This window comes from Camelus bactrianus, chromosome 23 (genome assembly GCF_048773025.1).
Source record: "Camelus bactrianus isolate YW-2024 breed Bactrian camel chromosome 23, ASM4877302v1, whole genome shotgun sequence".
Classification (NCBI taxonomy): domain Eukaryota; kingdom Metazoa; phylum Chordata; class Mammalia; order Artiodactyla; family Camelidae; genus Camelus; species Camelus bactrianus.
In genome coordinates, this window is record NC_133561.1 from 28,096,879 (window position 1) to 28,168,967 (window position 72,089).

Genomic DNA, 72,089 nt, shown 5'->3' on the forward strand with positions numbered 1-72,089 from the left:
TTTTAGACCCTCTCTATACACAATGTTAAGTTAAATCTTACAAAGATGATGTAAGGTCAGTACAGCCACTGCTCCCATTTTGCAGATGGAAAAGTAGGGGATTAGAGAGGTAAGTAATGGTGATGCAGGAAAAACGGATGTGGGGCGTGAGAAGGGAATGCCCCAGGCTTCAGTTGAGCCCCAGGGACATGCCCTGCCAAGTGTGGGTCCTTGGCTTCGCACAGGAAATAATTCAAGAGTGAGCCACTGTTGAGTAAAGGTAGGTTTATTTAGAGATACATCAAAAGGCAAGAGAAAGGCCATGAGGTGTGGGGATTGGGTGGTCAGATTAGAGTAAAAGTAGGTACTTACTCCATAGACAGAGTGCAGGCTGTCTCCGAAGAGGGAGAGAGAGGGGGCAGCGGCCACAAGGAGGTGCCGTGTTGCCAGTTTTTATGGGCTCAGTAGCTTCATATGCTAATGAGTGGAAGCTCCAGTCTAACCAGCGTGGGGTAGGGGCTGGCAGTCCCAGGAAGTTGGCCATTTCCCACCCTTTGACCTATTGTGGTCAGCCTTGGGACTGCCATGGCGCCTGTGGGCATGTTATTCACCATGCTAATGTGTTACAATAAGCATATAATGAAGCTCAAGGAAATCAAATCTTCCCCCATCATGAGCCTCAAGGCCTGCGGGGGAGGGGGTTGAATCTTTCGCCATTCTGGTGTTAATTGCTGTGTTATTCCAGAATGGCTGTGCCCTGCCTTTTCCTGACTCAGTGGGACCAAGATCCAAACCCTGTTTGCTCACTCCTCACTCTGCATCTTATGGACTTTGGTTATCACGCCCCAACCACCAAAAATCATTGCCATAGAAAGGAACTTTAAAGGTCACCTAATTCAGTTGCTCACCCTAAGGCAGAAGTTTCTTCTATAGCATTCATTTCCAGACTCTGGCTGTTTTTGATCTGCTGTATTAAAACCATTAAGAAACCAAAGCAAACATGCAAAACAAAAAGCAAGTTCCTGAAACCGCCCCCCACCTCTGGCTCTCTGCCCCTCCCCAGTCACATCACCTCCTTCCCACAAGTTCTGATTCAGTGGCTTTGCACTGAGGTCTGGAGATGCCTATTAAAGTCTTCCCAAGTGTTCCTCCAGCCCCGTCAGGTTGGAAGCCTGTGCCCTGCTGTGGAGCAGGGAGGAGCAGGAAAGGGCTTGGGGCAGAAGAGGGAGCTGGCTTGAACTATCTAGAGGCTTGGAGGGGGAAAGGTAAGAGATCACAAAGCTGACAAGAGCCAGCTTTCAGAAACTGTCAGGTCCATTATATTAAAAAAAAAAAAAAAAAGAATGCAGAACATTAGCATCCCTTTTCTTTCTTCCTTTTTTTTTTTTTTAATGAAAGTCAGAGATGCTCCCAGAGCCAGTGCCTTGCTTCCCTCCCACATACTGCCTAGCAAAGAGGCTTGTTGTCCAGGCCAACGCTAAGTAAACCCTTAACTGATCTGATTTTTGTGCTTCCATTTTTAATGGGTGGCAGGGAGCAGCTGCGGCCGTGAAGCCCTTTACTCACTGGCTGATCTCCGGGCATGGTGAATTGCTGCTGCTTCTCAGAAGCTCAGAGAATGTTAGGAAAATGCAGGCAGCTGCAGGAAATGCCCACTGTGGGGATGGCTCAGTGGGGCGCAGATGGGAGCCCACATACTTGCTGTCCCAGAAATGGGCTGCTGGGGTGGGATGCCTTACGGCCGAGGGTCACTAACTCCCATGGAGCGTGAGTAGTGGCTGAAGCCCAGTCATCCCCAGATCACATCTCCTCGCAGCTGGGAGTTGCTGCTGGGTTCTCACTTGGCCTTGGGCTTTGCGGAGGTGAAGCTGTGATTATTCGAGGATTTGGGTGTCTGTGTGCAGCTAGAGTCTTTGCTTCCCATTAAAGTGAAAACATTTATCTGGCTAAATGAAGCCACCCTAGACTATTCTAAAAGCAAATGTCCTTTAGCTATTTTGTGTCTGATGTTTGTCTTCCTGTGTATTCTCTCTTATCTGGGGACTTTGTGGATTTCCTAAAAATCAATATAAGAGGCTGAAAGGAAGTTAGCATGAGCTACTCAGCAGAGCTATATTAAACGAGAGAGAGAGGGAGAGAGGGAGAGAAGTAAAGGCAAACAGTCCCTCAGTCTGTGAACATCTCTGTGCCTCACCCCGTGTTAATACTAAGAAAAGCTAGAGGAAAAAAAAAGGCAGGTACAACTCTCACGGGTCTCGCTGTGTCTGAGGCAACACAGTGAGGCAGATGAAAGGGATGGGTTCTAATCAAAGGGCCTGGGTTTACATCGCGCCTCTGCCACTCATTCACCATCTGACTAGTTCTACATCCACTCTGAACCTCACTTTTCTCATCTGTAAGCAGGGGATGAGAAAGTTATCTTCTTCATGAGAGTAAGAGGAGGTTACATGAACTCATCAATACCTCCAATAGGATAAGCTCAGTTAAGCAGGATAATAAAATGATTGAGTGTGGCTCTTAATCTGACTTCATGAAAATAAAAATTTGTGTATGTAATAGACTATTACAGAAAAGTTTTAAAAACTGGTAAATTATTTTCAATTTATACCACAAAATGCTTGTTTCTCAAGCATATCAAGAATTCCTACAATTTAATAATAAAGTCATAGTTTATTTTTAAATAGTTCAACTTGGTACAAAGCCATGCAGAGGATATGCACAGAGCATTTACACACAGAAACACACAGGCACACAGGGAAATGAAAGAAAGAAAGAAAGAACGAAATTAAGAAAGGCTCCCTTGAACATAGGAATAGCTGCCCAATTTTATTCATAATAAGCTAAATTCAAGTTAAAACTAAATTCTTTTTTTATGTCTGTGAGTCTGTTTCTGTTTTGTAAATAAGTTAATTTGTGTCTTTTTTTTTTTTTGGATTCAATAAGCTCATGGTTACCAGGAGTGGGTAGGAATAAAAAAAAAAAGGGGGGGTGGGAAGGGATAAAATGGGAATTCGAGATTTAAAAACACTCACTACTACATATAAAATAAACAACAAGTTTATACTTTACAGCACAGGCAACTGTATTCAATATCTTGTAGTAACTTATAATGAAAAAGAATATGAAAAGGAATGTATGTATATATATGTATGCGTGAAACCTTATGCTGTACCCCAGAAACTGACACCGCATTGGAAACTGACTATACTTCAGTAATAATAAAAAAACTAAATAGATGTTTCAAATATCAGTTAGTAAAGGTTCTAATGTTTCTGGACACACTGTGTTGATAAAGGTGTGGGAAATGGCTTCATTATACAGTGTTGATAAGGAATTTGGCAAAAATATATCAAAATTATAAACATATACCCTTGAGTCTGCAATTCTACTTCTAGGAATTTATTCTAGAGTTGTAATCACACAATGATAAATCTGTATAATCCGTATGGCAAGTCTGTCCCTATCAAGAGATTGGAAACAATCTGAATATCCTTTCGTGGGTAACTCATTAAGTAAATTGTGGTGCATCTGTACAATGTAATACAATGAAAGTGCACTTTTTGCTACTGTAGCCTAGTTTTTCACCCATCTACACTGACTGCTTTTGGACTCTTACCAAAGTTGCCTAATAAAGGATTGTCAATTAAACAGTGGAAAAAAAAAAAAAGTAATGCAAATATCCATAAAGTAGATTGTCAAAGTTCTTAGAACTGTCTTCAAATATGAGAAAGATAAGAAAAATCAAGATAAGTGAAACACACACACACATTTATATGTAACAAACATATATATAGCAAATATGTATAACAAAATATATGTTTTATGTATATATTTATAGACACATGTTTTTCTATATCTGTCACCATGTGTGTAAAAATAGAAAAAAAATATATATTTACTTATTTCTACACGGACTGTCTGAAATATACTTAAGAAACTGGCAGCACTGGTTGTCCCCGAGGAAAGATGAGGGGCGGCCAGCACAAAGGATTGGGACAAAAACCCTCATTGCATAATTTTTTGGGTTTTGCAAGAGCACAATTTCAGAAGTCAAATGACAAAATGGTCAAATACATATTGTATTTTCCTTTGGGAAAGATTTACATGAACATTGTGGCAGATGCCCTCACTAATTTACTAAATATTTATGCAGTGTTACTCTGTGCCAGAACTTATTCTGGTGCTGGGAGGTGGGCTGTGTTACCTGCAGTATCTACATGTGATGCTTTCAAGTGCTCCAGACTCAATTCAAAGTCCTCCACTCGTACTAACTCATTTAAACTTGGCAACGACCCTATGAGTGCATCCTGTCATTATCATTCCTACATCACAGATGAGGAAACAGGGGCACAGAAGTCTAACGGACTTGTCCAGGACCAAACAGGTAGTAAGTGGCAAAGCTGGGCTGTACAGTCCATTTGTTTATCTGTCTCTGGAGTCTGAGCTTCTAGTTAATAGCAGGAGGAGGGCCACAGTTTGTAGGGCCAGGTGACAAAGGAAAATCTGGGGTCTCTTGTTGAAAAATGATGAAGACTTTTGATGCAGCAACAATAGAGCATTAAATCAAACTAAGGGCCACCTGAGCACAGGGCCCTGAGGTCCTGCACAGGTCACACACTCACGGAGCCGGCCCAGGTCGATATCCCACTGCCTTGCAAGGCAGACTGGACCCCCGCCCTCCTGGAGCCGACATCCAGTTGGAGAGGTGAGTGCGGCAGGGATGACGCAGAATGTCAGGAGGACGGAAAGACACCTGCTGGACTCTGACCCCCTCCCTCTTCCTCTAATTCATTTGACTATCGAGTGACTTAATTTAATAAGTTTACTTTTTCATCTTACACTATGACCTGTGGAACTAGAGTTCTGACAGTCGTTTTGGGCAGCTCTGATCTTCATGAATCCCTTTATTCCGTAGATGAGGAAACAGGGGCTCCGAGAGTGAGAGGGGCTTGGTCAGTGTCCCAAGTGGTTGGTTGGTGCTGAGAACAGATTCGGACCCCCCTTAATCCCCATCCACCATTCTCTCTAAGGTGCCAGGAGTAACTGAGGCCCTGCTAACTCATTCCATGTCCGTTCGGGGGTTTCAGCAGTCAGAGACCTCACAGAGAACCAGCTAGTGCTTAGCTGTGCTTTGTGTGTGGTAGGAGTTTAATTTCTTATTGTCCAGTCATTACAGAACATTCCTTTCACCGCTTGTGTAAAACCTTTTCCTCTTAAAGCCTTCTTCTCCTTCCCCTCCTTTTTTCTTGTTTTCAATTTTGGACCATATGTGCACCATTGTTTTCTGAAATACAAGACAATGTTATACTTGACACCATCTTAAGAGCTAAAGGATTTATTTGCTTCCAAAGTAATGAGTTCTGTTAAGCGATGAATGTATCTGTTAGGAAAGAGCACAATCTTTGCATCTAAAACTAGTAGCTTTGTCTTGTTTTTTGTGTGTGTGTGTGTGTGTTTATGTATTGGGGTGCAGAGCAGAAATACAGGCAAGTGTTTACAGAATGCTAAATTCATTTGCTGTTAAAAGGACATCCCTGGAAATTGTCAGAGGCTCCTTAAGTTGTTGAGGTGGTGACATTTTAAAAACGTTTGTCTTGTCTTAAATTTTGCCTTACATAAGATGCCTCTGGGTAAATTCTCTTCACAGCTTTTTGCTTCTTGTTAAAGAGATGGACTTCAAGCTCTTCGTCTTGCATTTAGATCAACTGTTTGGCCAAAACAGTGATTTTTCTTGACTTTATTTCATGAATTTCCTTGTTGGCGTTGACCAACTCAACCAGCAGTTTTGGATTCAGGTGAACTCAGGGTCAAAGCGTTGATGCAGCTGAAGAATTGTAGAAAGTAATTTGGAAAAATGGCAGTGAAAGGAGCAAGACCCCGAGCCCTAGTCCGTGCTGGGTAGGTAGACTAAAGCTGATCAATTTCCCGGTCCCTAATTAAAACAAGCCACCAAACACAACAGCAGCATAAAATCCAGGGCTTGTCCTGGTGATGAATGCGACCAGCCTGCAAATTTCTCCTTGTTGGGAACAGAGGTTTCCTGTGCAACAGCAGTTAAACAGAAAGCTTACTGGCAATTTATGTTTGGTAACGTGTATGCTGTCTGCTCACTGTCTGGACCCTGCCCCTACCCTACTTGCATCCCCAATGTAGGCGCCCACTGAAATTAAACCAATAGAACCAGCAGGGAAGTTTCTTTTCTTCACCTGCGTGTCTTTGAAGGGGTCCATTTCTGGATATTGAAGGGGTAAACAATGGTGGCAGGGTGTCTCATCTTTTGTATTACTAGAGTTGTGAAAATTTGTATGGGAACCATCTGCTTTTAAATTGAATCCTAGCTTTCTATCAATTAGCACTGTAATTTCAGATGTAAAGTAGGTTAACTTCTGATTGATCTTCAATTAACACTAGTTCTTAACCATTTACTTTATTTCAAATTTATTCCCCTCCTAAATATACAGGAAAGTTGCGGAATGACCTTCCAGCTTTTGAAATGCTGATAACTCTTTAGGATGAAGGAATTGACATTCCACCCATGTTCCCTTTATCCCTGAATTAGTAACAGCTCAGGTAATAAAAAAATCAGTATAATTTTATTTTCCAAAGGAGCATCAGGGAAACAGGAAGACCTCATTACACATAAATATGTTTTCGGTTTGGTTTTGTTTTGGTTTTGCTTTACTTATTTAGATTTTAGAATTGGGAATTTTCATAAAGTTAAGTCACAAGGTTATTCCAGCAAGCCCCAAAATAGCATTCGTAAAACTTAAGGAATCTGGAGATTGTGTACAATTATTTGGCTCCTTAACTAGGACACAAACTCTCAGGGTTTAAAGAGGCCTCAGATGTCCTGCAGCCTGTACCCATCCAGGGCAGGCATGCCCCCCAGAACATCCCTGCCAGATGCTCAGCCAGCTTTTCCTTGTTGCCACCATTGGACAAAAGGGCAGAATCTCCCTGATGAGGTTAGTAACAGTGAAATTCTGGCCGCTGAGTAATGTTCACTAAGTGATGTAGTTCAGGAACTTCTTTTGTTAGAATGATGCACAATGTTACTGATAATATCTCTATAGCTTATGTTAAAAAAACTAAAATTCAACTGAGTGAATTTAAAGAATTTAAAGAGCTGGGTTGTGGCGTGGATGGTTATGGGGCCAGGGTTCCGGTTCAGCCTGCTGGTGGGTTGGGCCAGTCCCTGACATGGCTGGCTACAGGATCTGGGTGTCCCAAAGCTGATGTTGGCTCGCTGGTGAGTGGGGCTGGATCTCTTAGCTTGCTGAGGGGTCTAAGGTGTCTTGCTGCTTAAATAGGCCTGCTGATGGGTAGGGCCAGGGCTCAGGGGGTCTTGGAGCCAGTGCCTACCCACTGGTGGGCAGAGCCAGGGCCCAGTGTCTCTGGCTGCAGTGCCCTGGGTGTCCCGGGGCTAGTGCCAGGGCACGGGTATGCAGGGCCAGCATCGGCTTGTGGGCCAGCTGTGGGCTCAGGGGTTCTTAAGGCAGCAGGCCTGTGGGTGGATGAGGCCGTGTCTCCACCTGGCCAGCTGCTTGGCCTGAAGTCCAAGTACTGGTGACAACAGGCTGGTGGGAGGGGCCGGGCCCGGCGCTCATATGCTTGAGGGGACGTTCCAACATGGTGCTCACCAGCTGCAGTGTCCTTGTGGTGGAACGAGCTCCCAAAATGCCTGCAGCCAGTGTCTGTGTGTTCTCAGCATAAGCTCCAGCTGCTTCCTGCCTCTCCAGGAGGCTCTCCAAGATCAGCACGTGGGACTGACCCAAGTTCCTTTCGACTTACTGTTTCTGCCCCGGGTCCTGCAGCATGTGCCATTTTGTGTGCATCCTTTAAGAGTGGGGTCTCTATTCCCATAGCTCTCTGGCTCTCCTGAACGTAAGCCCCACTGGCCTTCAAAGCCACATGTCTGGGGCTCACCTTCCAGGTGCAGGACCCCTGGGCTGCAGAGCCCAGGGTCAGGGTGCAGACCCCTTGCTCCTTGGGGAGGGCCTCTGTAATGTAATTACCCTCCCGTTTGTGGGTCACCCACCCAGGGGTGTGTGTCCTGACTATATCTCATGTCTGCCCCTCTTCCCATCTCATTGTGATTCCTTCTTTATATCTTTAGTTGTAGGAGATCTCTCCTGCTAGACTTTTGACTTTTCTCATCGATCATCACTCTGTAAATAGTTGTACTTTTGGGGTGCCCATGGGAGGAGGTGAGCTCAGGGTCTTCCCCCTCCACCATCTTGCCCACTCCCCTGGCACCATTCTTATCAATGCTTGAAATGTAGCTGAGTTGCGAGGAGATTCAACTTTATTACACTGGTATTATTTGAATATAGGTGCAAATGCTCTATTTGATTTGGAAGGATATGGCTGACGTTGAGGGATGTAATCTGAAAGAATTAGTGTAATTCTTGGCATAGGTCCGCAGCACACGAGTACCTAGTAGCCCTTCCCTCTGGGGCATCCTAGCAACCCGTCCAGGCTACAACCTGCCAATAGCACTGATGAACCTCCCTGAACAGAAGAGAACTCAGTACTTTTCGTCAATTCACAGACTATTAGGACAATGTTCATCCATCAGCTCTGTCCTCAGCCTGTTGGGACTGGTAAGAGCTACAGCCCTGGACCAGAGATGCTTACTTTTCTCCCCACCTGGGCTAGGAGATGAGGGGGTGGCTTAAAGCTTGTTCCCATTTTACTTGTGCCTAGTGAATCTTCGAACACTTCTATATGAATCCATGTGGACCTCTTGTGAAATGACCCATCTGGTTAAAGGAAAACCCTGCTCTTGGTTACCCCTTCAGCATTTGGACGTGAATCTTTAATAGGACTAAAGCAAATGGTCACTTATGCAATGACTCCATCACCACTGAAATGTAGCTAAGAATAAGGTAACAAGTAAAGGGGACCGTCACCTTGAAAAGAGTTGCCCCTAATTCAACAGTTAGAAAGGGGAGATTACGCAGGCAAGGCACCAGTCCCTACAGAAGAGGCTTTGGAGTCTCAAGATGGTTTCAAGCCCCCTTCCTGTTGTCATGGGCTGTTGAGAGTTGGCTCTGCTCACTTCTTGAGGGTGACAGGGCTGGAAGGAGGCAGGGAGAGGGATGTCGTTCCAATATCAAAACCATGTTGGTTTTCCATCTTTATTTACCAAAATCAATGCCTTTGACTCTCTGTTTAAAAGTCTCTGCTTTCAGGGGGAGGGTATAGCTCAGTGGTAGAGTGTGTGCTTAGCATGCATGAAGTCCTGGATTCAATCCCCAGTACCTGCATTAAAATAAATAAATAAACCTAATTACCTCCCCAAAACAAACAAAAACAATAAATAAATAAATTTTTTAAAAAAGAAGTTATCTATAAAAAAATGTGTCTGCTTTACAGGTCAGTAGTTAGCATAATGTACAGGATTTTCTTTTCTCCCAACAAATGATTCAGTTACAACACTAAATCTCTTTTCTCTCTCTTTTTTCTCTCTTGCCTATTAATAGAGAGCTCTAACTTTCCTTTTTCTGGCCAATATCCTTCCCCCCCCCCCCCCTTACTGGTGAATATCTATATGTTTTCTTCTCAGTTTGACTTAAAATAGTTTACTTCGGGGGGTGGGTACACTCAGTGGTAGAACACGTGCTTAGCATGCACAAGGTCCTGGGTTCAATCCCCAGTGCCTCCATTAAAAAAAACAAAAAGGGAATAAAATTAAAAACAAATAGTTGACTTCCCCTTTCCCAAAAGGCAGCCAAAGATTGAGTGAGAAACTAATGCATTGATGTTTAGTCTTGAAATCTGGGGGGGAGCTGGGTTAGGAAATCTAGACTTAAATTTCTTGATGATTAAATAATTACTCAGACGAGTGTCTGTTACCTGGGGGACATCACAAGCAAATCAGATGGGTAAAAGACTCTTAGGCCTTATTTAGAACTTAGCCTTTACAGCAAAGGTGCCTGCCCTTGCTCTCTGGTACATGGGGACGTGAAACAGAGAAGGCTCAGAGGTCACTCATTCCCCACCGTGCCTGCCACAGTGCTTTGGCCACAAGGGCCACTGAGTTCCTGAGTTTTGAGTGCTCTGATGGAAGCTAGCCCGCAAGTGTGAGAACAAAAGCCAAGGCAAATTACAGAGGAGGGGCCGAGGGCAAAAAGAATGGTTTTTCGATTTTAAGACACTGTGAAATGCTCGAGGGGGCAGAGGTCAGTGCATTTTGATCTCCAGGGAGATGAAACACCCTGCGTCGGACAGGAGAAGAGGAACCCAGAAAAGCGCAGTTAACCTCGGAGTCTATAAAGGACTCTGCCAGAAGCGCAGAGGCTGCATCTCTTTCACATCCCATTAGTGGAGACAGAGTGTTTTCACAGCCACCTCTTTGAAAACGGAAGGGCAAGAAACAGAATTTTTCTTTCCCTCTGCCCTCCCTCCCCGTCGGGACGGAGTGAGGGGCCCTGGGCCGGCACGTTCAGAATAATGGCACTAGAGCAATAATGAAACCTTTCTCCAAGGACTGATTTGTCCGCAGGAAGGAGAAGTCATCAGGTATCCATTGTGAGAAGACTCGCCTTCTCTTAACAATGACTCTGATGAAGCTGCTAGAAGGTTCTTATCATATCTAAGGAAGAAAAGACTCTCAGCGGCAGGAGAAGGGGAGAGGGGGAGAAGAAATGAAAGGCTACAAACCCCTCCAATCATCCTCCAGGCTCAGTGCAGTGGAGAGAAATGAGGGAGGCACGCTGCCTGAATGCAAGCAGCGCTGGCTGGTCAGTCAAAACGAGCCTCTAAAGAGAGAGATTAAAAAAGATGAGAGAGGCCAGCTTTCCCGCAGGCAGGCTTTTAGCAGGAAGGGCAAGGGGGTCTGGGTTTAAGCTGTGGAATTCTAAGTTCCCCAGGCTGAAGTAAATAGCGAGAAGTCACAAGAGCATCTCCGCTGGCCTCCACCTGGGGGTTTTCTAGACCCAGGTCATGGGCTGACCCCTTCCTTAGTGGAATTCCGGGAAGGAAGGCGACATTTACAGACAGCAGAGTCTTGGCAAGACTCTAGACACTGCCAGACACTCAAATTCCGAATAAAACAGATTTTTCTGGGTGCTGTAGAAGGGGGAAGAGAATTAGAATTAACTTTGCACTTAATAACCTTCCTTAGATGCTTTACTGTTTGGGACTTATTTAATCCTCATCACCTCCCAAGAGCTGATTATTATTATTTATCTCCTGCTCAGTGGACTCTGATCAAAACTCCAATTATACTGCCCCCGTCCAACATGCTTCACTGGCTATTTATATTTAAGTTGAGTTCCCCTCTGCCCTTCCCCCATGCTCAGAATTTAGTTTCCACTAAATTGGCCACCACCCACCTCTCCTGCTCTTCCTCGCACTACTTATGTGTGGATCCTGGCTTTCGAGCTAAGGCCAAGTTGACTCCTTGATGTCGTCCGCTTGGGACCTCACTGCTCCACTTCCTTGCCTTGGCCGAAGCTTATTTCCTCCACTTGGAATGATCTTTGGACATGTCCACCTGCTGCGCTCACTGGTTGAAATCCTGGCTGTCTTTCAAAGTCAGGTGAATTCTCCCCTTTCATGAGGTCCTTACTCTCGCTGCCTGGAACTCTCGGAGCACTTTCTTCACTCTCTTACGGGGGCCTCTCCTATTGCACCTTATTTATGATTATTTGTGGTCTTATCTGAGCCTCTCTAATGAGCCAAGAGTTCAAGGGCAGGAACTGTGTCCTTCCTATCTCTCTTTATCTCCCGTGACGAGGACATAGTAGGTGATCATTAAATGGTGACCAAATTAGAATTTTCATTGGTATCTGTAGTTCTAATTTTGAAGTTGCATGACCTTTCTAAGCTGATCTGGAGAACAGATTTATAGGAAACAGCTGGATCTGTAAAGGCAACATTCAAGGCTTAGAGGGAAGGTCACATGGTCACATGGGAAGAGCTGTCACTGACTGGCATTCTTACCAAGGACAGACTATTGAAATGGATTTGGATATTGGCTCTTTTCATTTCTTTTCCTTCTTCGCTAAAGAGAATGGGATAGAGCAATACGAGGTAGAATTTATTGCATATTCACTCTGTGCCTAGCTCTTTCCTAACCATTTAACATCATTAACTGGTTTAATCTTTGGAACAAACCTCAGAAGGAGGCATTATTTCCATTGCATAATTGAGGAAACAAAGGCATAATAAAGTTAAATAAGTTGCTTAAGGTCATTTGGCTAGCAAAAGTTCCAGCTCAGATACAGGTTCCACATTCATGCACTTGCCCTCTTACACTATGCCGCCTCCTGGACTTGATCCAGAAATCTCTCGAGGGGAAGAATAGCCAGGGAAATCATGAAAGATGCAACACTGTGTGAAAATGAAATTTTAAAAAGTCCCTCAAGGATGGAACAGATGGAAAGCAGTAAGTTGGATGCCTGTCGATCCTCATGACACCTGAGGCAGTTTTGATTCTCATCAGATCTGAGAGCTGCCGGGCGGGATCATGGGTGTTGGCCTCAGAAGACCATGGTTCCAGGCCCATCTCTGCCACCAATCAGTCAGGCAAAGTTTAAGCAAGCTGTGTACACTTCGTGAGCTCGGTGTTCTTGTCTGTAGAACGGAGAGCATAATAGTATAGCATAATAATGGCATGTTTGTTGTAAAGGTTTAAGAGAAGGATTATATGTGATTAAATGACCAAGGAAGAGGTGACATGTCTACCATGATGCTTGAGGCAATCAATTAGAATACCTTAAACATTTTGTTTATAGATGCATTCTCTTATATTCCTTACAAGCGACCAACGCCATGTAATAGAATGCTTTATTTTAATCCATCTCTATCTCCATGCAGAAGGCTTTCCTGATCCAATGCTAAGCTAAATGCCCTTTCAGGGTGTCCCTGGATCTCCCTGTGCACACATCTCCCTTCACCCTCCCTCACTCGCAGAAGTTATGCATAAGCAGAGTCCCGTCCAGATGGCACTCAGGCAGAGGGTAGAGGCGGAGAGGCAGCGGTATCCCATTTTTAAGAATACCAAACATGTTTAATAACTCCTGACGCCATGTGATTAGTCAGAGGCGGAACTGGTGGCCCGACGGCTCACTGCACCAGGAAACAGCAGCTCAGAAGGAGGGCCTGTCCTGGCCCAGGAATAGATGGCAGGCCAGCGGCAGATGAGACTGGTTTTCAACTCATCTCTAATTTTCTTTGATTTCTGTACTCTGGTTACATGTTAATGGCTTGGCAGAAACTTCAAAATGAAACTTGTGGGAAGCGGCCCTGCTATTGGACCTCTAGGCAAATACAGTAGCTGTCAAAGGTTTCAGAGCCAGCATCCACCCTGACCCTTTCTAAGTGACTCAAAACTGGCATTTGAAGGAGAAACGAAAGCAGAAAAGGTGTTTGTTTTGTTTTGTTTTGTTTCCCAAACAAGAGCTTTGGTGGGGAAATTGGCACTGAATTTTACTGCGTATCCAAAGGTTACTGGTGGGAGGGGGAGCAGAGCCTCGGGTTGCTGCCTTCTGTTTGTTACCGCTGCCCACCTAGCCTCTCCCACCGGAGACTCTCACGAAAAGTCGCAGAGGGGTGCTGGAGAATCAGCCCCCAGTAAGAGCTAAGGAACACATGTGGGTAGCTGAATTACCAGCTCCAGTCAATCCCCATTCTCTTTTTCATCTCTGTACCTGGTCACAGGTAACCTACTGGGTGCCAAGACCCAGCTACATTTTTTTTTTTAAAGACTAAATACATACACCATAAAATTCACTTATTTAAAGTATACAGTTCCAGTCTTTAAAGACTGACCTTAGCAAGCAAAGCCTTCATCCATTAGCCCATCTAGCGTTTCTGGACGGACTGTCTCTTGGTGTCCATAGGCGGGTTTACTGATAGAGTCCTTGGGGAAGCAAGTCTCTGTCCTGGGGACACTGGGATCAGCCTGGAGCCTAAATCTGTGGTGATGGGACTGGTGCCCTAGAATGGATGAGGAGATCTGGAACCTGGGTCCTCAGGGGCCAACCAGGACCACTGGGGTGCACCCAGCATCTCCATCTGTGGTGGTCAGTCCTGTACCAGGACAAACTGGGAGCCTTGCTTGGTGGGAGCCCTCCTGGAGGCTGCGGTCACTGAACAGCCTGACGCAGGATCCTGGGGCTGTGGGAGTCCACCCATAACCAGAGGCCTTGGGGGCTATTCTGGAGGTTGAGTCTTCAGGGACTAGTACGGCTCCAAGGCTCTCCTTGTGCTGGGGTGGCTTGGGGGCCTGGGTCAGGGGGAACTGGCCTGGCACGAGGGTGGGCCAGGGGCCTGGGGCTATGGGAGCTGGCCGGTACTGGAGGAGTTGAAACACTAGGTCCATGGTAGCTGGCTTCGTACTGGGCCTGGCGGGAAGCCTAAGTTCTTAGGGGCTGACTGGGAGCCTGGTACCATGAGACACATCGCACCATCTCCTCCCGCCTTACCAGCTCCACAGCCAAGGGGGCCAGCCAGAGCTGAGGTGGTCTGGGAGCCTGGGTTTGTGGGAGTCTTTTGGGGACCTGGGGCTGAGCAAGCCACCTGGGGCCATTGGAGCCAGCAGGCACCAGTGTGAGCCAGGGACTGGGTTCACAAGAGCCTGCAAGAAGCCACTAGGGCTGAGGAAGTCAGACTGATGCTGGGCTGGTGAAGCTCCGAGGGCCACAGTGAGGTTAGGCACACACTTCGCTCCCCTCCTCCCACGGGGAGCGTGCCTCTCTCTGCCTTGGGTTGCTCAGGCCTGGGGAAGGGGTGACGGGGGTGGTGTGAAGCCGTCTTTTCTACCCTTCTCAATATGTCTTTTCTTATTTCTGTGTTTCATCCACATGCTGTAATCCCGCAGCTGGAATCCTTGGCTCTTGTGAGGGTATTTTCGTGTGTGTATAATTATTCAAATTGATATTAGGGGGTTGGAGGGGTGAGTGCTAGACATTCTTATGCTGCCATTTTGCTGACGTCACTCCCCCTCGTTGTAGATTTGACTCTATTTCCCTCACGGGTAATGATGCTCAGCAAACTTTTAAGTGCTTATTGGTCATTTGGGTGTCTTTGGAAAAAGTCTATTTAAATCCTTTGCCCAATTCAAAACTGGGTTATTTACTTTTTGTCGTTAAGTTGTAAGAGTTCTTTATATTCCAGATGCCATTCCCTTGGATATATGATTAGAAGATATTTTCTTTCAGTCTGTGTGCTGTCTTTTCACTTTGTTGAGAGTATTCTTTGAAACGCAAAGGTTACATTTGAACGTAGTCCAATTTATCTACGTTTTAAAATGTTTTATTTTGACGTCATATTTAAGAAACCATTACCTAATCCAAAGTTATGAAGGTTTATGTCTATGTTTTCCTCCAAGTGTTTTATCATTTTAGCTTTTAAATTTAGGTTTGATCCATTTTGAATGAATTATTGTCTGCGGTGTGAGGCATGGGTCCAACCTCATGCTTTTGCATGTGAATATCCAGTTGTCTTAGCCCCACTTGTTGCAAAGGCTATTTTTCCCCATTAAGTTGTCTTCACACCTTGTCAAAAATCAGTTTACCATAAATTTAAGGCTTGATTTATAAACTCAGCTTTATTCCATTGATCTGCATGTCTTATGCCAGTACCACATTGTCTTGCTTATTATAACTTTGTTTTGTTCTGCAGTTTTGAAATCAGAAACTGTGAATACTCCAACTTTGATTTTCTTTTTCAAGATTGTTTTACCTATTCTGAAATCTTGAAAATTTTAGGATCAGCTTGTCAATTTTTGCAAAAAAGCTAGGTGTGATTTTGAAAGAAATTGCTTTAAATTTCTAGATCAGTTAGGGGAATATTGCCGTGTTAACAATCTTAAATTTCCAATCTGTGAACATGTGCTGTCTTTTCATTTATTTGTCTTCTTTAATTTCTGTCAGTGATGTTTTGTAGTTTTCGGTGTATGAAACTTGCACTTCTTTTGCTAAATTTATTCCCAAGTATTTCACTCTTTTTGGTGCTATTGCAAATTTACTTATTTCTTTAATTTCATTTTGGACTGTTCATTCTGCATGTATAAATTGTATAATTGATTTTTGTATATTGATCTCGTAACGTTGCTGAAGTTGTTTATAATTACTAATTGTGTGTGTGTGTGCACATATGTGTATTCTTTAATATTTTCCACATAAAAGAAACAGTTTTACTTCTTCCTTTCCAATCTAGGAAACTTTTATTCATTTTTATTGCCTAACATCTCCGGCTGTCACCTCCAGTACAATGTTGAATAGACGTAGTAAGAGCAGATATCCTTGTATTGTTCCTGATCTTAAGGGGAAAGCATTCAGTCACTTGCTATTAAGTTTATTACTTGTCAGTTTTTCTCAGATGCCTGTTATCAAGTTGAGAAAATTCTCTTTTAAGTTTGCTGAGTGTTTTTTGTCATGAATAGGTGTAGGATTTTGTGAAATGCTTTTTTCTGCATCTATTGTGATGATCATGGGTTTTACCATTATTCTATTAATATAGTTATTTTATTGATTAATTTTCATATATGGAACTAATTTTGCATTTCTGGGATAAATCTCATTTGATCATGGTATATAATCCCTGAGTTATTCTTGAGCCTAACCCGCATCCCCATCCAAGCCATGGGCTCCAATCTCTGTTGGATCAAAAATGTTCTTTAAGGTTATTGAAGATGTCAGTTTTACCCTGTTGTTAAGTACAAAAAAGTGGCCTGACTTTACTGAAAGATTGCATTGAAATTAAAATATCTCCATCTGAGCTCTCTGAGACAGCAACCAGTCTTTTTGAATGAATGAATTTGTACATACATGAATGAGTTTTAAAATAAACTCTGCCTCTTGCGAGAGTCTCTTCTATGGTTCTGAGCAATGGGAGGGAGGTTGTGAGGTGAGCCTCCAAAGAAGGTGTACCACATGTACTAGGTCTTCACTAAGCACTGTAGTGAAATTCTACCTTGTGATCTTGAAGATTGATTTGAGAGGTGAAAAAAAAAAGCAGCTGAATTCAGAAATCCAGGGGTTTTCTCCAAGGACACTTAATATGATGGCTGTTTTGTATTTATCTAGTTGTTAGATGGAAAGTCACCATTATTCCTCCCCCCAAATCATTGTTGTGTGTCTTCTCTCAACTCTGCATCTGTGAGAATGATGCCAGCCTCGACCCCTGTTTCCTCCTCAGTGGAACTGGACTTTCCTCAGAGAGTCTGAGGAGTCTGCCACATTTTATGTTTAAGTCAATGCCAGTTCCTGTCTCCATTTCTTGCCCAGAAAATTATCCAGAAATGATCCCATCTTCCCTTTTTCTCATTCCAAGTTCCATGCTCAGCGGATAGAGTGTTGCTGTTCAAGGAATAGACCATGTGTAAATGGTACAGGCATCAACTCAGAGCAGAATCTCAGGCCCCTCCTCTGAACCAATAAATAAAAATCTGCATTTTACTAAGATTCCCAGGTGATTCTTATGCACAGTAGAGTTTGAGAAACAGTGAGCTAAAATGTTGCCAGATCCTTCCCCAGAGTTGATTCACTTTCAAATGAATCTTTTTATCTACAGGTTCAACTTGAGATAATGGACATCAGAGTGGAAGGGTTTGTCTCCTCTTAATAAAATGAAACCAATAAATAATCATCAAACCCCTACTGGACAGGAGAGTAGCTGTTTCTTTATGTCCTGTGAAGAGATAAGTTAATACAGTTGCTCCTTTAAAAAAAATACCTCAGTAGTGACCCTCAGGGACCTCAAAATTGTGCCACAATCATTCTTTTGGAATTGAATTCCATTGTCACATTAGTTGGCATAATGAGATAAACTGTTAATGTGAATTACTTTAGCTTAATTAAGAAAAATGGGCACCGAATAGATGAAAGTTGAAACCTGCTGGGAGAGGAAGCAAGGGAGAAATAAAAAGTCCTAGGAGGCAGAAACAGTAAAAAAGGTAGGGGTTGCTTGTGGGGGTCTCTGGGAACAGTGCCAGGAAGTGGGGTTGCTAGAGCAAAAGGGATGCTCTGGAGAAGGAAGTGAGGAAGAACTCAGGGTACCACCTCACACACATCAGTCTTATAGCCATATAGGCCTGGTTACTGAAGCAAAGCTATTTGACTTTTATAACTTAGGCTTGATTTTCCCTCCATGATTCCCTTAGGATTCTTGTTACGGGACAGTAGCAACAATGGAATAAGACATGCTTTCTTATCCAATTCCTTTGGAGAGAGAAAGATTGATGGAAAACAATGTAAACATCTTGGCACAGATGGGCAAAGCATTTTGCTTGGGGCAGATCAGTCCTAGCACACTGGAGACAGTTCCAAGAACCACACCAGAAGTGCTTCAGGGAAGAAAGGAGCTGGCTGGGAAAGGAGTAACAACAGGAGCTAAATATGGACTGGCTGGCTAATCACCTCTGCCCGGGAGCCAAGCAGTATGGTGGTGATCTTGCGGGTGAAATGCTATGGAAAATTTGCCGGGGCTGTAAGGCATGAGCGAACGCAAGGTGAAAGTATCCAGGAGGATGGACGGTCCACTGATGGATTTACAGGGGACTCTCTCTCTCTCCTTTTTCTTCCCCTGATGGTACGCATGCCTCATCTTCGCTGTGTGTGCACTTCCAGTGTAAAGAAATCTGAAAAGACAACTTGAAAATTGCCTGAAGAAAGACCACACGGTGTGTGCTAACCTAAACAGATGATGTGAACAGCAACACCTAGGCCTCCTCCCAAGTTTATGCACCTTGATCGGTGGACACCATTTGGAGAAAGTGTTCTTCATGAAATGCTAGGTCTTTGTGAAAGGGCATTCATTTTTCCTCTTTCCTCTTTTGTTTGCTGGAGGGCGAGAAAAAAATTTCTTTCCTTCTAGGTTTTCAGCTGGAGATCTGTAACAAAAGACAAATTAACAAGAGAGAAGCATACAATGGTATTTAATATAAGTTTTATATGATATGGGAGCCTTCATAAGGAAATGAAGACCCAATGAAATGGTTAAACCTGTGTATTTTTATACCAGGTTTGATGAAGAGTGGACAATAGTGGGAAAATGTGACAGGACAAAGGCATGTGAGCTAAGAATAGTAAACTGGGGAAAACAGCAAGGCCCATTCATTCAGATTCCTCTTGGGGTTCCTCTGTCTTGGAGACAGGATGCTCTTTTCCTCCAGGGGTAGAGAGAGCACCTCTCACATGAGGGTCTTATGACCTGCTTCAGGAGAACATCAGGAAGTCCTTCCTGCACCTGCTTTTTCTTAAATTCCTTCAGCTTAAATCATTCAATATGCCAAGGTGTTGTATTTTGGGGCAGCAAGGTCTGAAACCTGTCATTGCTGAGAGAAGAACAGTAAAATAGTGAGGGTTTTAAACTTTATTTTTAAGCCCGTGAAATAGTTTGGTGGGTACGAAGACAAGAGGGAAGGGGACAGGGCACAACCTTTAAAAGAATGGCATAGTCTTTGAGGATACAATATAAACTGGTTTGAACCAACTAGGCCAAAGATGGTGGAAGATTAAACTTCCATTAGACCTTGAACCTTATTATACACTCATTATAATACATTAGCATGCTAAATGACCCTCCCACAGACACTATGGCAGTTCCAAGGCTGACCATTAAAGGCCAAAAGTTGCGTCGTGGCCCAATTCCTGTAAATCTCCACCCCTTCCCCAAAATAGTTGGAATAATTCTCCCACTTGTTAGCATACGAAATTATCCAGCCCATAAAAACTAACCACCCCTGCACCCTAGGGCCACTCTCCCTTCTGAGACTTTCCTCATTCTGTCTGTGGAACATGACTCTCTCTAAATAAGCTTGCCTTCACTTTACTATCTCTTGCTCTTGAGTTCCTTCCTGTGTGAAGCCCTAAGGACCCTCACTTGGCAGCATGTCCCAGAGACTCACCCAAGACCTGAGACCTGACCATCCTTTTGCACCCCATTTCCCTGCAGCAGGTGAAACGAGACTTCAGTCACTCTTGTACCTAGATCAGGAACCATTATTATGATGGTAATTTTAAGTTAATTGTTTTTCTTATTTTTTAAAGTAGATTCAAGCTGACATTGGATAATGTTGGCAAAAACAAACAACTCTGTGATCCCACGCATAAATTCATGAGCCATTTCGGGAACCACTCTTAGAACACTGCCATGACAAGTGGGCAAGTGTGACTACTGGATCTGCTGCAGATATTAAGGAATTAACTTTGGCTTCAAAATAATTTTTTTTTTAAGTTTCATGTGATTGGTTTTGAGTAATGGGCCTCCCTGTTCATTTGGCTTATGTGAAGTAATGCTAGGTCAATGAGGCCTGTGACCTAGGCCTTGCTGGTTGGGAGATAATTGGCTTAGGCCTTGGGCTTTTGGGTGAAAGAGAAGGGCAATTGAGATGCAAGATGAAGGAGAGAAGACTGGAGCAGTAGTTGCTGAACTGAGCCATAAACCTTCCTGGCAGCGGCCCTGAGGCTGGAGGATGGCTTGGCTTTCAACAGGGACGCGGACGCTTGAGCACCATAATTTATGGGGAGCACCCCGGAGCCTGGTCTTGAAGAAACAGCCCGTCTTGTTACTCTGTAGAAATGGCCGTAAACATTTATGAATCCTGAGCACTTTCAGCCCAAGTCAGGGGGAGTTTTCAAAAGCAGATTGTCTACTTGCCCAGCACACCTCAGGCCGCCCGTAAACACCGTCTCCTTGGACAACGTGCCGACTTCTCTTTCACTCTCCCCCACCCCCACCTCCCTGTGACTTTAGGAAAAAGAGTTTCAACTAAAGCATCCCCTCCTTCTGGGGGTGGGGGGTGTGGCAGACCCCATGATGTGAGAGAGTAGCTTTTTCCACCCGCAGCCCCATTTTATGACAATGACCTCCATCTTGTGTGCAGGAAGTATTCACGGCCCTGTGAAAGTAAGCCAGCTAATCATGAGGTAACGGACTCCTCTGGAATAGAAAATATGAAGCTGAATGACAGGCATCCAGCCACAGATGTACTAATTTAATTTCATGCCCCAACATCAGCTGCTCCTCTCCACTTAAAAGGAACATTTGCATCCATCTGTCATCATCTCTCCCTTTCATTTTAAAATCTCTTTGCTCTCTTTTCTTTCTCTTTTCTCCTCCCTACACCCCCTCTCCCCCACACTACAATTTGATGAAATAATGGGGCACATTTAAAATCCAAACTCAGGCAATTCAAATACTGAAGGGATGCGATTTTGTTCCATTCTAAGACAGCCTGGAAGAGTGTCTGGGGAGTCGAAATCAAGGGGCCAAACAAAAAAGCAAGTGAGACAGAGAAGATTTCGAATGCAAATCAACCTCCTCAACCCATTTGAAACAACCTGCTGTGAACTGGGCTAGAACGTAGGGCCCATTAGCACCTTGTTAGGCTGTCAGAGCCTGAGCAGCTTAACGGGGTGATAATGGGGAGGAAATGGCTGAGACCTTTACAAGCCCAGCCCCAGCTTCATCCCGACCCACTCCTGGGATGTCAGGGGCAGGGCTGTTAAGAGTAGCTCTCGAGGAAACAAGGTGAGAGAGAACAACTTCATTAAACTCAGTTATCTTTTTTAAATGCACCTTTCTAGCTAAACAGAATACAGAGGTTAATTTTAGTTTTCCGGAGTGGGGGAACGATTGATAATTTTTTGTGCAGGGATCTCTTTGGGCTTACTTTCTTCTGCTTCCTCAAATATTGGGGTTTAGTTAAAAAAATTATAGGATATTATTGACTGCATGGAGAAATCTCAGTGGTTAAGTCTTACAATGTATGGCTGACTTCATCCATGTGTCAGTGAACATTCATTTGCAAATGATGTTAAGAATGCAATACTTGCTTTAGGCTTCGGAGAGGGAAAATTTTACTAGAACATCCTGGATTCTCTTCTCTCTGGCATGGTTTGGTGGCAAGTGGGGTGAACGGCAGTATCTCTAATACCATGACATGTATATTGTAGAGAAGCCACAGATCTCTCTGATGACAATGTTTATTCCTAGATATTGAAATTATTAGATAGTCTATTACTAGGGAATGAAAGTATTTTCTTTTCTTCCATCCTTAAAATGCACAATTTATCTGGTTTAGTATAAAATAAACTAGGAGAACCTTATTGTCTTAAATGAACCAATCGAGATGGCAGTGGGAAAAAAGTCTGCTACATAATTTTTACTGAAAGGTTTAAGTGAGATAGTGTTGTTTTAGAAGTCAGTGACCTTATACATTTAGGACTAGTGCACACAGGGAGAAAACAATAACCCTATGAATTAGTGTGAAGATTGGGCAAAAAAAGTTACTAGAGAATCTGTAATCTCCCCAATGAACGTGGCCATTTTCAAGCCAAACTTCTTTAAACTATTTTAAAACTATTCTGTTGTCTTTACCAGAATGATTTTTGTGTGGTTTTGCTTGGAATAAGGGGGTAGATGTTATAACTTCTTACGGTCACCAGAATATTTCTGTGTTCTCAAGCTTCCTAAATACCAATTAGAGCTAAATAACCTAAGGGTATTTTAGTTTTCATGTCAGACTGGAGGAGGAGATTAGGATTTGCAATACAAGGATGATTCTTTTGTCTCTTTGTCAGGATAAAAAAATGAGTCATAAATAACCATATTATACTTAATTTTATAAAAGTGCAAAGTAAGTGCAAAGTTTTGCAAATTTTTTATAAATAGTGCAATGTAAGTGCTAAACGCTAATAGTCCTTTGCTTTTATTCCTAAGGGAGCTCTCTCCCACTTTTTTTCTACAGGCAGGATCTCTGAGGCTCACTCGACATCCAGCTTTTCTTAAGGGATATGGAAATGTCCCAGGGACAGCTGTACTCGACTGGCTGAGGAGCCCACAGGGTTAATGAACACCCACAAAGACTGAGGAGGAGAGAGAGGGCTCCTCCCGGCGTGATTAGCATGCCGGCATTCTTTCCTTTGTGGTAATGATGGTCAAGAAGGTGCCTGGCGATAGAAAGGAGAATGGAGGGTTTCTGCTTCTTCTGCCTCCAACGCTTATTAAAATTCATTTCCATTCAAATAGCCATCCTCTGATTTTCATCATCAAATAAGCACACACTGTACATATTTAACAGGCAGGAGACCTGTGCCGAGTTCTTGTCTTTTTGAAGTGAAGGCCTGTTCTCTTAATGACTGTCCATGCTTATCTCCGTATGTAAATTTCTCCCCCTCCTCGTTCTTACCGCCTCCACTCTGCTGCTACCCCTGTTCTGGGATCTTTGATGGGCAGCCTAGATGCCTATTATAATGATAATTCATTTGGAGCGGAGTAGAATCTCCTTGTCTAGTCTAGCTCATTATAAAGGTGAAGCCCTCGGGAGGGCAGGCTAGGAACGAACAGGTTTACAGAGTTATTTTTTCCACTATGAGAGGCAGAGGCAGGATGGGGGTGATTTCCTTACTCTCCATGCTTTGGGTTTATCTCCCTTTGGGGCTAGCCTCCATTCCCAGACATGGTGATTGTCCTCCAGCCCTCCTGGGGACCACCATCAGCTGGAAGGCATTTCAGCTCAGGCAATTCTATCCTGAACAGCTGCTGGGAACAGCTGGACCTGCCCTACTGTTGTCAGTGAGAAACCAAGTGACAAATGTGAGTGTGTTGGGTTCCTTAAAGAGTTCACGTGATCTGATCATTCAATATGTACAACATGAAGATGCTGGCCTCTCTCGTGGCATGCTGGATAGACCCTGGTAAGGCTAGTTTTAATTTTATTTCAACATAAGGGATGTAAGAAATCTTTTTGAGCGCTTTGGAAATCTCAGAGAACATGATGAAGAAGGATATCAAAAAACAATCATATTAATGGTGAGAGTTCTATTAAACTCATGGTAAGACTGCATTTTCTAGCATGATTCAATCTGTAAATTACCTTATTATAATTATAGCCCAATCAGGACAGAATAACAAGCAACATTCTTTTATTTTGTTTTTGTTTTTCTCTCCCTTGCCTTAAAAAAAAAAAAATCTTTAGTCTAAAATGATCAAACTCAGTCTCATGGGTTGAAAAATCATCTCTACATTTACAAAGAGTCCTGGTGAGAAGAATGGAGGAAGCAGTTTTATAAAACATACGCTGAAACAAAATACAAGATAGGTGAAATACGGGGTAAAGCAAAGAAAAGTATTTCTTGCTCAAGGTCTGGTTCTTGTGATTTCTTTCTTCTGTTAAAGCATATTGTGTCTCCTAATTTTAGAAGCTTGATTATTCATAGGAAGTTCATTCTGATGAGGCAGTTTTCCTGTTTTTCAACAAAAAATTTGGACGTATTTAGAACGTTTGTCTAATCCCCTTATCTGACTATCGGGAGAGAATTGCTGCTACCAGAATTTGGCAGCAATTTCTAGGAACTCATTTCTAACCTTTAAGAGCCCCCAAAGTTGCCAGGCCCAGCTTAATTTAGGCATCCAATGACCTGACAGTATCTGATTCTTTCTTGCTTTGGCCACATTTTTTTTTTCTTTTTTTCTTTGTTTTCGCTTGGGGAATGCCGCTCATTGCCGGTTGAACAGTAAGAATTAAGTTGTAGAGATGTAGAATGATTACAGTAGCTTTTTCAGCCTCATCAATATTGAGGTTGGCAAACATTCCCCTTTCTTATCTGGAACAAAAACCAACCCAGGCAATGTGAAGGCTTCCAAAAGCGGCAATATGGATGGAGCCATTTGTTAGATTTATAAGAGCTGAAGGAAAGTGCTACAGTTATCCATCTTCTATACTTTATTAAGAATAGGACCCAATGACTCAGACTATCAGGACAGTATCTCTGAGGCAGAATTGAAATCCTAAAGTAAGCTGAGAATAAGTACATGCATTTTAGGAGAAAGGAGATCAAAGGCCAGAGTAAAACTTGCATGTAAGCCTCCAACTACATTGAATACAAATCTGTCTGCAACACTTATGCCTCAACATAACTTTATAAATAAAGATCTCATTTCAGAAGGCTTTAAAGATTTTTTTTCTTACCCTTTAGTCCTCTCCTGCATTGGAAATCTTAGCTCCAAACATCAGGTGACAGTAGGCAAAATTATTATTTAGATCACGGGAAATGCATGTGTGTATGTGAATAAATAAAACTAAGAATAATGTAAAGAACAAATAAAAGCATTTAATTGAGAAATACACAAGTTAGCTCTTCTCTTTTGGCATGATGAAGTGATCAGAGGAAGTCAAATTGGTTAAAAAAGAACTTTTCTGTGTTTAAAAGTGTCTTGAAAGAGAAAGAAAAATACCATATGATATCACTTATATTTTTTCTAAAAAAAAAGACACAAACTTATTTACAAAACAGAAACAGACTCACAGACATAGAAAATAAATGTATGGTTAACAGGGCGGGGGAAAGAGGTAGAAAGGGATAAATTGGGAGTTTGAGATTTGCAGATACTAACTACTATATATAAAGCAGATAAACAAGTTTCTACTCTAAAGCACAGGGACCTATATTCAATATCTTGTAGTAACCTATAATGAAAAAGAATATGAAAATAAATATATGTATGTATATGTATGACTGAAAAATTATACTGTACACCAGAAATTGGCATAACATTGTAAATTGACTATACTTTGATACAAAATTAATTAATTTTAAAAAAAAACTGTCCTGAATACACATGAGTTTGGAAACTGAGTAAATCTAAAGACATTTGTTTTAGAACCTTGACAATGCAAAATTCTAACATGCTCACCTAAGGGCACGAATTCATTTTTTAAATTACACATTGATTTCAAAATCCTTTTTTCCCCCCAAGTTCCATTAGGTAGAGTTGGTTTCAGCCCCTGTAGATGGCTGGCTTGTACATTACAAGCTATGTGATCTGGGGCAAATTTCGTTTCTCCTGAGGCTCAGTTTTGTCACTTGTGAAATGGATTCAACAATGTTTTTAGTGCAAAGATGAAACTTGATCATGAAATTAAATCAATTAGCTCAGGCTCAATAGTAAATGTTGGCTATTATTATTATTATTATTCAGAAAAGTGGATGGCAGAGGCTTGGAACCTTCTAGAAGAAAGCTATGAAGGAAGTAGAGAGCTGTGGACCAGGAATTCTCTGGGGCATCTGGTCCTTGAGAAGACTGAGGCTAAAATATTAGTTCCATGGGGAAAAGATTCACTGAGCATCCACTACGTTCACGGCACACCCTCCCTGTTCTCTTACAGACTATATTCGAGTAAAGGATATAAGAAAACAACACAATGTACTTTGTTCCAAACCAGAATAATACAAGTGCTACATGAAATGAAAGCAGATCTTTGGTGCCTTTCCTGTTGACCTGTTCCTGTTCTCATCCAACCTTAAAAGAACCTCATTATAGAAATGAAACCACTAGGTAACATTTAAGGTAACTCCTGACCTATGCTCTACTGAATGCACACAATATCTTACCTAACCTGTTGACTCTTTCCTTGGATTAAAAGAAGTAGGAATGAAGAATTAAGCAGTTAAAGAATGACTAGCTCTCTCCCCCCAACTGCCCCCTTGGCAATGCGGCAGGCAGCCCACAAGGGATGAGATAACATCTGAAGACAGACCACGAGGAGTCAGCCAGCCTGCACACAACGGAGAAGGATGCCGTGCTTGACCTCCTGCCCTGCTGGTTCACTGAGATTCTTTCCTCCTCTTTTTCTTTAAAAACTCTAATGGCTGAGCAGAATCTTTCGTGTTGATTTTCGGGGACTTGAGTCCACCTTCTCCCCAGGTTTCTTGCTTTCTGATTAAAGCAGCTTTCCTTTTCTACCAACATTTGCCTCTCGGGTATTGATTTTCTGAGCAGCGAGCAGCCGTACCTGAGTTCAGGAAGAGAAAGGCACATATGGAGCTGCGGGAGTTTGGAGGAGAGACGTGCCGGCTTCAGCAGGGATGGGGGTGGTCGGAGAGAGCTTAGTGAAAGAACGAGTGAAGGCGCATCCTTTAAGAATGAATATAAATTTGAAAGGCAGGAATGTTCATTTATTTAACAAATATGTACTGAGTGCCTGCCAGGTACTCCTTCATGTGCTAGAGACTCTGGGGGAGCAAAACAGCTGAATTGCTTTGCCCGGTGGAACTAGGAAGGAACATTTGAATAAATGTTCTTCGGATTTGAAAAAAAAAAATCTAAACTTTATGATGACAAGTAACAGTGATTTCTGAATAACTATCTTAAAGTCACAATACCTCACTTACCTCTATCCAACAAGCATAAAATTGTGATCCGTTTCTCAAAATTAGAAGATTGGAGGCAAAATTTTATAGATAGACATAAAAAGGTAAAATCTTAAAGCAGAAAGTATACTCTTCACTCTGTTTCCTTGCCTCATCCTCACATCCATTAAGTTTTTCTATTTGACGTAAAGATAATCATTTTCTCTACATATCCAAATCTGTATTTACATCTTTCTCTCCATCTCCCAGTATAAATTTCATTTTGAGAACAGCATATGTGAGTTCTTTCATAACTAAGAGTTTACATTTTATTTCCTAACTTGCTCACTTGGCACATCTCAGCTCCTGTCCCTTTATTTCTATTTCTAGTGTTTTCGAACCCAGGCCTCTGTGCCCCAGCACTGAACTGAAATCCAGAGACAGAGTTTTGGGTGAAGCAGAAAAGAACAGCTTCATTTCTTTTCCAGGCGAAAGGGGATAAGAGTATGCTAGTGCCTCAAGAACTGCAAACCCGACCTGGGGAGAGGTGGCAGGGGATTTTCTAGTGAGAATCCAAGGAACAGAGCTTTAGATAAACACTTGTGAACAAGCAGGGGCTGCATTCTTCCCTCCCTGACACAGCTACACGGGCTTCAGGAAAACCCGGAGACAGGCCTCTTGTTTCTGTGGTTATCAGACCGTGTCCCCCTCCTGCAATGGGCCTTGGTCTGGTGTCTTCTTCTGCCCCAGGAGTTAGTGAGTCACATTTCCGAACATTCCTGAGCCTGGAACAAAGGGTTCTTAAGGCGGAGGGTGAATGCTCTAAGGAAGAGAGAAACGTATGCAATTTAGAGTCACGCTAGATTGTGCTTTAGTGTGAGGAAAGCCATTTTTGGTTACTATTATCTGGGCACTACAGCAGAGGATATGGGGAGGCGTCTGTCCAAGAAAGGCTCCAAAGAGTCCTGCTTGGTTATGTATGGTTCTCCCCTGTCCTTTGAGAGTCCTCAGTCTTGAGAAGAACAGGGATTGGAACCTGTTTTATTTTGGGGGAGGGGAGACTCAGTTTTAATCTCCACTCCTGTTTTATCTGTCCTCAAATCTTTCAGGAAATGGAGCAAAGACCACTCTGGCTATCCTTTAAAGAAGTTTCTGGGTGACAGCTCGCTGCCTCCTTCACTAGTTCATTGCATGGCACACCAAAATGTCTCTCCATAGTACTCAAAACAGATTACTGAAAGAAACAAAACAAATCCAATTATGAAATAGAACCTCTAATGATGGCCCCAGCTCTGTCAGTCTCCTCAAGGGAACAAGGTAGAAACCAAATGTTGATGGATCTTGGCACTCTGATTCTAAAATACAAAATTATTGAATTAAATGTAACATAATTATTAGCAAATCAGGTGACATCACGATTTGAAAAAAGGATTTTGTGTTTTGGACCTAGCACATTTGCCCTTGGTCTGCTTGAAGGCTTCAGCCTCGTGGGCAATATCGATCTTCATTGAGTTTTGAAATCCCAGCAGCTTGTACAGACCAGATGGCACCCCCAAATTAAGATGAATGCGTGTAATTGTCATTCAAAACTCTCAATATTCAATGTTGCCATATGTAGTGAGGAGTTTGCCGCCTGTGTGTGTCCCTGTTCCTGGTCCTAAAAAGCCCACCATGATGTGGGAGCTCATAATGAAGACAGTAGTAGATATTAGAAAAGCATGCTGGAAAGGAGGTTCTGGCAGTGCTGTTTCTCAGAGATAAATGCACCCCATTTATAACTATTTTTTCATTGTGCTTATTTACTAACAGTCTCTTTTAAATGATCATCCCCTCTCTTTCTCTGATTGATTGACCTTGGGTCACAGGAAGAAAATGTCAGGGTTTGCAGGGGGAAAGGCACACATATTTATTAAAAGCAGATGGTTGCACTGAGCTTGGATTTGTCGCTTCCTATTATAAAACCCTATTTTCAAAGGTTTTACAACTCAACCATAAAAAAATTATACTGTCGGATAAAATTTAGGAGAGAAATGACACTTTGCAGGCTAACTAATTAGGGGACAGTCCTATCACCTGCAAGTTATGCTCATGGAAAATAAAGCAAAGCTGGACTGTAAGTGCCTAACTATCTACCACTTATTGCGTGGAACCATTTAATTTGGAAATCGATAACTAGGTAGTGTATTTAAGACTTCCAGCCCAAGAGATGTACAATGCTAGCCAATTAGAATTGGTTTTTGGGAAAAAGCATTGACCGTGGTGCCAAGAAATGGCTGAGATGTTGAAGTTCATGAGCCAGCTGTTAAGCATCTGTTGTACTTTTTTTTACCAATATCATTACAAGGAAGAGAGTTAGTGAGTTGGCAAGAAAACCTAATGCCTGATGCTTTTGAAATCATTAAATAAGCTTATGTCAGGACCACCTGAACCCTTTTGAAATAGGTACAGGGATGTCTCTAAATAACAGAATTTAAAAGTAGAAAACAGGGCAGGTTCAAATTCAAAGTTTCTAGTCTCGTACAATAAATTGGCTGATACATCTCTCACTCAACAGAAAAATAAAGAACAAAATAAATCATTTTGCCTAGAGTGGCTGAAAAAGTAAAACCTATAATTCTAGTGTAAAAAATGCTTGAAACTTGCACTTCAGATCTTTACAACCATTAATATGTTTGTTCTTAAAAAAATAAATTATTGCTATTTAATTGTATGGCAAATTCTTCACAGCTGTGTTAAAAAAAAGAACATAGAAATGATAATTGTATGAGAGTGCTTCATTAATTCTTGTGAATGAGTTAATTTATTACATGACTTACACTGAGCCCTTAGAACAATGAATGGCACATAGCAAGCCCTTCTACTACAAATATATTTTGGTTTTGCTTATGTTGTTTTCTTTATTGCTGTCATTACAACAGATAGGGTCAAAAAGCTTATCCCCTTAGCCAAAACCCCACATTATCAGTTAAACATAATCACCAGAGATGCTTGGACAACCTTCTTCCCTTTTCTCACCCTTTTCATCTCCATCCTGTTACCTATATCTTGATACAGTTTCTTGTCCTGAATATTCTTGAGCTAAATTACTATAGCTTAAATAAAAGTTAATTGTGAAAAGGCAAAATGGTCTCTCTGGATGATCTCAGAGTGACAAAATAATTCTTGGTTCAAATAATAAAAACATATCAAAAGGATAGTCAGAGTTTTAGTCTGGAATCCAAAAAATAAAATAATGGCCTCAGTTTCTTTGTATGGAAAATGGGGACAATAAGACCTATCTCATAGAGTGTAATGAGGATTCAATTAAATACCTTCAAAGTAATCAATACTATGCTTGGCGTTTGGTGTCTAAATGTTTTTAAACAATGTTTCAAAAATAAAATTTTAAATTTTTGTCATTATTCTTGTTCTTGTTTTTCTCATTGGGACCTGGGTAGACATAGAGATCTCGGAGTGACTGACATTGCTTTGAGAAGAAATCAGAGGGTGAAACACTCCTTCAGCAAACTGTCTTGTAGGAGGTAATAAAATTGTCAGTCTCCAAGGCCAAGGGAGTTCTCAAGCCAGGCCTCACTTGTCTCTATATAAACTTACCCTTAAATATTTCTTGAAGGAGGCCTTCCTCCTAATAGAAAACGCACTTCAGGCCTGCTCAGTCAACAGTGGGGCACGTAAACCACAGTGCTCATCTTAGGGCAGAAGTTCATACCTGGTGGTGATTTATAGGCTTCTGGAGCTGTTGAATCCAAAAACACTCTGCAGAAGGTAATGTTCAGGATTTTAGGGTAGCCTCTATTATTTCTTAATTCTTCCTTGGTTTTCATCTGCACTGCAGACTAAGGATCACCTCTTTGTGTTTCCCTGGGGATGAATGCCTAGTTTCTGGCCGGCATCTCCAAGACATACATGGAATCCAGTCTTCAACTTTCTGAATGTCCCTGCTCCCTTGGTTTTCCATTACTAGCCATCTTCTTACATTTATTTTGTTTTTCCAAGTCATAAATTCTGTGATCATCTCTTTGTGTTAAGTTTTTCCTGGGTGGCTGTCTCCCTATAACTCTCCAATCTGTATAGTGGCTCGATTTATAAGTTTCCTCCACATCCAACCCTCTACCACCAACTGTTGTTTGTTGAATTTTATTTCTAGCTTTTGTTTTACTTAGGTATACAAAAGTGACTAAGCCCATACATAATATGTTTTATTCCATGTTTATATTGTGATTCCCTCTGTCAAAGTTAGGTAAATTTTCAAAGCTTGGGAGCGTTTATACCACAACTCAGGAGAATGGATAGAAGTATTTATAACTTAGGTAATTTGAACTAGTATTTTGATCTAGCAAAGGTTATATATCTGTTTTCTGTATTCAGCCATTTTTTTCCCCCCAGTAAACACCTTTTTAGCCAGTTTGGGTACCCTGGCTCCATTCCTATAGTTGCATATCAGAAAATGATCAACAGTTTCTTATCTCTTCCCCACTGGAAGTGTGAATTGCAATCTTTGTTTTGGTAATTGTTGACTTGTTTTAGGTAGGGCAATTTGATTTGTCTGGAGATTCAGGATGACAAAGTGGAAAGATAAAAGAGGGAAGAACAGTCATTTTCCTAGGATAGTGGTCCCAAGAAAGAGGCCGCCTTCCAGGGTGGCAGAATGATGAGCAGTCTTCTGAGTTCTCACATTTTCTGGGTCCAGTTCTCTGAGATAACTCAGCAGGGTGACCATGCACATACAGATAAGCAATCACCTTTTATTCTTCAGAACATTCTTTAGGACTTGGTTGTAGAGAGGGGAGAATGCAAAGCCTGTTTGTTTTAATAGCTCAGACATTCACTTGTATTGCTAAGTTGCTTTGAATAGTCAACTGTTGACTCTTTGGCTACCCCTGTGTGTACAGTAAGGAGATAATTGCTCTGATCCCAGGGTGAACCATCTGCTAGTACAAATTGCTCCGCTATCTGCTTCATTGAAAAGCTTGTGTTTGTTATATTATGTTGAAATGCTCATGAAACATGGTTTATACTAAGCTGTGTTCCTGGAAAATTTGATTCTATAAATGAGCAGAACACTCTTAATTGCAAAGGATCTTCTCTCTCTCTGGATTTCTAAACTGCTTTGCTGATTTGATCTGGGGCCCTGGAGAGACAACATCCTGTGATCATGGCTGATTATCGACACCTAGGAGGATACAGCAGTGACAATCCAAATTTACAAGACTCATAACGTTTTCTAAAACCTTCTTCAAAACAGACGTTCCTAAGTTCTGGAATCTGGAAAAAAAAAAAAAAGTCTTGTTATTATGATGTGATTTGAATGGTCTTTTTGATGCTACTCTTGGAGAGCTCAGTTTGTGCCTCATCTATCAGCCTTATGTCTATATTGTAATACCAGTCAGGGGAAAGTATAATTTGATAAATGCCCACTTCCAAATCTTTTATTTTGCTGAGCTAATGTAAGATTAATGACCATGATGGCTTGAGATGGGATTTTTTTTTTTTTTGATTTGTTGCTTTCTTTATGTCTTCTAATATTACACAGACCTGCAAAATATATCTTGGGCACAAAGGGAGAAAATAATGATTTAAGTAGAAAATTGGAGTAGGGCCTTCAATTAACAAGGCGTTGTTAACATTTGTAGGTGGGTTTTATAATTCTCCAGACACGTCTGCCGAAAATTTTAGAGGTAAAAGTGGTGAAAGTCAGGGAGACTGTGTGAAGACATTAACGATTTCTTCTTGCCACAGTATTTCTTACTCCACTGTGGATAAATCTAACGCTAATTTATTTATCCATCTATCCTTTGAACTGCGATTTAAAAAGCCATAAAACAAAGGTTCAGGCAGGATGGCAGATTTGCTCAGATTAAATACTCCAGTGATTTTTACCAACTGAGGTCTCTTGACATGTAATGAATACTAGTGAACCAGGCTGGGCCTTCCCCCCTGTTATCTTCGTGATCCCTGATGATTTGCATACACCAAATATTTCTTTGGGTGGAATGATTTTACAAATGATGCCTGGAGAGTCTGTATAGAAGGCTAAAAGTTAGCAGATCCAGCTTCAAACAAAAAGTGATGTACGTGAAGGTCTTCTCCTGCTCTCTAGTAGGCTGGGCAGAAAAGAGTTTAGGCCCTTGTGTGGTGAAGTTAGTTTTAAAATTCCTCCTTCGTCTTTCCCACCAATTGCCAAGACTAAGAGAAGAGCAATTTATTTGAAACATCTCTCCTCTATCTCCTCCTCATCTTTCATCAGTTTGATTCCCTTTTTATTATCATTATTTATGTTTTGTATAACTAGAAAAAGAATTTGTCATGGATTATGTCTTATTTGCAAGAGGCTCCAGTAAGATGGCATGCACAATATATCATAATTTAGCAGCTTCTCTTGTAACTATACTGAAGTAATGGTGGAAAAAAATACATATAAACAACTCTGAGGACAGATTTTGAATGATCCAGTAATTTTGATTTATACTTGGTATTTGATGGAACTGTATTAGCAGTTAAAGTCAATGGCTAAATGATTCCCAGCACAAAATGAGCCAGAAGTACAAAAGAAGCTTCACAACACACGATTGAGAGCTCCGAGCCTCCCAGCTTAAATTTCCAAAGTGCAGTGTAAATTACAGGCCTGGTTGTCACTTTCAACTAACAATTCCACCCAATATGGTCTAGCTAGGTAATCTGTCCACTATTCCTTTGTGAAGCAGTAAACACCAGCTTAATTCCATTGGCTTTTCTAAAGCAATCAGCCTCATTTCTCATACGTACTGCAGAGGAGGGGGTGAATCTCCTGCCTCTGGTGACAATAAGCCCTACTTGACAAACATGTGGAGCCTGGGACTGCATGGAAATGCTCTCCACGCCTATTAATAGCATTGGCTGCCGATCATCTTGAAGAGATCTCAGCCTTCCCGAGTCCTCTAGGGAACAGAGCTCTCATATTCCTGTATTTATTTCCCTTCCTCATCCAATGCTCCCTCTTACCCCTTAACAGCCATTTTCTCTTCATTTGTTCCCTCTCTGGCTTTCCCTACCACAAAGAGGAAATAAATGAAAGAGCTAGAAATGAAAATCCAGCACTCTTACTACCAATATTAACAGACAGGCAAAAAACTGCTCCAAATATCAGTAAGAGCCTCAAATTCAACCAAGCAAAATATGCAATTAGGCAGACAGACGCTGATTCGGCAGCTACTGAGATAGACTGATTTCTACTGCTTCATTAATTTGACTTGGCTAGTCTGGGTAATTTGCTCATACCCTCATAGCAGATTTCATAGCCAGAAACAGATCCCCAAAGATTACAGATGTTATGAGAGAAAGACCATCCAAACATGAGATCTTTGATCTTTCCAGGCCAGGTGGGAAAGCTAATAGATTTGCCTAAGTGCTCACCAGGGTATCTGTTTTTAATCAGTGATAGAGAAAGTTTCACTCAAGAGGCTGTATGTGGACTGGCAAATCCTCTTTCTTCTCTAACCTCACCATGGCATTCATGTGCAGAGAAGTCAGTCCTCACATCTACCTACTGGTCTTTATTCCTTTATTTTGAATCAAAATCCCTGATCCTGTTACCAAATTGGTCAACCCTGTCTTGGCTACAGAGGCTCTTTTTCTGATTGGATTTGTGCAGCCAGTAACAAAACCAATGCTAAGACTGGAACAGTGCAAGCTGCATTCAATGGCCAAAGAATGGAGACTCAGGAGCCTTGTTTGCAAATCAACTTCTCACCCCAATTCCGGCAAAGACATCAAATATACAGGAGGGTCAGTGTAAAAGGAAGGCAATTGGTCAGAGGAGGAGGGATATTCATAAGTTATTTGAGAACAGGGGTGTGCTTTGGACCTTGAGCTGATGAAACTCTCCTTTTCAGTCCTTGTATGGGCTTTTCCAGTGGTTGTCGTGGCAACCACCAACTGTCATGGTGCTGGCGGACGTGTCATTTAGCATGCTAATGTATTACAGTGAGCATCTAGTGATGCCCAAGGTCTACTGGAAATCAAATCTTCCGCCATCTTGGACCTGGTTAGTTCTAATCAGTTGTTTTTTTTCCCTTTGCAGCTTCCTTCTGAAACTTAGATAAGAGTAAGTCTGGGGCAACAGCCTCGGTAACAGTACTATTATTCATTTGAAAAGAATCATTGGAATTGTCCAATTGATGCAGGAAGATGGATGTGGGGCACGAGAAGGGCCGTGTCCCAGGTCTTGGTTGAGCCCCTAGGATGTGCCCCACCAAGTGTGGGTCCTTGGCTTCACACAGAAAAGAATTCAAGTGTGAGCCACAGTTGAGTAAAGGTAGATTTATTAGAGAGATACATACTGTGTAGAGTGTTAGGTAAGAGAAAGGCAAGGAAAGAGGTGTGGGAATTAGGTGCTCAGGTTAAATAAAAGTAGGTACACATTCCGTAGACAGAGTGCAGCCATCTCCAAAGGGGAAGGAGTGAAAAAAGGGTGGCTAGGCGTGGTGGTGTCAGTTTTTATTGGCTTGGTGGCTTCACATGCCTATAGGGGGGACCATTCCAGCTACCCTGGGGAAGGGGCTGGGATTCCCAGAACCTGGGCCACCGCCCATTCTTGGGCCTTTTGCAGTTATCCTTGGGACTGTCATGGCACCTGCGGGCATGTTATTTATAATGCTTGTATGTTACAATGAGCACATAATGAAGCTCAAGGTCTACTAGAAGTCAAACCTCCTGCCATCTTAATCCTCAAGGCCAACTGGGAGTTGAATTTTCCACCATTTTGGTGTTAAATTGCTATCATTCCTTGAGTGGCTGTGCCCTGCCGCCTCACAATCATTTATTCACTCACCAAATATTTACCAAGTTCTTACATTTGCTAAGGATTGTAATGGACATTACGGATGTAAAAATGAACACTGCTTGGTCACTGTCCTTGAAGGAGGATTAATAAGATCCCCGCACTTAGGCTAACAGGTTGTTTATTCTTATGCTCGCCCTTAAAACGGTCAACTGACCTGACTGACCAGTTGCTACTCACAGTTCAAGGGCCACTGTTAAAACTAAAGCTATTGGTCTTACTGTTTCTACTTTATTCCAGTGATCAAAAGCTATAATCATGCTTGGACTCTGAGTCAATCTCCAGGAAGAAGGTCACAGGACTGTAACCTTACCAAGTAGACTAAACACCAGGAAGACCACACCTTGAGAGCTTATGAGATAAAGAGATCGAAAAACTGACAACCGCTGGCCTCTACAGACTTGGTTGCCTGGAGGTATAGGACGCCATTCTAAGTCTTCTGATAAGAAAATGATTCTGTTGATTGTTATCAATGCTCTATTGTTTGAGCTATGGCTGCATAACCATCCTCCCCCATCCCCAAGGTGGGCTCACAGTTTTGAAGTCCTGTCTGCTGTGGGTCCTCTTTGCCTGGCACAGTAATAAAGCTGCCTCTTTCCTTCCAAGCTCCAAGACCCAGTCTCTGTGTTATTTGGCTCCTCAGGGACGGGGGATGATCTTTTGGCAACATCCTTGCAGAATGCAAGGCTTCATGGGAAAGGCAGACATGTAAATAGACTATTATAACACAATAATATGTGTACATAATTGACATAAATACCCTGAAGAGGGAGGACATATGGGGAGAGTTATGAAAAGGTTATAAGAACAAATGGCATTTGAGCATGTTTTTAAAGGATGCCTGGGAACTTGCAACTTTTGGTAGGAGATGCTGTAATGGGGAGGGTCTGGGAGTGTGCAGTCACTACTCAGGAAGGTTTTATTGAGCCATCACTGTACTTCCAGCACTGTGCCAGTGAACTCATTATGCCCACACAACTCCATTATCTACCACCTGCTCTTCCTGGGGCACATCTCCTCCAGGATGGAAAAGTAAAGGGGTGGGGTTGTGGGGAGGGGAGGAGGAAACTTTGAGGTTCATTACCTAAAGGTCATTTGGAGAACAAGGTGATTGTGATGCGGCTCCTCTTTGGAAGCTTCTCCTGAGCTGCCAAAATGCCACCATTTAAGGAGACACTAAGCAGAGTTTTACTCTTTAATTTCTCTGCTCATTAAGCCTTCACTTCTGAGGTGTGAAAATGACTCCAGGCTGGTAATAAACTGCTAGAGAAGTCATTATTTTAAAACCGATCTTGCTCCCAAAGGGGAAGAGTGGTACAAAGCACAATTGCTCTAAGATCAGCTCCTCTGTAGGACAATGATGGTTCAAATGTTTCAGTTATCATAAGAATAAGAAAGGGCTGTCTAGTTACAGCAAGAAAAGATGAAGCACAAAGCATCCAGACCTACTCAATAATCACACTAGTCTATTTTTAGGGGTGAGGAGAGGGTACGTTTCAATGGGGGAAAATCACGGCATTGTTAGCCTGTGTATTATAATGCAAAGGAAGCCTAAAGGACACTGAAAGGACCCAAGAAGGCAGAAGCCACTTTCAGGGAGTTTTGTGATGTTAAAGAAGCTTCCAGGAAGTAGTTGGAATAACAATAATGCTGTTAATGATAATAAGATCCTCTTGAAGCAGTAAATGTCACTCACCTTTGCTCCTGAGAGAACTTAGTCCTGTGTAGATGGGACCTGTTCAGTTTCGACTTTTCACACAGTTCTCATTTTGCCTTCAAATTAATAAGGGGCAGGAAAATTTTTCTTAACTAATGCTTTCCTAAGGTAGTAAGTCCCAGATCTTTGGGACATTCACTTTCTTTATCTTTTCTCTTTTTCCTCTCCCTCCCTTCACCCTTCCTTCCCACCTTCCTTTCTTTCCTTCTTTCTTCATATTGTTTGTTCAGTGCTTATGGCTACACTTCTCCTCTTAACACCACCATGTAGAATGCAGCCTCTGAATTTCTCTCTAAGTAAAAGTGAATTAAGATAATTTGATTTTGAGAAATTTCTGAGCATTCAGTGGAATCCAGTGAGGTAATCAGAGGGCTCCTGTGTTGTTGCCTAAGTGGGGATTATGGGAGGTGCAGCATGAAAAATGATTGATTGAATGTGGATAAAATGCAATTCTAGGGTTTTTTGCTTTTCATCCACCATTTTTAAAGTCTTTGAGCAATCAGCCCCCTCAGCTTGGACCAATTAAGGGGCCTGATTAGAGGGAAATCGAAGCTGCTGGGTCATGTACAGGGATGCTGTTTCTCAGGAGGCAATCTCTTCCCTGGGGAAGGGAACCCACTCAGGCACCTCACCTCTGACCTGGAGCTGGTGGGTCTCCAAGGGGGAGAAGGAATAGTAAAACCTCTGGGATCTTTACAGGGTTTTTGCTTTTCTCTTGAGGTTACTAATTATTTCCCTTCCTAGCAATTTCATCATATGTCCTCACTATGAATTATCTGGGGACCTGCCCTTCACCTCTAAAGATCCATTCTCAGGTTTACTTTGGACAACATGGGCATCGCCTTGTTCAAACACATAGCAGATGGTACCCAAGGCATAAAATGACTGACTATCCTTTGGTAACTGCTCTTGGATTCTGTGGTCCCGATGGCTATCACAAGTAGTGTCTTACAGCTCACCTCTTCTCAAATCCTTATATTATGTGGCCAATGTCCATACGATCAGTTATTTCTCAGCCCACTGACAATCAATTCAACACTGACTGGCAACTTAAGAGCATCCTGAATTTTAGGGATGTGAACAGAACACAAAGCAAAGAAGAGAGAGCGTGTGGTGATCTCAACCTCAGCTGGAGTGATGTAATCATGCTTCTCATATTTTCTGGCTCATATTGATGAATAAGGCTTATCTATTGCCTAGAATGTTTGGCCAATAGAATCTCTATGGCCTATTTGAATAACTCCAAGAATTTTAACCACCACAACCCTGACCAGAAGATAACCACTCCCTCCAGCACCAACTTCACTACCACCTCTGCCATCACTTCCATCTCCCTTACCTCCTTCATTTCCAACTTCACCTCCAATGCCACTATAATCACTCCTACTGTCACCTTCATCACCACACTGCTCCCACTACCACCTCCACCCCCAGCATCTTCACCACCTCCAGTGCTAATCCTTCCATCTCCAGCACCACCAGCGCTGCTCACCCATTCACTTCAGATCAGAAAATGAGTGGGCAATGGCGTCTTCCTTATATTTGAATGAGGTATTCATGCGTCTGCCTTCCTCCAGTTCCTTTCCTTTTGAGAGCTTCAGCTGATCATTTTTAAAAAATGTTATTTACTCAATTTTCAAAAAAAATGTAACTTGCATTTTGTTTAAAACTCAGAAATTATAAAGGGTAGAAGCACTGAAAATTCTCAAAATATAAATGTATCCCTTTTACACAAATGATAGTAGACTGTATACAACGTTTATTTTAAATGTTTTCTTAACCGTATGTCTTGGACATCATTCCAAAAGAGTACATAAATAACTTCATTCTTTTAAAAATATATTTTAAAATTAAGTTTCAGTCTTATCTATATTATTTTTTTCCCTCTATGTTACTCAAGTTTATTTTGGTGTTTTTATTAGAATTTCTTCTGAGAGATGCTTCGCTAATTGATTTTCAATTTTTCCATTTCTATTTCTGTTTTTTCTAATATGAATAATTACAGCTATACATTTCTATATAGTCCATTAGCTTCATCCCGCATCATAATATATACATAATTTTGTTATTTTTTTGTTCAAAATATTTAAAAACTTTTATTATGATTTGTTCTTTGACCTATTTAAAAGTATATTTCTTAACTTTACCAAATAGGGCTTTTTGGGGGGGGACGGAGGAGGTAGTTAGGTTCATTTATTTATTGATTTATTTTTAGAGATGGTCCTGGGGATTGAACCCAGGACCTTATGTAGGCTAAGCATGTGCTCTACCACTTGAGCTATATCCTCCCCCTACAAATAGAGCTTTTCAAGTTGACTTTTTGTTACCGATTTTTAGCTAAATTACATTGTTGTCAGAGAACATAGTCTATGAAGTCTATTTTTTAAATTATTCAGTTTGCTTTATGTCCCAGTATATAATTGTTTTTTAAAATGTTCTATGTATGTATGCTACAAAATAATATATGTTCTATAGTTCTTGAATGGAGTCTTCCACATACGTCTATAGATTAATTTTGTTCAAATATTCTGTTTCTTTACTGATTTTTCTCTTGTTATGTCAAATGCTTGTAGCTGTACATTTTTGCTTTGCATATTTTGAAGCCCATATTACTAGGTGCATGCAAGTGTCAAATTGGTTTAATTTACTGTTTGAATTTAGCTTTTATCATTATAAAGTTATCTTTACCTCTAGTGATGCTTTTCATCTGAAAGTCTGTTTTGACTGATATTAATATAGCCATGTGAGGTTTCTTTTGTTTAAAGCTTTCAATCAATTTTTAAAGCCTTTTCTATCCTTAACTTTTAGGTATGTTTCTTTTAAATAACATATAACTCAATGCTCTTGAAAGTTAGTCTTATATGTAAAAGATTTTGTTCATTTATACATAATATAATTCCTGGAACTTTGGGGTTTAAATCCAGCTTTTTATTTTGTGCTTCATGTTTGCTGTATCTGCTCTACATTCGTTTACTTTTTGGGTTACTAATATTTTTGTCATTGTGTGATGCCTGGTGTTCTCTGGGCTTCCTAGATCTGTGTTCTGGTGCCTATCATTAATTTTGGGAAGTTCTCAGTCATTATTGCTTCAAATATTGCTTCTGCTCCTTTTTCTCTTTCTTCTCCTGGTGTTCCCATTATGTGCACGTTATACCTTTTGTAATTGTCTCACAATTCTTGGATATTCTGTTACATCTTTTTCATTATTTTTTCTCTTTGCATTTCAATTTGGAAATTTCTATTGACATTTATTCAAGCTAATTGCTTCTTCCTTTAGCTACGTCTAGTTTACTGATAAAACTATCAAAGGCATTCTTTATATCTGTCACTGTGTTTTGCTTTCTATAATTTTCTTTTGATTATTTCTTAGAATTTCCATCTCTCAGCTTGTAGTACCCTCTGTTCTTGCACATTGTTCATTTTTTTTCTCATTAGATCCTTTAGCAAAATAATCGTATTTATTTTAAATTCCTGGCCTGATAATTCTAGTGTCTCTGCCATAGCCAGGTCTGGCTCAGAAGCTTACTTTGTAAATTTAAACTATGTTTTTGTCTTTCAGTATGATTTCTAATTTTTTGTTGTGAGCCGGATATGATGTTCTGAGTAGAAAGGAACTGAGATAAATAGGTCTTTAGTGTGAGGTTTTATGTTTATCTGGTTAGACTGTGTTATACTGTCTGCTGTAACTGAATGCTGAAGCTAAAATTTACTCTAGTATCTTTGTTTTTGTTTCCCCTCTTGTTTTTGTTTGTTTGTCTGTTTTTTTTTAAACATTTTTTATTGATTCATAATCATTTTACAACGTTGTGTCAAATTCCAGTGTAGAGCACAATTTTTCAGTTATACATGAACATACATATATTTATTGTCACATTCTTTTTTTCACTGTGAGCTACCACAAGATCGTGTATATATTTCCCTGTGCTATACTGTCTTGTTTTGTTTTGTTTCCCTACACACTTCTTAAAGAATATCTGAGACATGCAGTTTTTTTCAGTTGTATGTCCTTGTTACGATACAGGAACCCTACTGATGTGGTGGGAGGGTGTCGGGGGAGAAGGATTCCATAGTCCTATGACTGGGTGCCAGTCTCCTAGTGAGCCTGCACTCCTGGGCTGTGACCTTCACAAGTGCTTCTTGTTTTGTCTTGTTGGGTTGTTCCCCCTTTACACAGCAGGAGGGCGAGCATGGGCTGGAGTCGGGCATTGCCCTACCTCCAGGTCAGGTGGGCTCTGATAAAAATCAGCGTTTGGCTGTGTTAAAATAGTTTCTCTTAAAATCAGGCCTTGTTAAGAAGAACAGAGTGGTCTGGTGTATCTTAAATAGTTTCTTGAGGGGATTTTTCTCTAATGATAACTTTGAGGATTTGATATAGCTCCTGTGTGAAACTCACAAAAGTGCGAGTGTACCCTCGAATACTGAGCCCCCTACTCCTGGAGTTTTTCACTCTCAGGCTTGCCTGTACTGAACCTACAGCAATTCATCAATTACAATTTAGGTTTTCCTACCCCAGGTCTGGTTTCAGGGGAAGGTTTTTGTTTCTTTAAAGTTATGATTCTTTATATTTGCTTGTTTGTCTCTGCTATTCTGGGGGTATCGCTGTGCTCTATGACTCCATTCTTTGATGGATCTAAGTTATTGATTTTTAATTTGTTTAACTTTTTGTGTGTGTGTGAAGGAACAATGACTTCCAAGCTCCTTACACACTGGGTTTGGACCAGTGTTCCTTAAAGTCTGTCATTTTTAAAAGCAGATATTTTAACTTAACATTTTATTTAATTAGTAAATATCACGGTTCTCAAATCAATTTCTAATGGTTTCAGTATCTGAGGTCTTTAGGGATCCATTTCTGCTCCTTGTTGTTGTCTGTTGATTCACCCTCCTGTTACCCCTTTTTCCTTACATTATTGAAAACTGTTCTGTGTCACCCATGGCATTTGTTTATGTTCTCAGAGGACCTGGATGAAGTCCCTCCCCTTAGAGCTAATCTGAATTTGCTTTCTCAGTTACCTGGGGAAAATACAGCCAAACTTGACATTTTTGGACCACCTTGATCACGGCAATTTAAGCAATTTCCACCTGACTGTCAGAATTTGGCTTACAGCTACTTAAAGATGCATCTGCTTGTCTCACCTGTGTCTGCAAATGTAAAAACTTCAGCAGAGAAATCTGCAGGGGGTCCAGGATGGCTGTGCTGGTTGTCGGTTTCTTCGTGGGTGAAAGCCGATTGGGGGCTCTGCGAAGTAGTCTGCTGGGGAGTGCAAGGAGGTCCTCAGTGAGGAAAGCTGGGGTGCCCACAATACCCACAAGGACTGCTGACACCCTCAGTGGTGAAAATTCCATGGGAGACCATGATGGCTCCCACTGTGTGGCTGATACTGGTAACCCCTGCCCTCTCTCCTTGTTCCTCACCTTCTCTAGATGTCTCAGCCTTACGGGTCTCCGGGTGGGGTGAAATCAAAGCAGACGCTTCACGTAGTGCCCTGAAAAGTGGGCAAGATGGGGAAGGTGGTTGCTCACTCCACTCTCCCTTTACGGGGAAGAGAAACTCTTTTGAGCTGGGGAGTTACCTCTTGGTGCTGGCCTGGGGGATGGGGTGATGCAGGCAAAACGAAGCTCTTCCTTCTACCCTTTTTGTGCGGTGTTCTCAGTTTTTAGTTGTTGCTGTTGTTTCATGGTGTTGCTGAAGCTCCTTAACTGGATTCCTGGGCTCTCACGGAGCTATGTTTGATCACGGATAGCTGTCTAATTGTTCATCTTTGCTGGGGGATGGAGGCTGGGGTCTCCTACTCCACCATCTTGGTGACGTCACTGCCTCAGGTCTTGGATACTTTAAAGAAAACATTTAAAAATATTTTATCCAACCTTTTATTTTTTCTTAGCTGGAGAATTAGTTCAAATAACCTAGCCTGCCATTCCTAGAAGCAGATGTACCAAATGTTTTCAAATTGTCCCTTGATTACTCTTTTGAACTTCTGTTCAAACATGTGCCATATGCTTTTTCTACCAATCCAAAAAGCCCATTTTCAAAACCATTTCAAGTCAGAATTCTTTGGAGCAAAGTCTAAGCCAGCTTAATCTCCACTGCTATTTATTCAGGGATACGCGGAGAATGGGCATGAATGATGCCCGAGTGATCTGATCCATTTGACTGCTCTTGACCCTGGGCAGAGGGTGGGAAGAGTGGTCCTGTGGCTCTGACCTCTCTGGTCCTATATGTATGGTCCCGTAGGCGTTGAATCTCACATGCCTGAATCATCCTCTTTGCCCTCAGATTGTACTCCACTAGGGATTTTTCTCTTCTTGGGTCGTTGTTAACTTTCTGGTTCTCTTTGACTTTCTCAGATCTAAGTTATCTCTTGTAGAATGTCAATTCTTTTTTATTTTTTGGACTATTTCATAATTTACTTCTCCTCTTCTCCGAACTACATTAGCAGTCTAGAAGGCCCGGGTCCAAAACAAAGCCTTTCTACTTTCTAGGCTAAATCACCTTGTCGAGTCACAAACAATGACACTGATTGAGTGCTTACTGTGTGTGATAAGTGTTTTAGTCACTGTCTTGCTGAACATTCTCACCTGTTGTGTATGATTATCTCGGTTATTTTGAAGATTAATGTTGTATGTGAAAGATTTGTCTTCTAAGTGTGCACATTTCAGTTTTCATTTTCATGCATCTGTTTGTTTATAGTGCTTCTGTGTTTCAGTTTGAATCTTTGGAGACCATTGATCTAAAAGTTTTCAAAGATGAATAAACAGAGACTCAGAGTTTAGTTTTTCAAGGTCACACAGGTAACTTGTAGCAGAGTTACGTTTAGATACACAAAGAGTTGCAACAATACTCCTTATTCCTTTAGCCGATTCTTCTGATGTTAATATCTAGTATAATCATATTACAGTCATCAAAACTAAGAAATTCATATTGGTGCAATACTATTAGTTAAGCTATACATTTTATTCTGATTTCACCAGTTTTTTTCACTGATTTCCTTCTGGTCCAGGATCCAATCCAAGAGGCTGTGTTGCATTCAATCTCATGTCTTGTTAGTTTCCTCTCATCTTTGACTGATAGCTCCTGTTTTTCCTTGTCTTTTGTGATCAGGCCATTTTTGAAGAGTTCTGGTCAGATATTTTGTACAATTTTCTTCAATTTATGTTTTTCTGATGTTTTCTCATGACTGAGATTACACATTTTGGGTTAAAAAAAAAAAAACCAACACAGATGTGATATGTCCTTCTCAGTACAGGCAGACCTTATTTTATTATACTTCCCTTTATTAGTCTTCACAGGTATTGTGTTTTCTTACAAATTGAAGATTTGCGGCAACCTTGTATTGAGCAAGACCATCGGCCCTATTTTTTTGAACAGCATTTACTCCTTTCATGTCTCTGTGTCACATTTTGGTAACTCTTGCAGTAAACTTTTTAATTATTATTATGTTTGTTATGGTGATCTGCGATCAGTGATCATTGCTGTTACTACTATGACTTGCTGAAGGCTCGGAGGATGGTTAGCATTTCTTTAGCAATAAAGTATTTTTTAAGGTATGTACATTGTTATTTTAGAAATAACATTATTACACACTTAATAGACTACAGCATAGTGTAGGTATAACTTTAAAGCTTTTTTATTCAGATGTAGTTGATATACAATATACTATACATACAAAATTATATAGTAATTCAGTTTTTAAAGGTTATACTTCATTTATAAAATATTGGTTGTATAATATATCCTGTAGCTTATTTATTTTATGTATAATAGTTTGTACCTCTTAATCCTCTACCCCTATCTTACCCCACCCCCTTTCCTCTCCCCACTGGTAACCACTAGTTTGTTTTCTTTATCTGTAATAGACATACCTTTTATATACACTGGGAAACCAAAAGAATTCATGTGACCCGCTTTATTGTGACATTGGCTCTCCTGTGGCAGCCTGGAACCAAACCCACAATATCTCCGAGGCATGCACGCTCATATCAGTGGCTACATAATGCTGACATACTATAACTGGTGATGTTGACATTAATCACCTGGTTAAAGTGGTGTCTACCAGGTTTTCCCCCCTGAAAAGGTGCTAATTTCCCTTTACAAATATATATTTTGGGGGAGATACTTTTTCTCTTTCTCTGTAAACTTTTACCCACGAATTTATCATCCATTTGTTGCTTCTTGTGTATTTTACCTTTCATAGAGTGCACCACTCTGGAAAGAGAAGATGGTGTCAGATTTTCACATTCTGCCTGAGGGACCAAGGTGACAATATGGGCCAGTTTTGGTTGAAATCAAAAGAGAGAGTTGACGTATGAGTTTGAACTGATATGGAAAGTTGATATGTCAGAGCAGAGTATGATCTGGAAATATGGATCAGAAGTATGGATGAAACCCAGATGCAACTGGTATCCCATGTTAAGACAAGGCTGTCACATTAGCAGAGGAATAAAGGAAACTTGGGCAAGACACATGACCTAAAGGCATGCAAAATAATAAAAACAACTACTCAATTTATTTGAATATATGGGTAGAAGGTGAGAGACCGGAGCCATCTAAGTGTTACGAAAGGTGTTCTAAAGGGGGAAAGGTGTTTGCCAAGGAGGAGGATTACACAAGGGCAGAGGCACATTTTAATCAATTAACAGGAGGTTTTGTAATAACAGAGAAACAGTCAGTTTAGGCAGATCCTATAATTAGTTATGAAGGATGGCGATTTTATCACATTGAGAGATGAATAATTGGACTCTGATTGTCATTGTTCTTGTTTGGCTTTATACATCCATTATTTCTTCCCCTCTCTCCTCTTTCCTTTCTAATCTCAGAGAGGGACTTTAATGGGGTCATGCACAAGATGACCCAAAGGGGACATCGCAGAGTAATTCCCCCCTTTGCCTCCTTTTCTGGATAGGGAATCCTTTAATGGGAGAACAAGAGATTGGGACAGCATTTCTCATTGCTTCCTGGCTTCCCTTTTCCACTTCTCTGACAGAATGGAAGTCGGAGCAGGTCTGTCATCTGTTTGGGAAGTTCCTTGCAGGATCTAAGAGAGTTAAAGACGGAACAGAAGAAAGGAAGCCAGATCAAGGGGGAATTAGAAGGTCGGGATGAAGGGAGTACAGATCTGCCCAGTTCAGACCTTTGGGACAGGAGGATGGTGAGGGATCCTAGGAAGCTGGGTGTGCTGTTGCCTGGAGCATCCCTGTGGCATATTTCTCAGGATTCCAAGCAGTGGGGTTGAGGGTAAGTGGCCAGCTGAGTCACTGCTAGCCCTACAGTCTGGGATCCCTCAACAATATTTGCTCTGTACCTTCGCGTTGATAATGTCAATCTCAAAGTTTTAAGTTTGATGGTGGAGAGCAGCACTCCTTTGGGATGGGTACCCATGTCTCAGAATCTTCCATTTTTTCCCATACTGCTCCCAAGTTTGAAAATGCAATTTCTCTAGACAAGGGTAAGGTAGCCAATCCAAAGCACCGTAAAATCAATCAGCTTATCACAGAAAAACAAAATAGTTATTTTTCAAACACTTAAGGCTCAGTTTTAGTTTTCAATTACTGCTTTAACAAATTACCACAAATTAGCTGCTGAAAGTAACATCAATTCATTATTTTACAGTGTCTTTAGCTCCGAAGCCTGAAATGGCTCTCCTAGGACTAAGATCAGGGTGTCTGGGGGCCGCGTTCTTTACTGGAGGCTCTGGGCAGGAATCTGCAGCTGGCTCACCTGGGTTGTTGGCAGAATCCAGCTCTGTGTGGTTGTAGGATTGAGGTCTTGTGGGTTTCCCGGCTGGCTGTCAGACTGGGCTTGTTTTCAGCCCTTAGAGACTTCCTGCCTTCTTGGCCCATGGTGGGTCATGTCTTCTCCACACTTCAGCCTTCCTGACCTCTACTTCTGCCTCATCTTTCCTGCTTCTCTTTTGTCACATCTCCGACTGACAGCAGCTGGTGAAATGTCTTACCTTTTAAGGGTTCAAGTGATTAGATTTGTCCTGCATGAATAATCCAGGATAATCTCCCTGTTTTAAGGCTTGTCACAAATTAGCAAGATCCCTTTTGCCATGTAATGTAATGTAATGTATTATCAGTTTCCAGGATTTAAGTCATGGACATCTTTGCAGGGGTGGAGGGATGGGAGAGGATTATTTAGCCTACCATAGACTCAAACAACACAAGAGGAAGATTTTAAAAGGGGTTGGGGGAAGAGATGTGGGGAGAGGCCAAGCCCTGGAGTGTTGCCTATAATAAAACAAGGGACCACTGGGAGGACATTGCAGTGATGGACAGGGATAATGGAGAGGAGCAGGGGGCACTGGTCCCCTGGGCAGGTAGGAGATGAGGATTTAAACTAGAGAGGCTCAGCTGGAGGCAGAGGTGATCAGGGCAGCGATGCCTTCTTAAATTTCCTTAGGCTGACTTTGCAGAGGAAAGCTGGGGGTGGGGACGGGGTGGGTTGATCTCTGGAACACTCAACTTCCTCGGGGAGTGTGAGAATGTCTGTCCAGCCCTGATAGGCCAGGCTGCACCCAGGCCAGCAGCAGAAGACAAAGCCGAACTCAGACAATCCTGGAGTAAGTGACTGCTCGATCGAAGGCACAGTTGTCTGGCCACCTATCTGCTTTGCTGGCAGTCTTGTGGTAGCCCTTTGAATCCTCTGACTCTTCCTGTCAATGGCACTGACTCTGATGGTTCTTAGCTTCTGAGAATTCTTCACACTTCCCTATGTACATCCTGACTCCCCTCCCTAGTCTCCATTAGCTTCAGAAGGAAAATTTGGTGCAGTCCTGTCATTGAGACCAGTTGCTCAGTTTAGACACCCATGTTATACTGGCCTCTTCACGTGCATCGTCTCACATTGGCCAGGCCCACAATTTACCCCAGCTGTTGCCAGGGCAACCAGCCTCCCACAGGTGTAACCCGACATCCCCGTGCTTGCTTTCTGCCTCAGGAACAGGAGACACCACAGTGGCGATGGTGCAGAAAGTAACGTCAGCTACACACACAACTTAGAAGAGAGTGGGAGGGAGTTAATATTCCAGGGAACAATCTTTGACTAATAGGAAATGGGAGCCTGTGGCAAAAGCTCCCCACTTCCTTCCCTGAGGGAGACATTTCTGAAATGTATTCCACAGTAGCTCCTCCGAGGGGTCCAGTGAAATTGAGGTCCCATTGTCCACAGCTTAATAACATACCCTCATACTGGCTTTTTGTCCTTCTCAATTGTATCCTCCCTGCTCTTCTCAGAATAAATTACCTGCATGCAAGCTCTGTCTCAGGTTCTGCTAAGAAATGTGCCAACTATATTTACTGGCAAAGTAGAGGAAAATCTTTATCAGAATCAAAAAAAGTTTGATAGGACAAAGATCAGTCTCTGTTTACAATACCCACCTGTGAGTCACAGGCTAGGGCTGGAGGAGAACAGCCTGGGGCATCTCTTCCCATGACACCTGGCTCTTGGGGGGCTACCTGGCTCTGTAATGCCCTCTTAACTGTAGGCCACGTTGTAGATGACTTGCTTGTGTAAACAAAAGAGGCAGAGAAGCATCGAGATGGCATTGAACTAGTGTTTGAAACAGCTTATGTGGATTATCGTGAGGAAACAAAATAGGAAGCCTATGATATGTCAATTAGTCAAATGAATTGATTGCTGTCTTTTAAGCTGGTTCTTTGGGAGGAATTGGGAGGTGGCAGAAGAATAGAGACAGAGCCCTCATGAATTTTTTCTCTTAAAATACGTAGCAGGAGCTTAGGGACTGAAAGATCTTTAGGGACGGCTGAAAGGCCGGACACTGTAAGGTTGGAATGGAAACAAACAGCCCAGAAAAGAAGAGTTCTTGGCTGTGGATGAAGCCTATGATTTAAAAATGCTACTTTCCTATCTGTGACATCTTGTTTCTAGTGATGTTGCATATTTGAACTATAATTTTCTAGTCTGGAATTTGAGGGTAGTAGTAATTTTGTTCTGACGATATGTGGTAAGAATCAAATGATATGATGTAAATAAACCAAAATGAACATAAAACAAACACTTTTGTGAGAGCTGACTATGTACTAGGACTGCCCTGGGCATTGCTGGATGTAGATATGAGTCTCACGTGGTCCTTGCCATTGAAGAACTCCCAGGGTTTGACGACAGAGACAGGCACACATGTGAACTTACACAGAAGGCAACAGAGGAAAGAAAAATTTGAGGAATCCAGAAGAGAAGTAATCCACTTTTCTAGGCGTGGGAATAAGTTGACCTCTAAGCTAGAGGGTTAGTAGGTTTCTCAATGCATAGAAAAAATTAAAATGTGTGGATGAAGGTAAGGACCTTCCGAAGAGAGAGAAGAACAGAACTAAAAGTGTATATATGCAAGTTAGAAACATAGTGAAGAAAAGAGTAAGTTTGTTTTGGGATTTATTAAATTTAAAATTCTCAGGGAGCTTCCTCAGTGTGATTACTCAGTAAGAAGTTGGAATTAGGAGTCAGAGACTCAGGTGAAGGAATGGAACCGGACATAAGGATTTAGAAGTAATTTGCATGCACATAATTATTGCCCTGAGATTGGAAAAAATGCTCAGAGAAGGAAGCACACTGAGCAGAGCAATAATTGGCTCAGGGACAGAAATCTGTGGAATACCAATATTTAATGGGCGGGGACAGGGAGATGAAACAGGATGTTAAACTGCTATAAATAAAAATTGCAAAGTGAGGTGTCAGGTCACCAGGCAAAAATGTAAAAGTAGGTATCTGAGAATGTTTTGCTGGCTCTCATGTCAACAAGGAAAATGTTAAAGGATCTGTAGAAATTGATGGAAGAATTTTATGATGAGGATGTCTTTGAGAAAAATCTATTCTGGGATTTCTATTATTTCTCACTCCAGTCTGTTGGGGTGAGCCTCCAAGGAGATCACTTAGAGAGCTTGGTATGGAAACTTTGTATTTAGAGTTGGGGGGACAATTACTTGACATCTAGCACATGCCGGAGGAATCATAACCTGAGGGAGAGGCCAGCTGGACTGGCCTGTGATAGCGGTATAGTGAAAGATACTTGAATTTCCTTCTGATAATGTGTACAAGGTGGATGATCTTGAAGAAAGGATGTGAACCTCACATTTAAAAAGTTATTTTGGCCAAGAGACCTTATGTCACTGAGAGTTCTAGTTGGATGCTTTAGTAGGGGATCCTCTAAAATACCTACTAATCTGCTCATGAAAAGAAGGGTCAGCTTTACATTCTTGCCAAGCCCAGAGGCAAGAGAACCCCCTTAAGACAATTCCAGTCAAGGCAGAACCTTCTCATTCCTTTGATCATCCTGTCCCCAATTCAACCATGGAAAGTTTAAAAACAGCAACAAGGATGAGGTAATAAAGAAAGAAAGAAAAAATGAACCTCATCTTCTTTCTTGAAGGTCGTCAACCTGCTTTCAATTGTGTCCTATTTGGGGTATGAGGAGGGGAAAGGGGCTGTTAACACCTTTGAAAAAAGATTAAAATGACAATTAACATATTTAACTAGGAATTTATCATTTTTCAAATCGAGACTCTCTGACTTAACTCATTCTTTGGTTTATTTATTTCCCAAGAGTGACTGCTCCAATTTTTAAATCTAGGTCCTTGGAAAAGACATCTTCCAATGAAAAAGTATAGATGGTCAGAAATACCAAAATAAGTTTGCATTTTGAAAAGACCCCATGATATGTCAGAAACAATGAACACACCTAGATTTTGTCTTTTTTTTAATTGAGTTATAGTCAGTTTATAATGTTGTGTCAATTTCTGGTGTACAGCACAATTCTTCAGTCATACGTGAATATACATATATTCATTTTCATATTATTTTTCACCATGAGCTACTACAAGATACTGAGTATATTTCCCTGTCCTATACAGTCTAAAATTGTTTATCTATTTTATATATACCAGTCAGTATTTTCAAATCTCGAAGTCCCAGTCTATCCCTTCCCACCTCTCTTCTCCCCCTGGCAACCACAAGTCTGTATTCTATGTCTGTGAGTCTGTTTCTGTTTTATATATAATTTCATTTGCCTTTTTTTTTTTTTTTTAGATTTTGCTTTCCAAATACTATTATTCTCTAAAAAAAACCCAGGACATCTTGGGGAAATAATTAGTTCAATCCTTGGAATGGGTCATAGGAAGTACAAGATGTGTCTGCAACATCTTCATGCATCAGAAAGTAAGAAAGTGCTCAAAGAATGTTGGAAGATATGATAGCAACATACAAGAGCCTGCTTGTGCAAACTCCTACTGGCTAAATCTGGCACTTTGAGCATCAACATACATAGCAATAGTAACAAGTTATGACCCACCAAATAAAATTAAGAATCCATGTTTCTACATTAATATAAATGAATGAATGAACGGAAAAGAAGGGAAAGCTCTATCTTATGGTAAGATGCCAACTCTTAAATGTAGAAGTAGTGTAGGCATTAGAAAAAAACCACCATTTCAGTACTATCACAGTATTACATGATTCAGGCAAGAATCAGCAACAGATATTAAAACTGGTGGCTGAAAGTTTGACTAGGAACAAGATATTTATGTACTGTCAAAGCATCTCCCCACAAATTACTTATTAATTAATAAGTACAAAATCCTTAGTAATTAACTTTACAGTGGAGTCACTTGGGACACTCCATTTTAATCAAGAGATAAAAGTTAACATCACCAGTAATTGGACAAATAGACATTAAGCTTCCTGTTGTGTTTCATTGAGAAGAACACAGCATCATTTTTGCGGCATTCTTGCAAAAAAAGCGCATAGCCTGAATATAATTATGAGGAAATGTCAAATGGATTCAAATGGAGGGTTATTCTACAAAGCACCTGGCTGTACATAACAATGATTTTTATTTTTAAAAAAGCAGCTAGATGAGCTGGCAGCTCCCAGCCCAGTTCAATGCATAAATGGTAAGCTTTCGGTGGGCCAAGCCCCAAAAGGCAGCAACTGGCCGGAGCAGAAAAAGGCTTAGGGAAGGTCCTCTCCTCCCCATATATTCTGAGCATCCATTAGGGACTTGCTTTATGGTTAAGACAAAAACCCTTATAAAGACTAAACTTTATATTCTCACCTTAGTATGAATTTCTTTAATCAGATAATTAAATTGCTTTCTTTTGAACACATCTCAGAATCACAAACTGAGAGAATCTTTTTTTTCCCCCTTTTTAATTAAAAAATTTTTGGGGTGGTGATTATGTGAAGTACCTGGCATTTAGGAGGAAGAAAGTCCCTAATCAGAGACCAGGGATGTTGGAGGGCAGCTGAAAGACACTGCTCCCCCTGCAACTGCGAGAAGGGTGGGGAAAAGTTGAAGACTGGGAGAAGAGAAAGCTCAAACAAAATTTTTGTCTTTTTGTAATCCTTTTTTTTTGTAGACTCAGCTATCTGCCTTTGCGCCCTGGAAAATCACCCAAATGGCCATTGTCCTATGGGAAGAAGGTAATTACCGATCCCTTGAACAGAACTAATGGCCAGTCAAGACAGTTTCCAAGGAAATAAGTGGTGAGGTTGCAGCAGTCACCCATCCGATCAGAGTACTAAAGAAAATCATTTTCGTCGGGAGGGATTGTTGCCCTATCAGATATATGTGGCTGGAAAGTCATCTGGGTCCCAGAAAGATTTTACAAAATGCCACAGATTCTTATTCTCCTATAGCCTCGGAAATCTGTCTCCCCTTGCTATCTGATCACTGGCTCCTAAAAGGAATACTGCCTCTGAATGGGATCTGAGACATTGGAATCTCAGATAAATAAAGAGCAAAACAAAGCAAAAAATCTCGCTCTACAGTCACTTAATAACACTTCCTATGAGTAGCCAGGAAGAGAGAAGAGGTTGTTTTCATCAAACAAAGCTTGGCAGAGAGGAAACACGTTTGGAATGCTTTGCTGTGTCCAAGTAAGTTTTTTTTCTTTTTTAATTGAAGTATAGTTGACTTACAATATTGTGTTAGTTTCAGGTGTACAGCAAAGTGATTCAATTATACATATACATCATACAATATCTCTTATATGTGGAATCTTAAAAAATGACACAAATGAACTTATTGTCATACCATTCATAGACTCACAGACATAGAAAACAAATAGCTTGTAATTCTGTTGTCTTCTCAGATTCTGGGAGACAGGACCCGTATTTCAAGGACTGTGGACAGTTGTTTACAGACATATCCTCTTGCTCAGTGGGACCCGAAAGGGCAGACACATAGCTTACTGTTCCAGCAATGCAATTCACTAAATGAGAATGTTGTAAATGCCCTAATGGTGAAGAGATTCACGTTAGAATGCTGAGGGGTGGAAAATAAATGTAAGCGTCATTTAGAGATGAGCTTGGGTGACCAACCCATCCCAGTTTACCTGGGACCCTCCTGGTCTTGATCGTATGTCTCAAACACCCCCCCAGGAAAGAGTTGCTGTATAGTCCTCCACCCAGCAGGTCAGCCTCAGTGATTTGTAAGTCTTTTTTCAAACCCTAAAATCCTTTCAATCTGACGTTTGTATATGTAAGCGCAGTATTTCCTCCGCGAACTCTGGGCTTGGTATAACAGAAAACAAAAATGGTGGCACTACCTTGGACTGGGACTTGGTGGTTCTGCCAATAGACAACTGTGTGACAGTAGGAAAAATCTCTCCTCTCTGCGTCTTTTTTTTTTTTTAACCCCTAGAGTGAAGAAAACTCATATGGATGTTTTATAAGATTCCTTCCAACCCTACCACAACTATGGCTTTTTCCTATGAATTTAAATTGTCTCGTGTGAGTCCTGAAAAGATGCTTTTGCATATCAATTCTCTGCTTATCTTGTGACTGTGGAGGGGCAATGGGTGTGAGGAGGGAGGTAAAGAAAGCAAGTTGGTAGAAGCACACATAAGGTGTAGAAAGGCCAACACAAAAAATTAGGAGGAATTCTGAGTTTTCATTCCAAGGAGGTCAGAGGACATGTTATAAATCTATTTACTGACCACTACAGAATTTTTTGAAAGGTACATAACAAGCAAGATCCCTCCTTTCCCCACCTTAGGTCCAGAGAGCAAAAGAAGTTTGTCCAAGGTTACACAGTCAATTAGTGGCACAGGTAAGAAGCGGAGGTTATGTCTCCTGGACTGTGCTGTTTCCCTGCCAGCATGTGCTGCTTAGGAATGGCTCCTAATTGGAGCAAGTGCCCCTTTCTCCTTTCATTTTGAACCAAGGAGGGGAGCGTTATGTCTGATAAAAGAAAACACAGTAGACAGGGACTAATTTTCAGGCTCTTTCTCTTCTCACAACGCATCGTCCAACCCTTGGCTTTGTTGACAATTTCAGATACGGGTTAAATACAGCAACGGGAAGTCAAAGCTACACCTTAAAAATTAATTGTTCAAGTACTAGGTCATTTCAGAGTAATGCACCGTGAAATTATGTTATTCTCCAGAAGAATTTCCATAAAGTTTAACATGCCATGACACATTCTTTTTCCATTGGAGTTAGGGTTTTTTTTTTTTTTAAGTACATAAAAAAGAGTCTTTGGAGTTCAGGGCATGTGCATCCCTTGCTGCAGACAAAGCAGGACGTGTTAGGCAGGACTTTCAGAGCAGCAGATACCATCGGATTGCTGCTAAAGGAGTCCGCATTACCAAGGCATGTCCCATAAAAGCACAGCCCGGCTGGAATCCGTGGAGGCAAGCACGGAAGAAGTCATTAGTCTTGGTGCTTTTTTTACTGTTATTCACACTGGGATAATGAGATTATTGGAATATTTTTTTCCCTAATGAGAATGAGACAGAATACCTTGGTCTCTAAATGATTTAGTCACAGAGGGAACACATTACTCTTCTCTTGATTGCTGTCAAATGCTGGAAAATTGGAATATTATACTGATATTTATCGTGATGGGCAATATTTTTCCTGCCTTCTCAGTGTCAAATGAGATGGGGAAAATATTTGTCTGAAAGGCAGACTCCTTTACAAGGTTTGTAGAGAGGAAGACAGATGAAGATGCAGGATAAGGAACCGGGGGCGGAGGTGAGAAGGAGGATAATTGGAAGATGGCTTTTTGCTGTTTCTTCTTTTTTCATCAGTAAGGCTAGCCCCATTTTAATTTTCTAGAGCCTTCTCTTCCAGTTAGCTCACTCATGCTTGGGGCTAATTAGACATTGTTTAGCTTCAGAATAGAAGGTTAATTTCAAGGGGAAATGGGTTTGTGTTGGTCTGGAGGTCATTAGTGGCAGCTAGTTAATTTGTGTTTCTTGGGAAGAAGTAACATCCTGGGCAGGGAAAATTCCTTGTAGAGGAAAGCAGGTTTCTGTGCTCTTACTCTCAAGACCCTCTCGCCTGAGACTTGTCAGCCCAAAGGTTGTGGAGCTGGTACAGACTAATTGGGTGACCTGCTGCACTGAGATCCAGCCCAGGTCATACGTGGCTTTGCAGCCCTGCTGGACCAAGAAATCCTGCGGTCTAGCTGCCTGTCTTGTGGCTTCCCCAACCCATCCTCCAAGAAGATCTGAAACGTCAGGAAAACAACAACATAAAATTAACAAGCTAAACGCTCCTCGCCATCGTTAACGTGCTCCTGTTCAGAAGGGGGTTTCACCATATTTCCAAGTCTTCAGGAAATTTTAGGGATCTCAACGTAACAGGTGAAAGAACCTTACAGTATGAGCATCGATCCTGTGAGTTACACCTACTACTGTTCGATTTGTTACGTTCACTTAAGCATCCTGTTATAGACAGAGAAATTCAGGTTGACCCACTGTGGTCCTGATTCAGTTAGTGGTGGTGAGGGCCAGTTCATCTGTATTTTAACAGGCTCCCAGGAGACCTTCTTGCAGCCAGGGACATGAACAATGGCTCTTCCAGGGATAGGAGATGCTCTAAACACTTAGGAGAGTTGAGGAGGGAGCCAGAAATCAATGCAGAAGAAACAATGAGGAAATGAATGAAATATGTGTCTATAGCTGCGCTGTGTGGGCAAACTTTCCACCTGGAAAAACCTGAAAGCAGTTTTACATTTCAACACTTTGTTACCACAGTTTCCTCTGAGATGAAGGACTGTTATCTTTTTTACCATGAATCTCTAGAAAGGAAAAATTCCTTAATGCCCAGAAAGAGGGCATTCATTTAGCTTCGATGATGCTCAAATTCCAGCTCCTCCATGGAATTTCCCACTCCAGGCCAAGAATCTCCTCTTCTTTGAAACTAATACATGCCCCTATGGTCAGCTTAGTAATGCCCAGCTTGTGGCAAAGCTATCTGTGTCTATTTTTGAGTCCCAGCTGAACTGCATGCAATTTGAGAGCAGAAACAATATATCTTGTTCCTCTCCATCTCTCATCCCTGACGATTGACCATTTCTAGAGAGCCTTGCCTATGATTGGTGCTCAGTCGTTTTGTACTGAATTAATTAAGCGGGAAAAAAATGCCACAGAGAGAGACCACCCAATGCACTGAATGGCTCTCTACTGCATCTGTTTATATATCCTCTTTCTGTCTCTTACCACTTCTTTATTTTCTCTATTCTGACATCCCATCTCCCACCTTCCATCATCCCAGGTTCCCAGAGAATGGCTTGTCTTTTTCTTCTTTTAACCCCTTCCCCACTTCCTCTTCCTTTTCCTTACTCAGAATCACTGATAGGAACATTACGCCCATCACTGAAGCAGTGTTTCTTATTGCTGCTGAGGAACATGGTGAAGTCTGGGATTCTAGTCTCATTTTGCATCAGAATGCAGATGACTCTCTGGGACAGGAGGGACGGTCTATTCTAGTCACACTTAGTTAGTTTCAAGATAGCTTGCATCTCACTCCCAGTAAAACCACTTATTTATAACATATCAATGTATTGACAAGGTCTTAGAGCAAGACTGTCCTGAGGTGAGATGCAAATTCCGAAGGGGTGAGCACCAATTGCTCAAGTGACTGTTTATTTATTGGCTATGACATACTTACTCTCCTTGGGGTCATGCATTTGCTTCCCGGTTGCTACGTGGTTGTGCCCTTGGGATCGGACCAGGGCAGAGTGTGGTCACTGAGATGCAAGCTCCCAAAGGAATCAGCAAGAACCTCCTAGAGATGGTGGCAGACCCTGCTTTCTGAGGGATGCTTAGTGGTGCCTGGGGAGGCTTGGATCCTGACCCTGCTCTGGAAGCTTTTCTGGTCTTCTTGGATCGGCACAAATACCATGTGGACCCTATGTGTGTCTCAAATGACCACAGATGTACATGGGTACAGCAAATGAGCAGGAGCCTGGTCCTGGGAAATTAGTACAGGGCTCTGCATTCAGAGATGTGACAAGCATCGCCTATTATCTGTCCTCTTTATTTCTGAAGAACCTGAAGCCCACAATTACACAGCTAGTGATGAATACCTGGTGCATAATGCATGGATTTTTTTTTTTAATGAAGGTACTGGAGATTGAACCCAGTACCTCGTGCATGCTAAGCATGCACTCTACCACTGAGCTACACCCCCTCCTCCAATGCATAGATATTTTTTAAAGCAGACTCATTTTACCTCTATTCATCTAGCCCCAGAGAGTAGATACCAGGTTTCTCATTGGTAAGCAGTCATTTCCTGGCAGACTGGCTGAGGTCATTCTGAACCCCTTCAGAGACTCATTGATATCCTTGGGATCAGGGAACATGTGACAACTTGGGGCGCACCTGCCGCAGCCTCCCCTGGAGGCTTCAACATGAAGATGGATAGGTCTATGATATTTTTTTGCAGCTGAAAGCACACTTGCAAGGGTCAGCACAAAACTGGACACCCAGTGGGCTCCTCCGGCTGCAGGAGCCGGCCAGCTGGACCCCGGGCCTGCAGCAATCTGTGCCCTGCAGAAGACCTGGGTTGGGGATTGGGGTGAGCTTCCTTTGCACCATTGTCTTCCGTGGCTAGCAGCTGTCTCTGGGAGAGAGAAGAGCTGATGCAGGGAAATGGCTGAATCTGGGAGAAATGGGTTTCCACCAAAGCGATTTGCCCATTTTTTTTTTCTTTATTTCCTTATACATTTTTAAAGCAGATTTATTGCCAGTAAAAGTGCTGGCTGGACAGAGCTCTCTCATGCTATGTGTTGCTTTTTCTTCTCTTGAATGTTTTAAACCTCTCTTGGTGTTTTGTCTCTCTGATACAGACTGGCAGAGAAATAACAGAGGCCGCCTGGATTCCCAGATCACTGCTGTAAAGGCTTTGCTGCTTGCTGGCTGTCCTGCCCGGCCAGCTCCCATCCTGCAGGCCCCACGCAGCAGGGCGTGCAGTGCCAGATGGAGAGAGGGAAGGCAGACCCAGCGAGATTCCTCTCGAAGAGGAGCTAACGGCCCAGGGAGGAGAAAGATGGTGCTGGACCAGTTGGACAAAAGCCCAGCTCGGAGTAACTCCCTCCTTTTGGGGAAAATAAAACCACAAATGAGAACAGCAAGGGGCCAAGAACCAGCTGGAGACAAAGGGGTGTTAGCTTCGGGGTGGGGGCCGTGAGACAAGAAGGGCTCTGCCGACATGTTCAAAAGTCTGGCTTGCCGTGGACAGCTGCCACCTGAGCTCCAGGCCTGGAACGTTGTCGCGAGCCCAGCGAGCTGTGCCGTCTGCCTCAGCCCAGGACTGGGAAGACTGATAGGACAGGAGAGGCCTCGGTCCCCTCCTGCCTCCCTTGTCCTTTAGCCTCCCTCCTCCATCCCTGGCCGCCTAGTGGGAGTGGCCAGGATCCTTCCCCTTAGGCAACTGACAGCAGGAAGAGGGGGATGATTAGGAGGCAGGAGAGAGGGGAAAGAGGGAGGAAAAGGAGGAGGAGGGAGAAAAGAAAAGGGGGGGAAGGGGAGAGGGAGGGGGAGGAGGAGGCAGAAGAGGAGGGAAAAGGGGGGAAGAGGAGAGGGAGAAAGAGACGGTTTTGAGATCCAGTGAGTTTCAGAGTAGGGGTCGGTCTTCACCACCCCGACCTGGGACACTGTCTCACTGTCAGCAACTGAAGGGGTCTTTCTGGCGTGTTTGGGGCTCTCCAAATTTCAGAACGTAGAAAAGAAACAGAAATCAATAGCAGGAGGGGGCCCCGGACCTGGCCGTCCTTGTCATGTACCCCAACTTGCTCCCTCCTGTTCTTAAGGAACAAATCATCCCTGCTTGCATTCTGGCTGCACTTTTCATCCTGGAAGCTCACACGGCATGTTCCAAGTCAGAGGGCCTCTCCCTGCACCACTCAGGAGATGAAAGACTTCTTCCTCCTCCATGCCTGCTCAGACACAAGAGAAACGCCAGGTGCCATTTAGTCTTTTCTCCCCATTAACTGGCGATCATCTCTTGGTCTGACTTGAGGCTTTGAAGGCACTTTCCTGCCTGGATAAAGATAGATAGGGCTGAAAAATGAGTTCTGGCGAGAAGGACAAGTATGGTTAGGTTCTCCTAAGCATGTTATGCAACACACACATGTTTTTTATATATATGTATATACCGCTCTACTACTTACACACACTGAAGAATAATCACACATATACACATATAAAGTATGATATATACATACATATTTTATATACATACATGCACACATATATATGCATATACCTATGTTTAAATGAGATACTTATACAATATGTAAAATATTTGTATAATGCTTTATGTTTTAAAAGTATTTCCATATCAGGTATCACCTTTGATGCGACTCACATGACAACCTCGTAGGATCTAAAACATTAGAATCCCCCTTTGTTGTACAAAGGAACTTATAATTCAGCGAGGTTGCGACTTGTGTCAGGTCACACAACTACTGGATGGCATAACTGGAATTCAAACTTAATTTTCTTTTTTAACGTAAAATTTTGTATACTTTTCATTGTATGATTCTCCCTTTCACATACGAGGGGAGAGAATAGGGGCAGGACAGCATCCTCGTAAAAGTGGTTCCTTCATTTTTACCAGGTAACAGCCTAGAGAGATCATCTAATTTAGTTCTTAAAATAGTTATTCAAGATTAACATGATTATTCTTAAGTATGTAAGTGGGAGAGTCAGGATTTGAGCCAGTTCTGGATGACTCTTGAGCCAGGTTCTTTCCATTGGTCCAGAGAATGGACAAGGTGGTACTTTGCAGGTCAGTGGAGGCAGAGTGGTCCAGTGGAAAGGCATGATCTTTGCCACCAGTCAAACCTGGCTGGAAGTCTGCATCTATCATTTCTTAGCGCTGGAAACTTTGGCACGATCCTTAGTCACTTTGAGCCTCAGTTTCCTCAGCTATGGTAATGGGATTAACATTGATCCTACTGTGTGCTATAAGGATTAAGTGAGATAAGGTCAGTCTCTAGCATAGTGTCTGACACATAGTAGGTACTCAACACACCACACCTCTAGACCATCTGTCTATATTCTGCCTCTGTGGCTGATTTGGGTGTACTTCCACAGTCCTCACTTAGACCAAATAACCTATATAGATCGAGAAGGGTCATCTAAGTAAAAACAAGGCATTAAGATCCAGAAGGGGGGATTTGAGGCTAAAACTAAGCCTCTGAGGGAAGATGAGGAAATCCTGAGGGCAGAGAGGTTCTGAGAATTGTCATTCTTAGTTCTCCCTTTTCTACTTTATCCAGCTCTCTGTCCGAGCGAGTGGGAGGTGACACAGAAGAGCCAGCACACAGACACCCCCAGCACTGCTCTGCCTTCCAACCACCCAGGGAGGTGATATCAACCATACCTCTCTCTACAGCTCCTGCAGTACAAGCTGGGGGTAGTTCTTTGGCTTTACCTTCCTGAGTGAAATAAAAGAGAATAGTGGCTTGAGCAGTATATATTGTGTGTGTGTGTGTGTGGGGGGGGGTGGATTCCAGCTCCTCCCCTCCCAAGCCAGCAGGATCCCAACCTCACCCTGCTTTTTTGCTCATTGACAGAGCTGTCCCAACCTGTGGGCAATAACAGACCACTGAAAGATAATGTTCAGTTTACAGACGTAAGGGCTGCCCCCCACTTTCTTTTCTTTGCAGGTGCTATATTCTTTGGAAGCTTCAGATTAATAAGGATTTCTGTCTCTTTCTGTTACTTTGTATTTTAAATCAATGTTTACTTTTCTGTCTTAAAAAAATTACCACATTTGTCCCAACTCCTTCTCTCCTCTGACACATGCAGATACTACATTTTTAGACCCTTAGTCCTGGTGTTTTTTCTCCCCTTCTGACACATGTGACATCTTAATAATTCTAACACCATGTGGGGAGCAAGGAAAAAGGGAACAGCATGACAAAATACTTCTGGGCCATTTTGGAATTAGTGATATTTTTCAGGTGTGATCAATTACATTACTTAACCAGAGAGCTCAGATTATAAAGAGAAATATAATTAGTGGCAAATGTGGTGAGATATATAAAGACAGATAGGTGGGCCAAGGAAGGGGAGCTCATTAATTTCTCCAGGTTCCATCAAGAGAGCAGTTGTTTTACTGCAAGACTCCATCCAAATGATTGGAAAGCAAAAGCATGCACACCCAGAGCATTGCCAATTGTCAAAGGAAATTGAATCAGCTAAAAATCAGTGGGTCGTCATCTGGTCTACCATTGATTACCAGGCAATTCACTTCCCCTGCCTGTGTCTCAGTTTCCTCCTCTGTAAAAGCGGATTAATAATGCCTATGCTTCCTGCCTCCCTTGGAGCTATTGTGAGGCTTAAAAAGACCATATGGATGTGGACTTGCTTTGAACATTAAAAGCCTTGCATACATGCAAAGGAGGCTTAGGAACATTATTGCTATTTGAACTGAATCTTGTGGAATAAGTAGGATTTGACTTTCTGGAAATAGATATGAGGGATATCAATTAAAAGATACAGAACAAGCAAGGCATCCAATTCATATATTAGTTTGGCTGTACCATAGAATATTGAAACAGAAGAGGAAAATATTACATCCAAAATGTGGGCTGGAACAAGAACACAGAGGCTTAGGAGTTTCAGCTTTTTTTCCAAAGTAGAAGCGACCGCTGACTAGTTCTGGTGGGGAAGAGCAGGATCCAGGCAGTTTTGCAGAAAGATAAACTTGGGAGCAGGACAGAAGGCATTTGTCCAGGGGGAGTTGGTTAGAAATTTATGGTAAGAAATAAGAGGTGCTTACACTGGGGCACTGGATATGAGAAAGGCATGGTGGGAGAGCGACTGGGACAGAGCTCGCAGGACTGATTGAAATGCCACGTGGGGAGCTGAGGATCAGGGAAAACGGGACGAATCAAAGATCACCCCAAGGACTGAAGTCTGAGTTCCCGGGGGCGGGGGGATGGCCCTGCCCTTAACAAGATCTAAGAATGCACATTTAGGGGCACTTTGCGGTGGGGACGGAGGGCATGATAAATGCGATAAATTCTGCCAATGTTGATTTTAAGGTGCTGGTGAGACCGACAGCTAAAACTGCCACTTACCTGGTGAAAACTGCCAGGCTGGAGTTTAGCAGAGAGGTCAAGGCATTTTGAAAGCCTTAGGAAAGAGGAAAAGGCATTTGAATAGAGGAAATCTATGAAGAGAAGGGACAAGGGGATGGAGGCAAGATTTTCAGGAAGTCAACTGGAAGGTGAGGGGCATGTGTAGACTTAACTTGCTCCCAGAATTTTCTGCTTCCCTTCAAAAGCTTCTTACCTTTCTCCCAAAGACAGTAAGGGGAAGGGAAGGCAGTGTTCTCTCCTTCTGTGAGGAAGCAACAGACAGACCGCAGAGGTTGTGAGAATATTTGCTAAGACATGTTCAAACACTGGCGTGGTACTTGGGGAGGGTGGGGGATGCTGGCTCTGTTGGAGTCCTCTAAAGCCACGGTCAGCCACTCTGGCCTCAGGGAGTCTGGGAGATTACTCTGCAGCTAATTAGGAATCACTCTTGAAGATCAATACCTTAGTTTGATTCTGTGTGTCCGGAGCCAGAAAATTGGCTCTTCTCTGAGAATACAGATGATCTGTGTGGCTGCTTTGTTAACAGAAAGCTCCTCTTGACCGAAATGTTTTCCAAATCTGCAGCTTCTAGATATGGAGACGCCATCAGCGGGGGACTTTCTTCCCTGAGACACAGTGGCAGGCTCGGCCCTGTCGTGGAAGGAAGGAAACTAAGTGTACCAACAGATTGGAAACTACAGCCGTGCAACTTCCCATTTCCTGGCTAAAATCTCCACCCCTCAATTCGCAATCCCAAAAAAGGCATCTTTGCTTTGTCTCTCCCAGTGCCTGGGCATGATTTGTATTGCTCTGTTTATATATATGCTTGTGCGTGAGTGTTTATTTTTGAGACCTCAGACACGGTTTTACAGGAAGAGTACTGGCATTTCAGAAGTCATTGATGTTTGGGGCTATTGTCTACCAGGGATGTGGGTCATGGCTGAACAACCTGAGGCTCGCAAACCTGTTTTCAAGTGAGATGTTCTAAAGCAATATTTATAGCAAAATTATGACCTGGAGGCATCTAAATGTAATCCGTTTTTAAATCTCATTTTTTCCCTCTGAATCCTTCAATCTAATTAGGCTCACATCAGTATATTATTACAGAGAGTAATCATTCCTTTCTTCTAATAACATTCATGGATAATTTTATTTCTCATTTCCAGCCTCCTACTCCTGTGGTGTAATTAGTGTCTTTGGCACCTCGTGATGCTCAGAATGAGTTGCAGCTGCTAATTGCTAATTGAAAAATTAGAAACTCAGTTAGAAAAAGGATCTAATTAAAATGAAATTAGATAAAATCCCTTCAAACCAGCTTCTTTCTCTCTCTCCTCTCTCACACTAACTTTTCTTTGTTTTTCTTTTTTTCCTTATGCCTTTGTTTTTCACCATAGAATTATTAGCACTTGCAAAGTAAGTGTAATTGCTTAAAGTCAAATACTTTCCATATCAGTCTACCCAGTGGTCTTTAGGAGGGAGTCAGAAGAGGTTTATAACAATTGAATTCAACTTCAGAACTTGGGCTTTCTATTCCTGTTCCACACATGAGTATGAGTTCCACTTTACAAATAAGACATCCAGGCTCTCTTTGGAGGACAAGTGTGTGGTCAGCCCCAGGTACTTTTCCTGTGTGTTTGGAAGAGTCATTGCCAACCTCGTAACTGTGAGTTCTAGGGATCCACTCGTTTGCTGCAAATCCACTCCCGCCCTCTTCTCTACTGCATTGTCCCACCAGACAAATGATGATATAGTAAATGCTCAGCCCTGTAGGAGACACATAGTAAACCAAGTCACTTCTGCCTCCAAAGTACTCACAACTGTTGAGAAGTCTAGACAGGCATAACAACAGAATAAGAGAACATATAATCAAATGCAAACTATTTAGTTCAACCCTTCAGATATCTCTCAGCACCTTCTTACTACATGCCAGGCATTGTGTGAGAGCCTGGCCATACAAAATATACAACGCAGAGTTCCTATCCCCAGGGAGTTCATATCTGTACATATGTGATAAAGTGATTTATAATATCATATGATAAAAGTAAAAATAGCAAATGCACAAGTTGTTGAATTAATGCAGAAACATCAGTGATGAATTCTTGTAGGTCAAAAGGGATGTCAGGGAATACTTTACACAGAGGGAGTGATATGCCCATAGGATTTTGAAGGATGAGTAGGAGTCCACCAAGAGGACATGCATTTTAGACAAAAAAACCTGTTCCAAAAAACAGACACATATAAAACAATGTGGTGACTTCTGGACCTGTGTGTAATTTGGTATTTCTGAAGCCTAAATTTGAGGTGCATAGCAGGAGATGAGGCTGGGGAAGTGGATAGGGTTTGGATTACAAAGAATCTTGTAGGCATTTGAAGTTGAAAGGACATGTGGGCTTGAATATTTAGGGAAAAGTTTCTTAGGCAATGCAGGATTTAAATGAGAGTAAGATACAAGAAAGTCTTCAACAAGGGGATTTTGTGGATTAAGAAAGACATTTCAGATTAAACAAAAAGATAGGAGAGACTTTGAATAGTTTGACTACAAAGGAAGTCGTTTAGAAATATCTAGAGAGGAAAAGAAAGTGAATTCAGATTATAATTAAGAATCAGGCAAAAAAAGTTTATTTTATAAAGCAATAAAAAGTAGTCACTTTCATTGCATGCCTTCCTTTGTAGATGTAAATACTGAGGCTTAGAAAACTTCAATAATATACCCACAGTCATACGGCTAATTTATAACTTAGGGAGATTCCAACCCAACTTCTGAAGCTGTTCCCTCTACACTTGACTAGCCTGCTGCTCCAGGCTCCCAGCTCAGTTCTGTGCTCTCGGCAGCACCTCTACCCTCTACACCTTCTGAAGGAGGCAACCTAGACTTTGCACACTTGGTAGGCGCCCTCTTCCTCAGTCTGTGGCGGGTGTTGGGGAACTGATCCTGACACTCTCTGATGTTCTGTCCCTTCTGGTTCAGGAAAAGCAGCAGTCCCTCCCAACCGATCTGCCAGCTGGCATTTAGGGGAGGCCATTTTATCCTTCAAGACTTCTCAGTCAACCAAAAGCAAGGAGATAAATGAGAAACCGTGGTGGACTGGTGGCCTCGGGGACTACTTACTTGCCTGTGCAGTGGAAAGAGAGAGCCGGAAACAGCTCATACCAAGAATTCATTTACCAGTAACTTAATGTGTCTGGAAAGTTTCTGCATAAATCACAATGTTCTGCTTTAGGAATGACTGCCCAAACAACTTGGACAACATAGGAATAAATGTGTTGTTCTTCATAACTTAATCTGATTCCCAAACATAATGGAATGACAATTTAAAATAAGCCTTGCCTTCAAGAAGTCCTTCTTTATAGCTAACTTACCTTTCTTTTTTTTTTTTTTTTTGCTGCATTTCGGCCTACTTCTTTCTAGTTTATGACAATAAAATCTGCTACTTTTAACCAACTTATATTTTCTAGAAGAATTAAAGTGCCCTGGCTGGTTCAAGACTCAGCATGCTGAACAGAGCTAAGCTGAGTGGGTGGGAAAGGTATAAAGTGACGTTCGCAGGTAAGGACAGAGGACTACCTGGATTCAAATCCTAATTCTTTCACCTAAGTGTGTAAGTGGATAAATCTCTCCAGGATGGTGATGACGATGACAAAAATGACAGTAAGTATCTATTTGGTTTAGGGACAATCAAATGAGATACATTACTTGTTCAGCACCTATTTGACACACAGTGTTCAGTAAAGGTTAGCTATGACTGCTATAGGGACGAGAGTAGGAAGGAAAAAAGGTGAGGAGGGAGGAACGGAGGAAAGTGATGACTGACCATCTTTAGAGGACCCAGTTCCATTCCTGGCAGAGACCAAGCCTTCTGCACTATGGTGTGGTTATAGAGCGGATGCCTGGATAGCACCAATTCTTTGCCTGATTTGTACATGTCATTTTTAGTCACCTAAGCTACACTGGTACCCAGAGACCAAGCCTTCTGCACTATGGTGTGGTTATAGAGCGGATGCCTGGATAGCACCAATTCTTTGCCTGATTTGTACATGTCATTTTTAGTCACCTAAGCTACACTGGTACCATGCTTTTTTTTTTTTTTTTCGAGTGAGATGTTCTAAAGCATACGGAGATAGGAAATGACATGCTGACAATCTCCTGTTTGTCACTTCTGGAAGGAGACTGAACCAGCAAGAAGAAAAGGACTGTGAAGTGGTCAAGAACGTCAGGTTCAGTTCAGTGTGAGGAACCAACACCAGAGGCAGCTGCTTCTGCTGTGGTGGCTGCCGAGCTGGTTCTCTCAGGCTTGCTCAGCTCCTGGGTCTCCTTTCAATAGGTGCCCTCGAGCTCTTCTGTAAAGTTCCCGAGAAGCTTTCCTCAACCACCTATAAACTTACTCACTTTGGGGGAGGAGTCTGATAACTGGTTAAGATATAAATCAAAGCTATGGGAAAGTTAGGTGCAATTACCACTTCTTGGAGAAGAAAGTTAAAGAAAGATATTCTATGTATGCCGACTTACTCCAAGGGAGCATGTTTCAGAAACAGGCTTCTAACACTGTTCAAAGGGAGTACTTATGGATTATAAATTGTAATACCCTAGAAATTCACTAACAATCAGCTCAAGTCTCATGAAAGAGATTGGGTAACTTGCCTCTTTGCTGAACGATTCCCTTGTATATCACCTTTTTCCATTTTGTTCTTGCACAAAGAATCTTTTCACATCAACACAGAAATAATTCAGCATAACATACCAGGGGGAGAAGCATTTTTCTCACTTTGACCTAGACCCTCTCTTCCCTCTCTTCCCTGGAACTCCCCAGCCTCTCAGGCTCTATGCTCTAAAGGGGCAATTGAGAAATAGCACATAAGAAAGACAGTATGTGAAACACATCCATATTCAAAGCATGATTCTGTTGGACAGGTCAGTACTTCTGGGGTTCAGCTCACTTCCACTTCCATATACCTCGCGAACTGTAGCCAAGATGGCAGAGTTATTGCTATTCTGCATCATAGCAAAGGGATTTTCAAAGAAAGGTGACTTTGAAGGATTCAAGGTGAAAGTCACTGTCAGCTGGCAGATTTGCAGAGAAGGAATTCACTAGGGAATGTAAGAAGGGCTCGGGGCTTTAAGTCCTTGATATAGCTGAGCTTCCCGTCTCAGAGAAACAGGTCATCCTACTAATTATCTGTCATGTCACTCTGGCTCTCCACAGAAACAGATAATTTCCTTCTCTGGGTTTTTCAAATCCATTTATAGTTGTGAAAAACCCTTCCCACCCTGTCTTTCAGAGATTCTAGGAACAAGAGTAAAGGTGATGACCACGGGAACAATTTTTCTCCAAGGACTTTTGAGGATGTTAATGTCTTTGCAGAAAGGCAGATGCTCTAACTCTGTCACCACAATACCTTTAAGGGAATACATGTGCTGTTAGGGTTTCAAGCTGCCTGGAGGTAGATGGGTGAAAATACTGCTAAGGGAAACCTACTCATGGGGGAATAACGTAGTATATTATGAGACCTGGGTAAATGTACAGAGGATTTGGACAGTCTAGCCCAAGAGGCGCCAATATCAAACATTCAAACAATCCGGATTCTATTATGTGCAAACGCCTTGAATAATACCACATGGTGTAGAAGTTACAAGAGAGAAATAGTAATAAGAAATGCAGAGGGATGACACCAAGGGTGGCCTGGCTTCTAGGAAGCCTGATAAGACTTTGGTGAGTTCACTAAGGTTTAGAGACTACCTCTCAGCTTTGCAGGTTCGGAGGCTCAGTTTTGTCAATTCCCTAGAGTTGTCACAGAGACGGATACCATCAATAATCACATCAGATGTTCCGTGTCACTGCATCTATTGTGTGCCCTGTGGGATGTTAAGGGATGGCAGCGTCCAGTGCTGGGGAGAGACTGACCTTTTGGGGAGGTAATCTGGGTACTATTTATCTTTGTAGCTTCAGTGTCCAGCCCAATGCCTGGGGCAAATGACCACTCAATGACTTAGTGATTGGCTGGCTGGTTGGGTAGATGAGTGAATAGATGGGGACAGATGGGTGAAGAGCTGAGAAGGCAGGTGGAGGAGAGAGAGCCAGGGGAAGGAACACAGCAATGGTCCTAGCTGATCTTTACTGCACAGCACTATGTGCCCAGCACTCTGCTAAGTGCTTCCACATGCATTAGTCTCTCAACCCTTACTGCAACTCCAGGAAGATGGAAAGGTTGTATTTTTTTCATTTCACGAATGAGGAAGCTGAGATTTAGAAGAAGGTATCATGGCCAAGGGCACCCAACTAGTAAGTGGTAGAATGAGAATAAATTCTCTAGAGACTAAGGCATAAGGATGGAATTTCTATTATTGCACAATGAGAATTAGAACTAGAACTAGAATATTCTCTGGCAAGCACAGTCTCTCCCTCTTGACAAGCTACATAGGAAGCCAACTATAATGAGAAGTGTTCCTGTGGAGGATAGCCTCAGATGGAGGAAGTCTTTATATGGCTTAAATGTTTAATATTGTCCAGTGCCTCCCTCCATGTCATAATAGGGGTACACCTGCCAGGTAGGTCAAACCCTTATTTAACTCTTTGGAGCATCTTCTCCCCTGGACAATGCTCAGATATATGGCTCTATGTTTCAAACACACACACACACACACACACTCTCACACACAATGGAATATTACTCAGCCATAAAAAGAATGAGATTTTGTCATTTGCAACAACATGGACTTGGAGGGTATTATGCTAAGTGAAATAAGTCAGACAGAGAAACACAAATACTGTATCATATCACTTATATATATGAATCTAAAAAATACAACAAAGTAGTGAGTATGACAAAAAAGAAGCCGACTCATAGCCATAGAGAACAAACTAATGGTTGCCAGTAGGGAGAGGTGAGAGGAGAGGGGCAATTAGGGTAGGAGACTAAGAGGTACAGAGTACAGACTATTATGTATAAAATAAGCTACAAGGATATATTGTACAGCACAGGGGACATAGACAATATTTTATAAATGCAGTATAACTTTTAGGAGTTGTAAATCACTATATGTACACTTATATAATATTGTACCTCAACTATACTTCAGTAAAAGAAAAATATAGTCAGTACTTGGTAAGCTATAACATACAGGGAAGGATTTGCTTAGCTGGATAAAGCTGGGTCTCTGGATCCCAGCCTGGGGCTTTCCCACTGTATTACACCCACCAGATGAGTGAATTAGTATCACTTTGCAGAATCTTATATCCATCAAGTTAAAGTTGTTTTTAATGAGATATGTCATGGTTTTTTAAATGCTCCATGAGTTCAGGGGAACAAGGAGTTTTTCAGCTCTCAAAGCTTTATGCCTGCTCTCTCTGGTCTTCCCCAGCCAGGGACCCGGCCCAGCCTGCGAGCTCCCAGCCCTAGTCTGCTGACGCTGAGTGGGTCTTTGCCTTGTGGCTTACATACTTTGGAAACTCAACCACAAATCTTGTAAATGACTCCTCATGTGAAATAAGCAGATGCCAAGTGCACACATCTCTTAAATCCACACAGCTTTCCAATATGGCTATTTTGACAACAAAATGTCAAGATTACTGGGTGTTCTGGACACCTGTCAATCCCACAGTAAATCATAAATGCGCCCTGCTGTAGCAAGACTCTTTCCACATGCCCCTCTTAATCTTGCAGGACTTTGAAGGTAAACTGATGACACCCGAAGTTCTGGGGAGGCTGGGTGTCTTCTGAGATTGTTTTCCCCCAGTGAGGAAAGAGTTATTTACAGGGACTCTGTCATTTAGGGAGGAACAGAGTCCATTGGTTTCATGATTGGTACAGGTGTAAACAGAAGAAGCCCTCATCTTCCTGTCCGCTCTCCATCCCCCTACAAACACACACACACACACACACACACACACACACACACACACACAAGCCCTCCAGTGGAAAGCCTGAGAACTAATTAGGGCTGACCTTACACAGCTAACTAGGTTTTGCCATCATTTTTTCCTATTTCTGGGTAATGTGCCCTATAAGCTCACCAAGTACTTCGTTATTTGCTTATTTTCTTGATTTACCTCCTTCTCCGGCTAGCAATTTCCCTGGTACAGCTTAAAACTCCCTTTAATAGTTTCTTTTAACTCATTTAAAAACATCTCCCCTTCTCCAGTCCTTTCATGCTAGACTTGGCTTTCTCCTAAACTAATTTCTGTGGCAGCAAATTAAGGTCAATATATATTAAATATACCACCAATCAGAGCTATAATGAGAATCCTTTCATTTATTAGTTTTGTTTTAAATTAAGTGGAATGATCAATGGGAGGGACTCAGAGCACTGAAGATCACGGTCTAAATTCTCCCAGCCAAGAACAGGAGGGGAGTCACTGCTTGGAGATGGTGCACCTTCAGACGTTTCCATGTTAGCACAATCTGAGGAAGTCGGCTTATAGTAAATAGACACTGCTCAACCTGCCTATGGGTTTGGGACAGACTTGCTCTGACCCTTTATAGGACCTCAGGGAAAAAGTACCAATTAAAGGCTCACATGTTATGTGTCTATGTAGTTAAATGTTCCAGATCAGGGTAATAAGCTATTAAATAAAGTATGTCCTAAATGTCTACATTGATAATTATATCTAAACAATAACTCAAAGGCCAGATTTACATTTAAAATTCTTAAGACTCCTTAGAGATCTTGAACATGCTAGCCGGGGGCATGGGAAGTCCTGGCCCCTGCCTGACCTGTGGTCCTGTGGTCCTCTTTCTTTTGCTTTCTACTTCCAGCTCTGACTTGTGCTGCAAGGGTGCTTGTAAGAGCATTCACGTGAACACCATAGCCTGCGCATCCAAGCTCTGTCCAGTCTTCACCCTCAAGCCTCTCTCTTCCTCTCAACTGGAGGTGTGGGAAAACAGAAGACTTGGAAAAAGAGGCTTACCTAGGTTCTGGAAGTGAAGTCCAAGCTGACTGGGTAGGAGGCTGGGGGTCTAGGTACTCTGAGTGTGGTCTAGATAGATGGCGTTGGGGGTGTATATACTCTGAGTAGACATTTCCTGTGGACTTCTTACTCCCTGGGGTGGGGAGCAGTTGGAGGAGAGGGACAAAGAGGGATCCTCTAAAGTCTGGGGCCCAGGGTAGATGCCCCTTTTGTGCGATCAAAGGGTAGCACTGGTATTAGGAACTCAGT